Source organism: Botryllus schlosseri, chromosome 13 (assembly GCF_051294905.1).
Source record: "Botryllus schlosseri isolate E-star chromosome 13, Bs_hap1, whole genome shotgun sequence".
Classification (NCBI taxonomy): Eukaryota; Metazoa; Chordata; class Ascidiacea; order Stolidobranchia; family Styelidae; genus Botryllus; species Botryllus schlosseri.
Genome location: NC_137248.1, coordinates 8,214,238 through 8,285,393, shown reverse-complemented (window position 1 = coordinate 8,285,393; position 71,156 = coordinate 8,214,238). Strand labels below are relative to the sequence as shown.

At 40.5% G+C, this 71,156-nt stretch overlaps 3 protein-coding genes, 1 long non-coding RNA gene and 1 pseudogene across 6 annotated transcripts in view; 1 reads left to right on the top strand and 4 right to left on the bottom strand.

The window, feature by feature from the left end:
• Window positions 1-464, bottom strand: part of LOC145454377 (baculoviral IAP repeat-containing protein 8-like) — a 1,775-nt gene extending 1,311 nt beyond the window's left edge. The window contains exons 1-2 of the mRNA XM_080332377.1: window positions 309-464; window positions 1-5 (exon numbers count right to left, since the gene is read on the bottom strand). The exon at window positions 1-5 is cut by the window's left edge and continues 188 nt beyond it. Of these exons, the coding sequence (XP_080188503.1) occupies window positions 1-5; window positions 309-395 (92 nt within the window). The 5' untranslated portion in view covers window positions 396-464. The remainder of the gene's footprint in view (window positions 6-308) is intronic.
• A 19,477-nt stretch (window positions 465-19,941) lies between these two features.
• On the bottom strand, window positions 19,942-31,021 carry LOC145454378 (stomatin-like). 3 transcript variants are annotated; one of them, XM_080332380.1, is made up of 8 exons: window positions 30,870-31,021; window positions 23,805-23,911; window positions 23,663-23,735; window positions 23,519-23,601; window positions 23,254-23,457; window positions 23,065-23,120; window positions 22,925-23,003; window positions 19,942-20,359 (listed from the first exon to the last, which is right to left on the bottom strand). In XM_080332380.1, the coding sequence occupies exons 1-8, from the start codon at window positions 30,946-30,948 to the stop codon at window positions 20,171-20,173; spliced, it is 870 nt and encodes a 289-aa protein (XP_080188506.1). In that variant the 5' UTR covers window positions 30,949-31,021; the 3' UTR covers window positions 19,942-20,170. The 3 variants fall into 3 exon arrangements, with proteins under 3 accessions (XP_080188506.1, XP_080188505.1, XP_080188504.1); XM_080332379.1 differs by lacking the exon at window positions 30,870-31,021 and adding an exon at window positions 24,862-25,078; XM_080332378.1 differs by lacking the exon at window positions 30,870-31,021 and adding an exon at window positions 24,713-24,814.
• Window positions 26,402-29,670, top strand: LOC145454381 (uncharacterized). The gene is made up of 2 exons (XR_013920109.1): window positions 26,402-27,625; window positions 27,906-29,670. It is a non-coding gene; the product is annotated as an uncharacterized LOC145454381 (long non-coding RNA).
• Window positions 31,022-36,288: 5,267 nt separating the features above from the next.
• Window positions 36,289-39,911, bottom strand: LOC145454135 (centrosomal protein of 162 kDa-like). Its single transcript, XM_080332156.1, has one exon. It carries the CDS (start codon window positions 39,361-39,363, stop codon window positions 36,388-36,390), a length of 2,976 nt encoding a protein of 991 aa, XP_080188282.1. The 5' UTR covers window positions 39,364-39,911; the 3' UTR covers window positions 36,289-36,387.
• Window positions 39,912-67,875: 27,964 nt separating this feature from the next.
• LOC145454588 (kinesin-like protein KIF6 pseudogene) lies at window positions 67,876-70,677 on the bottom strand (annotated as a pseudogene).
• Window positions 70,678-71,156: the final 479 nt, after the last annotated feature.

Genomic DNA, 71,156 nt, shown 5'->3' with positions numbered 1-71,156 from the left:
GATTTCTGCGTACGTAAAAATATATGTTATAGAATGTTTCTCCCTCAACGCACAGCCGAATCTCAGAGGGGAGATTTCCCTGGAACCGCTACGCAAGCCTGTGTTTTCTGACGTCAAGGATGATGACGACAGGAGCGTTTTCGGCGGAATGTGAAACATTGACGGATCGATACCGGCTACTGTAAGTTACTGAGTATCAAAACTTCCAAGACAGGTAACTCACACTATGGCTAATGCGTGAATGACACGACGCGCGTTATTCAAATGACCATGACCATTGTCATCGCGAACATTAGCCTCCACGTTACCTTGATATCAAGTTTCCGCTGCGCAACTGAATCGGCTGGCTGTGACGTTTGTAGCTTGCGTTCTCGGTAACGACGTAGCAGTTGCATGGTTCTCTCGACGGGCAGTGTCGGTGAATGAAATGAAGCGAGAGAACCGGCTGCTTTATATGTAACAAGCTCAACGTTTGTCGGGAACCACCATGAAATCTCCAACACATCAGTAACTGTATGTAAAAAGCACGCATCAAAAGCTAATCGGCAACGGATTGTGCCGTTTCAAATCACCGCTTCTGTATGATAAATCTCACACAATCAACTGCGGAATTTTTATCTACAGAAAAGCGATGATATAATACGAAAACCCTGAAATCACGTCTAATCTGGCCCGTTCTTTGTCGATGGATCAATTTTCGGATGACTTGTAGCCACGGATTGAAATTTTGACATCAGGTAGAGTAGCGATCGTATTGAACTGTGTCATTATAGCCTGACAAACGCAATCATGTTGATAGTGTAATTGTACAATGTACACTATGCATTATATGCGAGTTTGCACGCAACATTAAACATAAAGAATATCGATTCGTTAATGAGCTGGCTGATTAGGGCAATTTTGCTGATGTCATGATATATAAATAAATAAATAAATCGCGAGACATGAATATTCCAACAAAAATATCACGGATTCGGGTATTTCGTTGACGCTTTTTCAACGGCACTGATTCAATGAAAACTAACTTTGACTTTGACAGTTCTGTAGTATATTATTCAGAATTGTAACAAACGAAACAGCACCGGACCCGCTACCAGAAGACGGCCGACTCATGTGGGAAATTCCACACACCTCTTTCTCGCATTCATGAAAAATCAACCAATCAATATTTGCCTTTAAATGAAAATGGTACTTCGGACATTAGAAGTTTAACGCGTTCTAGACTGAGAATATTTAATCGTCTGAATGAGACGTCCATAAGGAATTAGCGTTATGTTGGTTAGCTGTTATGACTATTGCTGAATTGTCTGTCGATGTTAATGTACATTGTGGCTACAAAAATCTTCATTCATACACCCCTGTACACACAGAACTGTTCACACTCGATCACAAAAAATCTATCTGGAATGAGATAAAACTCTCAATATTATATCAAGAATTAGATTTCGAAAGAATCCGTGAATCACGAATACTTTTTATATTTCGTTTGTTTCATGTTTTACGCTCGCAATGTGATGGACGTATCGCACATTTGTTGTTGTTGCTGTTGTTCGTGGTATTCATAATGTGTTCCGACTACAATAGTTATTTCCACCAGGCCGATATTCTTTACTATACGATTCCGTAATTTCCGATTTGTAGCACGGCCCCTACATCTACGCGGATCAGATGGCGAGTATGAGCCTAGCCTTTAGATAGATAAACGCATATCTGGTATAATAAGATGGAATTATATCGATGACATTGAATTTTATTTACCTTCATATTACAAAATCTGGTTTTGCCAAAAGCGAAATCTTTTTTATGTACAAATAAAATTTGTGCAGTTTATAAACCCATGTGCGGGCGTTGTTACAGATAGCTACATATAGCTGATACGTTTCAGTACTACATTTTTCCGCCGCATAACCGGTTATGTGTAATAGTGTTATATGCAGATCTGTCAATTTAATTAGGTAGCATGATGAACTTTCGGACCATGAAAAATTTTCGTTCAGAATATAAATTTGATTTAAGTTCCTGCACTTTCGGTGGGCAAATTTATTTCAATTATTTTCGTCCGTCCGCGTCTGCCATTTTGAATCCAATCCTTATAATCTTGTCGTTAGACATGTGCGCATTACAGAGGTTAAGTAGGAGGTTATCACCTGCATATTAGGTACAATGTCATTTTTTCTTCGCAATATCCGCTCGTTACGATTGACAAATTCCAAAATCCGAAACCCGCTTCAATCAGCCACTTTCAATGATGGTCGCAACATACCGCCGCATCGAATTAGCGTTCCTATCAGTATATTTCTGGAAATTTAACCTATCTTCTGAACTTTACGGATGATTGGACTCCGCGATAATGTAGCTTGCTAGATTTATTATCAGCAATATTGAGAGAGATTTAAACGCTAAAGTTTGTTGCCCTCAAGCTATGGAAGTATTTTCATTCAACAGTAGGCCTGTGACCGCTTATTACCGGGAATGTAGTGCATACTCTGGCGTCATATTACAATAATATGGCAACTTATTCATTATTAGGTCGGCGATAAATCCTTGAAGTTTTTTCGCGTGTAAATATCATTAACAGAAAGTAGACGATTTCGTATTTCGAAATACCGCGCGCCCACACGTAGGGACTACCCTTTTTATAACTTGTGGTTATTATTCATAAAAGACGACAGTGTCGCTACTCGTATCGATAGATTTCGTTTTACATTGCTCAATAATCGCATCGTCACTGACCTGGGTTTATTTCGGTGCTTTGCTTTCCAATCCTGCAACCACTCATGCGCTTGCATGATCTCTTTCAGTGAGTGCCTTATATAGCTGCCTATCTTATCGTAGCCGTCGATCATAGTAACTCGGCTGAAGAGGCTATTTACAAGTATGTATATGGTATAATGAAGGATGCTTTCATATAATCAGAATCCTTTATATTATAGACTTTATGGACTCAGAACACTGCAATTCTCGCGTTACAATCAAATTTTAGGAAGGACTCGAAACGAGGCGAAGTCCATCAACTAAATACCCAACTAGGTCTAGTGATAAACATTGAAGATCGTGTTAAGAAGTATGCTCGTTGCTCACTGAAAGCGAAATATGGTGTGGGAGTAGCAACAAAAACGGACAAGCAATAAAGATGAAGAGAAGTGTTCCCGCACGGGTTACAGGCGAAGTCATTCAGACTGATGTGTGATAGAGCAGACTGGACTTTGGATATAGCCAAGCTATGATTTCTCGTCAGTCCGTAACCGAGAAAGGCGTGTAAGATATATTCTGACAGAGACCAATGCCGTTCATTTGATTAAAATATAATTATACCATCCTTATACTTATACTATTCTTATCCCTTATAATGAAAATCCTCTCAAGCCCAACTCCGAATGGGAATTATACTGAACATTTATAGTTTCACGGATGCAGCTGGCGTATCAATGTTTTACACTATATTTACCGAATTCTAAATACAACACCTGCTTTGATTGCGGCGTACAATTTTCTAATACTACATCCAAGTCAAGGAGTGACGTCATGAGAATTACATGACAATGTGATGTTCTCTGATTTTGGGTTTGTAAGAAGCATCCCTGAAATTAGCGGAAGATGATTTTCGTTCGTGTTGCGCATATACTGACTTCTACATCATTCGCTTTACGACTAGCCCAGGTTTCCCATATCAAACGGATTTATGAGAATCATGTCTTGAGAATCATGTCATTGTGATGTAATTTTTTAGGATTGTATGAAGCATCACCCAAATCAATGGACGATTATATTTTCGCACATTTTGAAAAAGGTTCAAAAGTATAATTACGGATCGTATGAGTAGCTGCTGGGTGTAGACTTGCAATACGTCCGGATTTTCCCGGAGATGTCTCAGATTTTAGTATTAACTCGGAATTTGTGATTTTTACCAAAACGTCCGTGTTTCTTACGCCGTATTTACTCCAGGTTTTTCTGTCGGTCGCAAGCACTTGCCCTGGCATTTTGCAGGTCGCGAACATCCTCAACATGTAGAACGTGTCTGCTATCTGTCGGCAACTCGCCTATGCCATCCTACTTGTGAACACTGAACAATTTGTAACAATCCGAAGGCGGTTCTTTTCCTTGTAAGCCTCGTTATAGCTGCTACGAAATGGTAGTAGGTATGACTGAAGTGACTTCATTGTGTTTGTAACTAAAGCTCGACCGATATCGGATTTTAGAGCAGATACCAATAAAACCGATAACTGGCGACTTCACCGATAACCCCGATATATTCAACCGATATTCAAAAGATGTGGTATCGAGCGTCACCTGTACATTTCCAAAATTTCTGAGCAATTATTTGAATAGCTTTACTGTCATCGGTATGCTTCTACATGGAATAAACTAGGAATTTTTCATTTGTAGATCTGTAAGCTATGAAATATATTAATATCCTAAATCTAGCAGCCGCTGATTATATTTCTGTGACTCCGTACTAGCGTGTTGTGACGTCACAAAAATTACGTCGATATTTTACATCAAATGAAAGATACCGGTGTTTCTTTGAAAATGTGATATCGACTCGACACAATTCACTATTATGAAATCACATCACTCCATCAAACAATTTGGTCTAAACTCACATGTGGGGTCAGTTATGATGATGCTATGAGACAGTCGATATCAGCTGAATAAGATTGAAGATGTTAGTTCAGCCTCTCCTATACGTATAATTGGGTGGATTTCGTATTTTCGATTCCAAAGCCTGACCTTCAAATCCATGTCCTAAATCCGAGAGTAACTCATATTCCCACGAACATGAGTATAATGTTTTAAAATAGCTCCAAATGTGGGATTCCGGTAATAATCTAGGTTCCAATTCAAATCAGGTAAAACGTTTCAAATCCAAATTCATGCTAACCCAAGTAATAATTACTCAAGTGACTTTCCAAGTAAACAGCTTTTGAGGCCTACGACCTAATGAAATAAGTTCTATGATTACTTAACTGCTATATTGTACTTCTAGCACAATTGGTATAACTTAAAATCGATCATATTATTGGTGTAACTACAGCATCAAAATATTTTCCGGGAGTTTACATCCGTCTCTGTCGCATCACACTTGCGTAGTACGGTCGTGCTGGTTGATATATTTAGATACAGCGTTATTCAAAATCCGTTAACCGGTTGCGGCAATTGAGACGCTACAGATATCAAGAATGCAACACCGACAAAGAACGCTGTTTACATAGCCTTTTCTCCAAACGCTACCCATTGTCCGTATGGCATGTAAAATGACGGGTGTCGACTGGGTATGCACCATTCTTTCGTGTAGACCGGGTATTTTACGTAGGCTATGTGACGCGCTACATGCGTCTAAAGCGACGCTAGAATATCCCGTAACAGTAGTTGGAATAACAGGAATTACCGGCGACAGTGAGTAACGCGGATTTCTTGAAAAAATTCCTAGAATAAGACCGATATAATTTACAGCATGGCGATTGTTTTTTGTTGATTTTATCATTTTAAACTAATATCCCACCGATTATGACTGGCGAAAAACTCATTCATGCACAACATTGACTTATAAAAGACTTTCACACTACTATATGGACGATTGCACGTGCACGGTTTTCAATTTGAACTCAAGACACACAATATTCGTATGAGTATCAGTTTTATTAATAATTTCATCGATACAATTTACCATAAGATTGCGTTTAAGTGAAAGAGGAGAATGAGACGAAGCGACTTATCGGGCATAGTCTTTAATCAAACGCCCACTTTGGCCTAGAACAGCGTTACCCAAACTTTTTTTAGCTAGCGCCACCCCTCCAATGAACGAATGAAGAAGCCGCAGATCATCATCATATATGCGAGAGGTACACGTATATCAAGCTCATGCAAAATTGAGAACTGGAAAAATTCATGTCTGGCTAAATTTCGTAGATACATCTCAAGCTTACTTGTATTAATACTGCATTCGGACAGTGCCATTTTGACCTTAATATTTACGTTATTAACAAGGAATAAATTAGATTTATTATATTTGGAAAATATGTTAGGCAAGCAAGCGATATCGTTTCTCGCAACTAGAACGTCATGCCCAAGACCAAAGTGTCACAGCTCTGAAAATATTTCACGGTTGTTTGAAACAGGGAGTAAAAGCGTGCAAAGCAGTTTCCCTCAAAAAGCCATCGTGTACAGCAAATAGCGTTCAAATACTTCGTAATTCTCTGTGCGTAGAATGAACCGCATTTTCTGATGATATTCTGATGACTGCTGAATCTTTCCATTAATGGACAGGATCAACGTTGTCAAGTAACGATGCTTTTCCGGTATGATTGAATAGGCCGTCTGAAAACTCACTCGACTGGATCGATTTTTCATCATTTTGCTGCCGATTTCGCACATTTCCTTATCAATACTTGCAACAGTACATCGTATACGTAGCAAGTTGCCTCCTAAACCTACACAACCCCGATTATTTCTCAGTACCCTTTACCGCCCAATTTATAGTCAGCGCTCCACACATCGCCCATTTCATGTCCATCGCCCCCTTCTATCACGCTAATGCCCCGCTCAAAACTTGTGTAACTTACCACCTAGCACTAATCGCAGCTCTCACAAGCCGTATTGAATTAATATTTTCGCACTCTAATTATTACGTAACGAAATGTCTGGTTTGGAAGCTTATGTAGTGTAAGACATACAGTATATCAGCCCGTCTGCGACAGGCTGGAAAATGACGTCAAATTGACTTTATGCTTTCTTTCGCTAAACAATCATCATACTTCCGTGATAATTGTCCGATAAGTGCGGGGCACGAGAATAGTAGTAAATACCATCATTGCAAACTCACATTTGCAAGTTACTGCAACGCAAATTTTTACCCCTTCAAGTATAGGCCGCAAAGGGTATAATTTGGTCGGCACGGTGCCAGAGCTATCTGTTAATATGTATGCAATATTTGTTGAACTTATTGCAAAAGATCCCGCGATAGTTTTTACCAATCCAAGGTCACTGTGTTGGGTACTGTAGCTAATAAGCGAGACACGCAGAAACTATGGCTTTATCTGAGAATTCATGATAAGATTTGTTCGACTGTACCGATGCCGGATGACCAAACCATTCGATATGGATATGCTCCGTTTTCGGCACGGAATAGTCCCGTTTTTGCAATCTGAGTAGTCACGCTGACACGCTGAGGAATTTGATTCACCCTAATTCGAAATCGCGTGTGACAGACATATTTTGTAGAGCTGTGTTGTGGTGTGAGTTTGTTTCAAGGTATTCGTGGTGTTTGTCGACTACTGCGGTCATTTACACCAGGCCTATATTCTTCATTTTTATTCCGTAACTGCCTACTTATAGCACGACCCACTTCTAGGCTTTTTGTAAGACACCGCTTACGCGGATGAGGTGGCGAGGAGGAGCCCAGATAAACCTTCAATACTTAGGTATGGGAATTCTGAAGTCGACCTAGGTCGGACTTGAGCCCGCAACCCATTGGTGGTGCAGCCGCGGATTATACCACTGCGCTATCTCGCCACTATAGAACTGCGGTGTGTGCGCTCTGTGTGTCATACATGTCCGTAAAATCGTAGCATACAACTGTAATATTAAAAATGAATTCCTTCTCTTGGGTAAGGCACGGGTCGCGAGATGCCACAAAAACTCATATTTTGGTGGTAGTCTAAACAGCTTCTTTAATGTTATTAAACTGTTATGATTCTCAAGTTAGATTGAACTAAAAAGCAGAACACACATTATCGTGAGTTTATGTCAGTGGTTCTCAACCGTCGGTCCGCGGACCGGTGCCGGTCCGCGACGACATTCCTGCCGGTCCGCCAGGTAAATTACAATTTTATACTTTAATTTCAAGATGGAATGTTGAAGGCTGGTCCATTGATAAAATGAATAAAACATCAAATTCTAAACTGATTCATAACATTGTGAGGTAACATTAGGGCTGGAAACATGTTCGATTTGACTTAAAGTTCAAGACGTTTCATTTTACGACATGCGAGCGACAAATACAGAACAGATACGAGCTCCCTCATCGCTAAATAGCACAATTTGGTCATTGGTTTTCGATTCATTCATTTTGTGCAGAACCGTAACTGGGACACCCCAAACCGCTTAATTGGAGAGTGGCCGAGCTTGAAAAGGGTCCAAAATCATTTCGCCGATGAGCACTAATCAGCGTATTTATTTAAAACTTTTTCCAGCATTTTTCAATTTGTTTTCGCGCTTTGCACGAATTAGTGTGCATAAATGTCTTGCTTATTAGGTGCCCTTCTTCGAGAAATTCGCATTATATATAGGGATTTCGGCGTCAGCCAATACCGCGTTACGACGTACCAACACACAATGAAGTTTAGGTTAACATGGGACTCCGAAAGGTGGACCAAAAATTCAGCCGCGAGAAAACCGCTTCGGTTGTGAATGATCGAAAATTTTCGCCTTTGGCGCGATCATTTACATAAACTCTCAGATTACGCTGAGTAGAATAGATGTGATCACAAGTACAGGTGAAATATCCACCCAACTGTAGAGTCTGGGGACGAATTCCCCGGAAGTTTGGCTTATCGCCCTGTGGGGGTCCCAAGACCAACGTTTTTGTGGGTGGGCTGAAGAAGTGCTTTTTCGTTCCGGATTTGTGGATGGCCGGTATAGCTGCTGTAATGGGTTTTCTTGCGGCACGCAATTTATTCGTAGTTGGCAGAGTAGCCTTCGTCTGGTGGCAGTGGGCATGAGCAAGGTAGCACGACAAGATGCTTGGTTCGACTCAGAAACGCTTCTACTCTCGATATTATCAAAGAGGAAAATATTATTGGAGTTGACGTGGTCACCTAATCCCACGGCCTTCGGCGCGAGAGACTGTAAACGACTCTCGGCGGTAGCACGTTTATCTGACAAGGCAATTTAACCTCGACTCGGCAGACTCACTACCATAAAATCACATGGATGCCATCATGAATATAATTAACTACGATCAAACCCCCCTAAATGTCACTCTCTAGCACCATATGATTGCAAAAAACGGTTACATACTTTACATTTTGGCCTCATTTCAATTTTGAAAGTTCACCGGTCCGCCAGACATTTTTTGAAATTTTACCGGTCCGCGAGGCGAAAAAGGTTGAGAACCACTGGTTAATGTGCTCTTCCCACATATTCGCAAGACAGAAAATGGGAAATCGAAAAAAAAAGTTGAAGCAACGTATCATGAGGTAGCGAGCTCTAATGTGCCTATTCTCGGTGATCGTTTGGACCTTATTTTCCAAGACATAAAGCAGTGGTTCCCAACCGGGGAGTAATTCCCCCCTTGGGGGGAATTTTGGAATTTTTAGGGAGGAATTCCACTTTAGAATTGTAACGGATTTCCCAAATTGTTTATGTTCGAACTGTCATGTAGTCAGCCAGCAATATCCGAACGTATGCTCCTTATGGCTGTTTTTTTGTTTGCCGAAAGTATGTTCAAATGTTATCTAAAATCTCTTTTTCATATACAAATCCCCCCAACCCTTTTTTCTTTCTAACTAGTTCAGATGTGCTGCAGTTCGCAAGACAATTTTGTAGGCCAGCGACGGCTTCTCAATCAAATATATCCTAAGCGAGTAAATGTCGTGCCGAATCTATCACAACAAGGCTCCTCGCCACCTCATCCGCGTCAGCGGTGTCTTACAAAAGCCTAGAGGTGGGCCGTGCTATAAGTCGGCAGATACGGAAAATAAGAAGAATATCGGCCTGGTGTAAATGACCATAGTAGTCGACAAACACCATGAATGCCCCAAAACAAACAAACAAGGCCTCTAGTGAAAGTATTTATCTTATATTTTCAAGTCAACATTGTCAGACAGTGACTAAATATTTTAACGTCATCGATTCAAATCAAAGAGATCGCGAGCCTTGCTTTATTTTTAGTGAACAGCTACCCGATCGAAAAAATACATGATAAACTTGGTGCAATGTTGCCGAAACGTAATGGGTGTCCTAAATTTCAATGCTATCCAGCAGGGAATCTTATCACGTGTATGTTATATATCAGGGCTGTAACCCAGTCATGAGGCTCCGAGTCACAAGTCAATCTCACTTTCATAGTTTTGACTCGAGTCAAGTCGAGTCATTTTCAATTCACCATTAAGTCAAGTCCGAGTCCAAGTCACCGAGCAGACGGTCGAGTCCGAGTCATGGTATTATGACTCGAGTACGAGTCCAAGTCTCACTCAAGTCAACACTGTTTGGTGTTATTGAATGATTTGGATTTATGACATACTAATTCTCCTCACTTTCTTGTCACATTGTCAAGTACCAGGATCATTAGACGAAATTCCAACAGGGTGGTCACTTTACTCTTCTTCGAAATTACAATGAAATGTCAGTCTTGACCGGTTTATAGTCTTGAGTCATATGGCTTGGTTCGAGTCATGCACAATGACTCGAGTCCAAGTCGAGTCAATACCCAGATTGTCTCGAGTCGAGTCGTTTCCGTATTTTGAGAAAATGACTTGAGTCAAGTCTAGGTATCAGAAAAGGGTGACTCGAGTCAAACTCGAATCTGGTCAACCCTTCTATATATGAAAGTACCACTATTCTTGGCCAAATGCATACGCAAACTTGAGAAAAAAATCGCGAGACCAGTAAATTTATGGATACTGATTTTTCACAGTGGTTATATTAGCGATTGGTGTACGGTAAGCCGAAAACACAACTGGAAGTGTGGGGGTCTGTTGAGTCAAGCCTTCCAGAATTTGTGTGATTGGGACCAAGACCATGGTTTTTGGAATTCTAAAAAGTGTTATTACAGCACTGCTAGAAACAAACACTCGATACCGCCCGTCTTATTCTCTCAGTCAACAGGTGTTTGCGCGGTAAAAATGACCATTTTTATTCATCGGGCAGATTTATCCTAAGGGGGGAATTTTGGCCAAAATTTCGGCCAAGGGAGGCACGAGATGAAAAAGGTTGGGAACCACTGACATAAAGCAAAAGCCTCAACACAAACAAGTTGGTTTTTCACCCTTTCGACAAACTGGAGCCTCCTAGACCTTTTTGTCAGCTCTCAAAATCGTTTCCGTCGAGCAAGCACTGTTCACTCATGAAAAATACGTTGTATTTTGGATGGGAGTGCAGACAGACAGAACAGATTTTAAGACCTGGCCATCCCAAGCACTAGTACACGTTCTTGTACAAAACGTAACAAACTTGTTTAGCCGAGAAGGATTTTAGTGAAATAGTTGAAATCAAAACGAGCGAAAATAGTAGCCTTTTTAATGAGACACTTGATAGCTTAAGATACATAGTAGCCAATTTGTTTCACATCTGAACAAATAAATGTTGTATTTTCATCTTCTTTTTGTATAACAATTTTCGGTTAGTTTATGCGAATGAAATTTATTTTACAAAAAAGTGCGAATGAAGCTCAAAAAGGTTGAAAAGCACTGCTGAAAATGGAAAGTTGTACGTACACCATCAAAGAGGCCCATGCTGATCTAAATGCCCTTGATTTCGGAAAAGATCCGCTTGAGATCAGAAATTACATCAAAAAGCGATTGGACAAAAACGATGTGAAACAAATTATGGAGCTACAAGGACAATACTTTCACCAGCGCTTTATGCAAAACTGCAGAAGTGAGAACCCACATCAGTGTCTGTGGAACGCTCATTTTCCGTACTAAAGTCGTTTTGCGTCCAAATCGTAACTTCAAAGACTCTTACATTCCACACTACAAGAAACTGTACTACAGCAGTGGTTTAAAATAGAAATGGATGTTTATTACTATTACTGTTATGTTGCGTATGTTTTATTCTTTAATTCCGTGAGTGACGTCGTTCGCATGTAAAAATACACAATTTTCACATAAAGTCATATATAAAGTCATATTTTCCAAAAAATAAAGTCATATTATTGATTTTTCAAGGTCATACAAAAATGGCCCTAGTAAGTATTGGCCTACAAGATGTAAAAACTAGGCATTCGCGATACATTGCATAGTTGGAGACCTAATGAAAGCAGTAGAAGATAAAAGGTAAGGGCAAGTGGTGAAAATGAAGTATAGTATGTGTCGGCGGGACAGGTTAGTATGTCAGATCATGGTGAGGTAATTTCATGCACTGACTATAACATTTATTCAGGGGAATAAGATCTGTTGTTGGCGGGTCATAATATCTACTTACTGGGACGTGCTGCCAGGGGATGTTACCGAGGCATCAGTGCCTCATCTGTCGCAAGGACAAGTATAAATAATCTTCAATGACTATTGGTAAATTTTCGCTGATGTTTATCAATGACTAAGGCTGGGCACAATCATTCGAGTAGTCGAATCTGAATCGAGCAATAATTTTAATGATTCGAGTCGAGTAGTAAAAGACGATATTTTCGAGTACTGAAATTATTCGCTCTTTACCACTGCAAGTTAATTTATCAACGCGGGTTGTGATTTCGATACCTATTTTCCACTGCGGAAGCCTTGAAACCTTGATTGGCTTATCGCAGCATACGAAACAAATTACTAAGTTGCGGACGTTACTGGAAATAACATATTTCTAAAGTCATGATCACCCAACAGAGCTACACATTGTCACGAAGTGCAATGAAATCGGCACGGTCGAAAATATACCATCGCGGATTTAATGTGATGTATAACAGGTATTATATTCTTTGTGGTGCATTAAAAGGTACATATTACATCCCGTTATGACGTCATAATGAGTGATACTCGAAGCATAATACGAGATTCAGAATCGAATCACTCAGGACTCAGGTATTTGATTTTGCCCAGCCTTATCAATGAATAATTTTGAAAGTTTTTACACCTATAATTACGTGATTTGCATATTTCCTACTTATTGCATATAGGGCGGGATGAGAGAGAGGCGAGGCACAGACGAGCCAAGCCTCATGCGTGATAGCGCAATTCAACATCAACAGCTCAAATTTTTTTAACTGGTATGAATCAAATTCTATTGTCGCACTGATTCCGAAAATCCAGATAATATAGGCTGATAATTTCAGGGCACCAGAGTCACCTCGTAATCGGCAAGGATTGTGAAATTTGGGAAAACGTAATCCTTGCTTTCCCGATTTTGTTATTGTCCAGGCATAATTACTGATTCTGCGCAAATATTTTGGTATTTTTCGTGTTGAAAGAGAATACACTGTGAAAGAGAGATATGATATTCTTTTTCGCCTGCACCATCGAGATGCTTTGACGACGTTGTTGCGATACGACCGTGAGGTCATCTAGGCTGCGCCCCATTTTTTTCTCCTCCATGCTATCCATGATTGCTGAGCGCCTAGCAGGATAGCTGCGGATATCAATTTTCGAATCTTTGGTATGACCCGGTCGGGGATCGAACCTACCGATCGAGAAGCCGGACGCATAACCATTACACTATCTCGCAAGAATTGAACACTCAAACCTCCTTTTATAATACCATGTCAGATATAGAACTTTTTATTGGCAAATATGGTGCAGAGCTTCTTGGAGGTACAGAACTTCAATATACAATTGAATATGGTGCAAAAATGCAGCTATGAGTTTTCGCAGATACGTGATGACAAAACCAACAAAAGTGATCTCTTGATTTTCAAAAGAGCAAATTGTGACCTTCTTGATTACACTACACATTTTGTGAGTCTATGGACTGATGCACTGATGCACTGATGTGTTGCTCTATAGATAACTATAACCTTTTTATAGATATATGCATATTCTAACTATATTTTCGAACCCATTCACCAGTCACGGCACACAGGCTCAGATCGCAATCGCATGTGCGAAAAACATATTCGATACCGCCATCTAGTGCCGATGAAATATGTACATGTAATTCCATCGAACTCATCGCTCAACATAATAAATCCACATAGTTCATATATATCTATTGGATAGATAAAGCGCAAACCGCACCAAGTGTTATATTGATTCTTTGAGAACCATTTTAGTTTTCTCATCGAGAACGTATTTGAATACGACAAATATCGAATACGCACTTTTGATTAAATGTCGGCGTTTGATATGTGTCTTTATTTAAATTCAATTCATTGAATTATAATTGTCCTCTCATGTATAATGTATATACGATGCTACGTTAGCTATGGCGCTAAGTGTTCGTTCGATAATTACTTGTGATAATACAACGGTCTTGTATGCTTACTAGTAGATGATAACCAACATAGTAGATGCAGCGGTCGAATGCGAAATGAATCTTGCTAACTTATGCGTAATTTAGAGAGAGAGAGAGAGTCTTTATTTTCATCGAACCAAAATACATAACAAACGGCAGTGATGGTGGTACAGAAAATATGCGTGCACAGTATTCGGTATTAGATAGGAATGATCGATAAGACCGTGAGATTATACGTCCTTATAGGTAAGATGTATCGAACCGCGTCGTTATATAGGGTTATTATAGTTTGGCGTGCTCTGTTCGTTGGCACGTTTTTCTCGGTACGCGGACTCCGTATAAATAAAGTTGACACGTTAGGTCAGGTTCTCAGCCGGTGTGCCGATTAGAAAATTAGAGGGAACATTGGTCATCACCTTCCCAAATCTTGCATTCAGGGTAACCGTAGTACCGGGACTTTAAATACTGTATACCCGAACCCCACAATTGGGGGTGGGGCGAATCATTGAACATTGATTGAGATGTACAATTACCGGGCCTACGGTCTTAGCGAAAAGAATGTGTATTTCCACCCTTGTACCACCCCTGAACAGTTTTTTCACTTCAAAAGGTGCCGCTAGGTGAAAAATAATAAGAGCCACTGCATCAGGGTAACTCTTTATTGAAATAACTAAAACCACGACGATGATTGTCGGACGTTGACTAAAATCGACTGCTGTAAAACGACTCGCAACTAAAAGAGGTAACATCATTATCAATGATCAGTTACACTTTACAATTACACAGTTATTCCTTTTACGATTGAGCAAAAGGCGTCTTTGAGAATGACATTGATGACTCTTCGGTGTCCCCATATATCGCCGTTTTTGAAATCCAAATCGCTCACAGGGGGCGCTGGTGACACGGTTAGAACCACTGCAGTAGCCCAGTGGTTCTCAACCTTTTTGACATCGCGGCACACTTTAAAAATGAAAAATAGTGCGCGGCACACCTGCAGTCCAGCACAGTGGTTGTGAACTTTTTTGCTTTGCGGCACCTGCAAACTACCAGAATACTTAGCAGCGTCCACTTCAATAGTAACGCTGACTAATGTGATCACCTCTGCAGTCAATCCAAATGAAAACTGTGACCTAACCCGAATGCATTGAGCCGTTCAATTTCGCTGTGTTCACACTATTTAAGACACTATATATGATGCTACTCTCATCTCTTCTGCAACAGCGAATAACCTCTCTTTTTTTGGTTTTTGTATTGACCAGAACGAAAATCAGGTCTCGCAAAGATACGACGGGGAGAATTGAAGTAAAGTTTTTTCTCTAATGCAAGGATTCCTTCTGTATTTTAATTCAAAATTCGTCGAGAGCTATCTCATTGTACCATAATTTCAAGTTTCGGTCATTATAGATGTCAATCAACCCTTACATCTCTTTGAGATTTTAAGTAAAATGGATTTTCTGCAGCAAAAATGGGTTTCTTAACAAAGTTTAGTTTTTTTGATACTAGTGTTGGAATATAAGTGTTTCCATGCAAAGATTTGAGGTGCTGAACAACTAATGGCACGATTGCCCTGTTAAGTGTCATTCGATTGGGAGAAATTAGAGAACATGCTACAAGTTCCTGCTTTTGCTCGTACTGACCACACTTATCTTGCAATGCTCAAATTTTGTTTGTTGAAGATAAGAAATTTCATTCTTGCCTTGCATACCGGAATTCGTCTTATGTAGATGGTCAAATATATAGCTACCAAATATGCTAGTATTTCTCAAATAGGTCTACTGATGGTGTTATTTGACATGGGCGTCGTTTCCAATTCATCTGCAGCTTTGGTCTCAAACGTGAATTTTTAGGCAATAGCCTACCTCCGCTACGACATGACTGGAATGTTGCGATCTCGTGGAAACTTCAAACGTTTTGGTTAACGACTTAGATAATAACCTCAGCGGCGGAAAAGTTTGTTAATTGAATATATAATTTGATCAGCCTTACTCTTCAATTCTCATATTCGTCGCTGGTAACACAACGTTGTGCAAGAAGCCTACATTTAAAAGGAAGTGCCGGCACGCTACCTAACAATCGCAATGTGGATTGCTATATATTAGTAATTCGAATTTGTAAACGCGAACGTCACTTCCAGTAAAGGAGTTCATTTGTCGATGGTGATTGGGGAGACAATGAGGATCAGAAAATTGAATTGCCACAAGGGCGCCGTCATATCTGCTCTTCTCTGCGATCAAACATCATATTGTGCAAAACTGAATTCAGCCTTCAAGGCACGCGATATGTCGGGTAAAGTAAATTCGCGGGGGATATTGATTGCGGGCATTTCTCAAATATACAAACTTCACATCAAGGTCGATTTAGATTATTGATCGTTTTCTATAGACTAGAACAGGCCTGGGCAAAGTGCGGCCCTGGGGCCAAATGCGGCCCGCGAAGCCATTCTGTGCGGCCCGCGTAAGGTTGCTTAGAATTCATAACATTAAACCTGCTTTTTGAATGTTGATGAGTGGGCTAAAACCATAGGCTGCATCAATTAAACAAGAAATTCGTTTACTTTGAATCCTGTTCATTAGTATGCCACTATTACGCTGCCTATACATACCTCGCATGCGTAATCCAGATTCAAAATAAAGGCAATGTGGCAAAGTATGAGTAACAATTAAATTCATAAGAAATCACTATTTCGATATAGTTTTTAGGTCAAACCTTCTTTGTTGCCATTTTCCCATTACGCATTGTACGGGTACGTGTTTCAAATTGTTATGTAAGGCGTTTCCAAATCCCTAATTCGAAAATCAAGTCAATCAGTGCTCTCGATTACTATATTACTCATCATATCCATCACCCATAAAAGATGAACACTGAACAGGCATGTCAAAAAGAGAAAGCCGAAATAAGCTGAAATTCAAAGAAGGTTTAGGGCACTAAATATTTGTATACTGGTGTTTAGGGGTAAACCCGTCCTTTTAGTTTTTGCCGAGCATGGCGCCGAGATTGGTTATTATTCTTATTTATTTGTTTATTTGTTAAGAATTTTAATTATGGCAAAAACACGAAACACTCGGTCAAGGGAGGGTGAATTTCAGAAAATCTGCAAACTTCGCTCAACATCAAGGCTATTTGAGCTACACACTGCTCGGAATACAGCAACCAAGACAATTGCTTTGTACTATCCCATATACATTTCCGTGCAGTGGTTCGCGAAAGGGGGACGTGAATGCATCTGAAGTTAGGCGCGAAGCTGAAATTGAATGAAAAAGTTTTGCGCTCTCCGCGAGATTTAACCCCAACTTATAGTTTATTGCTCTGTGTATTGACCGACTTTGATATTACAGAATTCTCTCATAAACAACCATAACCTTCCATGCCATCAAACTATCCGTCTTGATTGCTAGCATACTGGTTGCTCTTTTTAATATGTTTTGATATCATGATAGTGGGGGCGGGGGGGTCGGGGTGTTGGACGCGAAAAGTTTCAATATCATAAAGAGAACGTGTCTAAAAAAAGTTTGAGAACCACTGTTTTAGTGTCTTAATAGAATAAGGTGGATAGTTGTTTAAAGAGAGTTAAATATGTATCATGTTCAACATTGTTTCGAATCATGATGGCAAATAGATATTTTTTAAAGTTTACCGCCGCTTTCTCATTACCTAACATCAACACATTCACTTACCAGCATTTATTAACAATGTTATTTAGAAATATATTAAAATACGCTGGAGAATATAGCTAAAAATTTTCACTCGGCCCGCCAACGTATTTTCTATCTTCTCATTTAGCCCGCGGAGGAAAATAATTGCCCACCCCTGGACTAGAAATATTGTGCGCATAATTTCGAAGAAATCGCTCGCGGCACACTGTTTGAGAATCACTGCAGTAGCCTAACACTGCTGATGACAAGCGCAATCTATATTAAAATTAATAAATAACGTCGGCGAGAACTTTTACTTTTAGGGAGAACTCACGTGGCATTTGCTCCCTTGCACTAATTTACTGAAGTAGGCTATTCATCGACTAGGGATGGTGTGAACCTCTGAAAGGTTCTGGTTCGTGTGAACGCGAACCTTTTCGAAAGGTTCAGTGTGAACGCGAACGTGAACCTCATGACGTCACGTGACGTCATATTGCTAATTTCAACCCTTCATTTCAATTATGTAATTGCCTACATTATGTATATGTATTGTACAATATATGTACTGTATAGTGTACACGATACCTAGCGACGACTCGGGCCACATAATGGCACAGTGCTGAAGTAGGCTACATATTGACGTTTTAAACGTCGCCAAATGTATCAAATGAGGCAATCAAATGATATATTAATTCCATAAAATCAAGATCTTCCGTCGCTTTGCCAACAATTTCGACGAGGACTTGCCAGGGAATATAAGCTTACGCCTCAACGGTCTCGGCCAGACCGAGTATTGCTACATGGATATTGAGCAGAGTGTAAAACGGGTTTCTATACTTGCTACCGATATTACCACACTATCAATAGTGGCGAGATAGCGCAGTGGTATAATCCGCGGATGCAACACCAATGGGCGCGGGTTCGAGTCCGACCGAGGTCGACTTCCGAATTCCGATACCTATCAGTGTTGGAGGTTTACCTAGGCTCCTCCTCGCCACCTCATCCGCGTCAGCGGTATCTTACAAAAGCCTAAAGGTGGGCCGTGCTATAAATCGACAGATACGGAAAATAAGAAGGTGTAAATGACCATAGTAGTCGACAAACACCATGAATACCCCGAAGCAAACAAACAAAACCACGCTATCAAGTTATACAACATTAGGCAACACCCCAATCGCACGGATTTGGGATTTGGTGTTTAAGATACAGTTTACACATGAAATCACGATTGACCCCGTACGCCTGCTAGATTTTTACATCAGAAAACGATATCAATCTCATTGTGAATTTCGATCTTGATGTTATGTGATTGCGGGTTAAGCTCACAGCAAAGAGTCACTAAATATTCACAGACGGAAAGCTGAATATTTCGAGCAAACTTTGCAACAACGGAAGTAAAATTTCTCAGATTGTCAAGGTACATATGCTCGTTTAGTCGATAGTCGATTGCTTATGCTGCCAGCGCCATGCATAGAGTGGCCCGCAGTTGAAATGCAATAAATTTAAACCAAAGATGCTATGATGAAGGGAAAATTGCAATATATGAAAAAGGTTCACAGTGCAGAACCTACCAAGGTTCTGTTGTGCACGCGAACCTCAAAATTTCCGAGGTTCACACACAGAACGCGAACGTGAACCTCGCGTTCACACCATCCCTATCATCGACCACTTCTAGTCTTGTGTTGCTTCAACATTTTGGATTGGATATTTCGTTTCTTGTGGAAATTAAGTAGTGATATTGTCACAACTCACAACAACCGGGCATTGTGAGTTGTGACCCCACCGTTAATTAGGTTAGTCGCTAATATTCACCTCTTCTATCTCCATGCTTTTTGGTTGCAAATGTGTAAGTTTATCAATTGTATTGAAAGCAGCAGACGCTTCATATTCAGGTAGTTGGAACCGGAAGGATTTCAACAAATTATGACCTACCTCAGCTAGTTGTGTTCCGCATCTCCGACTCCAACGAGCACTACAGAACTTTGTAGCTCTCGTGACACCGCCTCATTTCGTCCCAACGAAAAAGAACATTTCCTGGACGTAGGCCTACTATTTTCGTGTTGCTTTCTGGGTACACGATGATGTTATGAACTGGCGCCATGAGCAATTCTTCGTTCAGTCATTAGCGCACGAAATAATTCCTCCCCACTAATATACAGGAGACCTGCTGTTCCGCTAATGTACAAGTCTTTGCCATACTCAACCCCAACCATTGTAATCGGATCAGTATATATTTCATGAATCTCCAACGTCCAATTAGAATTATTAGTGCAATCTCGAATTAAAATACAACGAAGGTAACAAAATACACGCTTTCATGCCGTCACGAGCGAACGCAATATCAGGTAGAATGAAAAAATAACAAATGATCAACAGAATATTACGAAATGAAGACGCCGCCTAGTTGGTTGAGTGCTACGAGAAAGTCTCTTCGCGACGCCCTACTTCTTCATCAGGTTGCTCAACATGTCGATGGGAAGAGGGAAGATTATGGTCGAGTTCTTCTCCGCGCTGATGGAGGTCAGGGTCTGGAGGTAGCGGAGCTGCATGGAGTTGGGCGACTCGCTCATCACATCGGCGGCTTCTTTGAGCTTCCTGGAGGCGTTCATCTCACCCTCGGCGGCGATGACCTGAGAGGAAGATAACGTCAAAACACTGTTCATGATTGAATATTCAAATCCCAAATCCATATCGTATCATAGAAATTGTAAAATGTAAAGCAACGGTTCTCTGTCGTTTTGGCTCATAGATCCCTTATCAAGCTCAGTAATCTCTATCGGCCCCTAGAATTAGAGCTCATAAATAACGAGATACTTCTACTTTTGCGCAGCAGTCGAGTCGTGTGATCTACTAGCTTCGCTCAAGTAGTTTTGTTTGTATAATACTACTGCAACAGTTTTTTCATGCTTGAACACGATTTTTACATACTTAATATTGTCAAGGGAAGTAGCTTTTTGATGCACTTCAACAACGCATTACGTCGAACTTCAGAGAAAACATAAATGAGTTACAGTCGGTTTAATGTAAAGATAATGTCCCCAATATGATCTCTTTGACCTCTCGTGGGCTGGATCAAGCCGCTTCTCTATAGCTTCTCTCCGCTTGAACTCGGCAAGAAACCAAACAGTAAATCGAATATAATTGACTGAAAGATTTAACGTAATCGCTGTCTCTCAAAATCGCCCACTTCGGGAACATCATATACCCAAATCCGATCCCAATCCAGCCAAAACCGTTATAGAAAAATCCAAATCCAAGCCAATCTCTGCCTCTAGCGCCCAATCCGTCGCTAGGATATTTGACCGCAGCCGACGTGCTTTTATCTTCGCGCCTTCCGAGTCAAGCCTACCACACAGTGGAATACGCCCACCGTGGCATCGGTGTTTTAACATAGTACTTTCGTCTTCCACTTATCATACCAAATTGCTTGTTCAAAAAGCTCGATTTAGTACTTAGCAAACCATTCATTTACCCTTATTTTGGTTACCCTTATTTTTAAAGTAATTTAGGCTCGCCACGGAAAGTGCTTGTCTGTACGAGTAGCATTTGTGATTAACAAAACCACAGTTGTTTTAGGTCTTTAGGGGATTGCATTTCGAACGCTTTCAAGTTGATAGCTCAAAAGCATTGGTTCGAACGTTTCGCAACATCGTAGAGAGCTCTCCTGCAATCATTTTATCACACATTGCGAGCACAGTGACGCTGCATCTGCAGCGCTATTAAGCATATATATTTGTTTATCCGCCAACGTGTTTCCGTCGCCCATCAAACAGCCAGTGAAATCATGTCAACTAAACGACGTCTTCTACGCGGAAGAAGGATTTCCGATTACGGCGCAAGACGTGTTATCATCACAATCACAATGATTTTCCGTGGCAGGACGCCGCTATGTTTTGGTTGCACGAGCACACCGCTGTTGCGCGTAGTTGCAGTATTAATCGCAGACGAAAATACTAGCCAGCAGTTAAGCCATTAGTTTGCAGCACGGGTCGACCAGTTCGACCATCAACCCCGCGATAGCTATGTCCAATGGGGATAATTTCGTGAAGCTTCCTCCCAGTAATACTTTTCTCAACATTCAGCATTGAGTTATCGCGGTCTACTTAGTATCAGCGAGTCAAATCATAGGTAACCTCACGAAAAATTGAATAGTTACTGTTGCATAATTCAAAAATGGCCAGACTCCGCCAACAGTCATTAATATCCGAGCGTCGCATGAGTAAACCATGTACAACAATGTAGGAATTGAGTCTTAACAGTGTCGCCACAGTAAAGAAATGTGGGGATTTCGTTGTTCACCTTTGTTTTGAGCAGTTCAGATATTTCATGATGACTCACTGACAGAATAAACTACCATCGCATCAGCTAACATCATGTAAAGCTTTTAAGATAAAGCCAGAAAGCATACATCGCCAGTGCACTTTGTTGTCAGTCACACACTACACACACATTGAATGGAGCATGACTAAGCATGGCTGTAAAAGTCCTATCTCCTCACATGAGGCGTCACTATACCAGGCTATTTTCAACGGATCACACATTGCGTAGGTACTTGATAACAAGAAATATCATGTGATCAACCTTACAATAGGAGTTGTTTTCTGAAGTCTTGGCAACCAGGTGAGCAATGAAAGGATATACTCGGTTATCTACATTGAATGCAAACATGTCGGTGAACAATACAAGTAAGGAATTTGATGGCGCATGATCGATTCACTATCCGGGTTGAATCATGAAGCTTGAAGTGGCCTCGCTCGCAACGGAAAAACACATGTTTCAATACTGCGTATCATCTGCCCAGTACTCGCAATACGAGTATCAAATTCGCACGCATCACGTTCACGGTTTCTTCATTTTTAAATTGGACACCATCAGACACATCGTCTCCCTGAGGGCTGCGGCTCAATATTTTACAAGTAGAATTGAATTAACAATGATGGCGCGAATACGCCGCATGCTAAACAGTCAGATAGATGATACAAAATCTGATTACTTCCGTATGTCATCTCTAGTCCTTATTTATTGATTGATTGATTCCTGATAGATTGTCATGAGCGTGAAATTATTTTCGTAATTCAACTTACTTGGTGGTAATTACAAAAATTGGAAAGGCCAAGGCTTAGTTTATTGTAAACATTGAACATATGATATAAATGTCATGGAAGGGTCATAAATTGATAGCGAATGATACGCACCTTGGCTCGAGCATCCCTGGCAGCTTCTGCTTCCGCCGCCATGGCCCTTTGCAATTGTACTGGAAGTCTTACGTCCTTACTGAAGCCCAAAACATAGACGTCAGAGAAAATCCGTGCCACTCACATCATCATTAACTTACATTTCGACTCTCTCCACTTTGATCCCCCAGGGGTCTGTGGCTTCATCCAAAGTCACCTGGTGAATTAATACTATGAGCCATATTCATCTTACATCAAACTATGTGTAATCGGTTCATACTTGATATTACAAAAATTTCAGCATTTTACAGAGAAATTATGTGACAATATTTTGAATTCATACTACTAACCTGCATTCCAGCGCTAATTTCTTCACGGTCGGTGAGAACTTCCGACAAGTTCTTTGTGCCGAGCATGTTTCTGAGCGTCGTCTGCGCAAGAAGCCTGGTAGCTCCATCTGCGTTCTCAACATTAGCAATGCTTGCGGTAGCGTCCTGCACCCGGTAATACACTACTGCATCTACAGCGATGGTGACACTGTCCTTACTGAGAATCTGCAAGCGTCCAACATTAACGCGAATCGCTCACTCAAATTGAGAAGCAGCTCAAACTCACCTCTTGGGGAGGCACGTCAAATGAGAGTGTACGCAGATCCACTTTTCTGTACTCGTCAGTGCAGGGAATCACGAAGAAGATACCTTTACAGAAGGAATACAGTGATTGCACAAACACTATTTGATACGCGGGTGAAATGCATACCCGGTCCCTTGGCGCCTCCTTTCGATAACCGACCCAATCTGAAGATAACCGCTCTTTCATATTCTTGCACCACCTTGAGATGCAGAGAAATACGCAGCCATTAGTCTCAAATACAGCAATACTGGCTTGTGAAATATGTCACCTTAACGCAAAGGCAAATAGCAACTGGAAATGTGATTAAAATAATGAACATCGATAGGACCAGAAGAGCGATTCCGCAGCAGCCATAGCCATCATCAACGTCGCCGGCTGTAAAGGAAAAGTACTGTTGTCAAGAATAACGTATGGTATGATAACACGGCGCAATTGAAATACGATACACACGACAGTGAAATTTGTAAAACAGCAAGCACTTCTGTTATGAGTAATTAAATAGACCGATAGGAATTACACTATTTTACAAGCCAGGAAGGTATAACAGGCAGGCCTTGGCCAATAGTCACTAGGCAACAGACCAGGGTCCAGTGGTGGTCACTGGTCAGGTCAGGAATGAAGTAATTATGCCTTTTGCAGTGCTCCAGTAGGTATTCTCTCTGTTTCTTTTCTTGCTTACTTGCACATCTACTTCACAAGTTTTTTAAGCTTAAATAATTACTTTCATACTTTCAATTTTCTCGGGTATTAAGATGTGTTCCCTTATGATTTTGAAATATGTCACCGGTGATGATGACTACTTCTCTACTACTGTTCCTAATCTACTTCATCGAGCTACTGGAGTATTTTCCAGATCTTCAGCTTCCACTTGACGTAGAAAACGCATCATGAAAATTCATATTTCTATTTGCAATCGTGTTGAAACTTGGATAATACTTGTACAGTACATTCGTATTATCAATGACTATTGACTAATTTGACCATCTCTGCCATAGTTTATCCTTGCGTAGTTTCACTTAATTTGTTTCAAATGATCTATCAGAAGAATCCTCCAATTGTTCAAGGTTCATAGAAATGGGCTATAAATTATAATTAATTACTAGTCCCCAAATTACAATTTTCAGAATACTGAACCTTGCATGCATTCCCGATCGGGGCACAGTTTTGCAAACTTACAATGATCTTGGTAATTGAAAGCGTTATTTTGGCGTCTGGTGGAAGAAGAAAATGTGGTTTTTTGTGACTCTTCCATTTCTAGCATAGCATAAATAGCTTTTCTGCAAAAACTCGCATAGTTATAGTGAGATAAACATGAAAACACTTACATTCATGCACGTTGAATGCATTATTTCGAGCGGATGAGGTAGCCCCACTTTCGGAGAACTTTTGGCTTTCCATTTCCATATAAATTATGTTATATATATGTGTGCACTAGGGTAGCTGTCAACAGCACCTTGACTTGTGTGATTTTAAAAACAGCAGGATGCTAGGATACCGGTAATGGCTACATTCAAGGTTTGGCTATTGTCATGCAACCGAACGATATTGGTAGACCAAATACTAGTTATTTTCCAACCAAGGCAAATCAGAAGTATTGATAAGAAATATCGTAGCTAGCAACTTATGGAAACTATACTGATGTATGTCATATGGCAACTCAAATAAATGAATAATAGATTCCAAATCAAGCGCCACAGCCCATAAATCAATCAGAACTTTGACAATATACATATGATATATAATATATCACTACTGCAATCCCTTTGAACTTCCTTATTTTGCAGCAATAGCTGCAAACATAACCAACGACTGCCGAACGAGCAGACGCGAACGAAACGATGAAGCTCTCGGCGACGGCCGACGCCGGTCGGGGCACGGCTTTCTGCCCTAGTGTTCGTCGTGACCCGGGCCGTGGCGCCGACCCCGGAAGTGGCCGACCGATCCGAATCGGTTCGCGGGGCGGAACGTGTTCGCGCCGCGCTGACCGGCGCGCAAGTTCCGGATCCGCGCGAGACGTCGCGGCTGCGTAAACGACCGGTTTTCGACGGCGGGGCGGCTCGATCGAGCTGTGCAAAATTAACACTTCTACTTCCTAAAGCCGCGTTTCGCGGAGCTGGCAAGACCCGCAGCCCCATCTGACCCGCGCTCGTCTGAGGGGCAGTTCAGACCTGTCAGGCGATGACCGCAGCCCGGTTCTGCCACGTCGCCAACCAGTACTACAACGCGGCAAAAGCCCCTTGATCGGCCCTCGCTCGCCACGGGGGAGAGCGATAGCCTGAGCGTCGAGCGCCGCGCTGGAAATTGGGACTCTAAATTGAAAGAGCGATAAGCTTCTAGAAACGACGGGTCATAAGTAAACGACAATGTGCATTGGGCTTCGAGTCGTGTCGAGTGTTCGATTATCAATGAGAACGGCGTGGAAAGTTGAAATGTATACAAATTATACATGTAGAGTGGCCACAGCGAATAAAATGTCAGTTTCGCATCGGATTAAATGTAATTGCGACAGGACAGGTATATTTTCGAGCGTACCCGTTTAATTGCGCATTTTTTATGATAATTCTGGGATGATCCACCGATCAAGGATAATCCCGGAATCATCAAAGATTTATCAAAGAAAAATTGAAATCGCTCCACTTCTACGGCTTTGAATTCAAAATGCTTGGAATTCAAAATTTTCATGCTGTACTAAATCCGCGAATATTGGTTAGAATGAATTCGAATCTGGTGTACGTCGTTTTATCGATTTAATCACGTAACCAGCAAGATTCAGAAATAAAGGTTATTTTTCAACAGTCCTATTGCGCATCCATTGTCACTGTTGCCGCGGCTCGACCACGACTTTCACAGATATCTCATATACAATGACGCACCCCGCTTCGTATGCCGCAACGCGACCAAACGAGGTTTTAAAACTAACAACACATTGGGAAATGACTTCGAAACTATAAATTAACTCTTAGCGACAGGATCGTCTAATTTCAGTACGCTAAGAAATCATGTATCACTACACGATTAGAATCTTGAAAATTGTTACTCTGTTCATTTTTGAGTGTCCGTGCCATTGTGTTCGCCCGGCCCCAAACTACGAGCCCGCTCGCGGACGGCGGGAACCAATGATGAGCATCGGAGCGGAGTCGGAGTGGATTCGGAGCGGATTCGGAGCGGAGTTTTGCCGATTTCGTGACAGTCGGAGCGGAGTCGGAGTTTACTACAGATATTTTTTCGGAGAATTTCGGAGTATTGTAACTTTTTTCTCCGATATATTTGGATAGCTCTGACCAAAATACCCTATTGATTATGGTTACAAACCAAAACACAGACAGTTGACACCTTGTAAAGCTGTAATATGACGGGTAACATGCAAAAATGATTACCAAGTGCATAAAAATCAGCCATCTGCACTGCAATTGGGGACTGGAGAGTAAACAATACTATGAGGCCAACCATATTATCAAATATACCATGTTGTACCATGTGTACCAAGTACCATGGTTGCCACTGTTTCGGATACTCGACGAGATTCATCGGAGTATCTCGGAGTCTGGGATTGAGCTCTTCGGAGTCGGAGGGAGTTTTCCTAATACACAAAAGTTGTCGGAGGGATTCGGAGTCTCGAAAAGCACTATCCGCTCATCACTGGCGGGAACCGCGGGATCACGCGAGAGACCTCCAGCGGATGACGCGAGCGTGCGAATTCGAATTGCCGCGTATCGTCTCCCGCTCTCGAGGGCGTCGTGGCCTAATGGGTTAGAGCACTGTGCTTGCCTCGCCGCGCTGCCGCCGGGGCCCGAATCCCACCAAAGGCGAAAATGAAGAGCGAAAAAGTATACGGTATGGTTACGCCCTGCCATCTAGGATGATGATGAAGAAGTGAAAAGGGGCTTGTGGTAACCAAAGAATGTAGAAGGACAAGATGTGCGAGGTCATTGTTGCGTCTCGCCACTGTTACGCAGCGGCATCCATTTTGGTCTCAAAAGACCACAAAATCAGCCTGAACCTATGCGTGCGGCTGTAGTTTTCGGTCATATTGGCAGTGATATTTATGGGATTACGCTCGCAACTGGGATATTGGACATAGAAACCAAGGTGAATTTATGTATTTTCGTTGTCTGCTAATCGTTTTTATTTCAGATCACCCTGGACTACCACAGCAAAATTCCTTTCTGGGCTGCACCGAATTGTAGGCCTACATATGGCGATATATTTAGAATCTCAACCTGAAGGCTTCTTCTGCGAATTGTATCGTGTTGATGCAGGAAATGGAGCTAGTAAGATTCAATATTGCCGATAGTAACTTTCCGCATAGATACTGTAACAGCATATACCACCCACTACGATATAAAGTCACCCATCTTACAATTTGCAGCTACAAGGCCGGTGTCAGGAGAAAGATGAAGAAATTGCGCGTTATTATTATGATTAAAAGTTTATAGAGTCGTCCTTATCACCTGTTTAGGTCTTGTGTGCCACGGAATACAGTGCAAAGAAATTCAGGGAGAAAGACGAAGAAATTGCGCGGTTGAAATCGCTGGTAATGCGAAATCATTGTGAAATTAATTGTAGCATTTTGACGATACAAATACACAATGAAAACCATACAAGATACCCAAATGTGATTAATAGCGGAATTGCACAATTTATGATCGTTTTGGAACTTGGATGTAAGCTCGGATAACAAGGAACAGATGGATGAGGATAGGAAGGTTTTTTCAACAAGGATCAGATTCAGGCTTTGAAAAGAGAAGGGCAGGCCTCTGGATGCAGATGGGCCGGTGATACATTTATGTCAGCACTGAAAATCAGGTTTTCATTTGGAAAGCATGGGTAGTTTTTGAGCTCCAACAGTGCTTCTATATCGAATGTAAACATTCGATGGTGTAGATATCTGAGTGAATCCTCTGATACCACGAACATTTTTATTAATTTTTTAATATGTTCTCGGCAAAAAATCACAAACAAAATATGCGACGGAATCCGACCCGAATACGCAGAAATACAACAAAAACAACCGCCGATACCCCTGTCCGCCCGCGACAAACGCGACTACACGCGCCCCAATACGGACCGGGACGGGGCTCGTTCACTTGAGGACCAAAACGTCATTTTCGCCATAAGGCTATAGTGAATTTGGTCCGAAAGTGAACGAGCCCCGTTAGTTCGCCAATTAAATCTGCGGACCTGGACGCATTGACATTACAAATTTGGTTGAATTTCGGTTCATTGTTCATAAAGAAAAGTTCGTATTGCTGGTAAAATTACGTAAATGTCGATTTGATGGGTTATTTATGGTATTGAGGTGCGTATTTTGAATAAATCTGTGTGAAAACGTTGATTTTATTTCAATAAGTAAAAACTAGGTGTCTTGACGGTCCGGGAGTTGAGACGGGTTTTAGGTTTTATGTGTTATTGTTTCTGTTCAGTTCTTATGTTCGGTTTTGCCTGCCACTCGGTTCGCAGTTTCGAGGTGTTTTGAATGTCATGTTCTTACACTACAAAAAAAAATCAGACAAATTTGGTCTCAATGTCTCAAATCGATTTTTTACAAAAAAAAAGTCTTAAAGACCAATTAGACTTAAAGACCAATTAGTCTTACCAAGAACTGTATGTCTCAAAAGTAAGCCAGAAATTGATCGAAAATAGTAGCAGTGCCTTGAGGGCATCCTTTTCAGTGTTAGGGGTCTGAGCGGAGGAGGGGAAGGATGAGAGAGACCAGAAATTGCAGTGTTGAGTTGATCCTGTACTAAGTTTACAAGGTATTCACTAGATATAGTTACCAAGGTACATGCCACTTACTACTCACATGTACTATTCAGATCAATATATATATGGTTGTCTGAGTCGAAAATAGCATTTATGGTGAGTGGGTAAAATGAGACCATCAGTGAGACTGAAATTGTTGAAAATGAGACCAAATCATCCTCATTTCTTAAATTTGAGACCAAATTTGTCTAATTTTTTTTTGTAGTGTAGGCTGTGTATATGGACCACTAATCATGTGTTCATGAATTTCAATCATTTCAAAACATCACAAGTACATGTTCACAATAGCTCCCTCAGAAACTCCTAAACTGGGAAAAATAACTTACAAATCCGTTGTAGATATAACTTATTCTGCACGCTACTCTCTACTCCACTCCACTCCAGACTATCTATAATTAGACGTAACAAACAATTGGCAACAAGCGTCAGCACGTGGTATATCGTTTGCAAATTTTCCGCTTTGCAATACGAATATGCAATTCGAACGCCCATCGGCGGCAATTCGTAACGAGAACAACAATATCCGATACATCGGTTACCTTTAATAACAGCTACCACGAAACAAGCTATTGCCGCAGGAACGCATTCATCTAATCTTGACGAACAAAGCTGTCGGGCACTTCAATCCGCTAAGACACACCCTAATTGAAATGCATGAAATAACCGAAGCGCTGTTTCTAGCCTGCGTGTTAGTCAAGAATGCAAAATATCTGCTGCTCTGACACACAACGACCTGGTCAATTGCTCACGCTCACGCTCATATAACACCAAATACAAAACAAACTTAGTTCACTCCTGAACTAAGCCGTTTAGTCCTCGCCACGAGTTTGTTTCTGCAATTATCCTACTCCTGGCTTAGACATGTGACTGCTCTGCTCATTCGAACGCGACATCGACTAGTCTCTTTATTTTCTTGCTCTGCCTCGGTGATCGCTTCATAAAATATTCACGTGATAGTAAGAAAATCCTTTGATAAATAGCAACTAATACCTCGAAGCCAGTAGCCGTGCATTATATTCTAACTCGATGACCTACATACAGTCTTACTAGGCAACAAGCCCATTTTGAACCCAACGAACGTAGAAAAGACTTTCGGATATGGTTAATCTCACTCGCGCCTGTCCCAGAAGTAACTAACATACAAAGGCCGTAGGTTGACAGCCTAGAATACTGCTTCAGATGGGGATATTTCTATCGAGGGCGGTAGGTTTGAGAATCCATAATGAATACTTGAATCGATGGTGATCGCGATTCGTCTTATAAAATCTATATTCAAGGTTTGTGTGATTTCCATAAACTCATTATATATCGCATATTGGCCTATGCATAACCTATTCAAATATTCATACTTCCAGTTTGGTGAAAATTCTATATTCTCCAGCATGTATTGATTGCGTATGAGCAACGATGCTGTTTGTATTGCGAATGTGAAATTTTAGCCTCCAAATTTTCTATGTAATCACTGTGACGCCATCTGCACCAGGTCGTTTAAAATATGTAGTTTGAGCTTGATGATCGTTGACGATTATGAATACAACAGTTTACAGAAGCCTAAATAAACACCACTTACATTGGTCAATCATAAAGGCATTTGGATTTCGACTCGGTCCAACTTTATTTCCAGAGGAAGGTCGATCTGCATCAGCCATTATATAGAGGCCGGTTAATAAACTACGATAAAATTATACCGATTAAAATAATCTAAAACAAAATTTGAAGAGGCATGACAAAGTTACGTAGTTACAAGAGGCAGTCATGTTTGTGCGTAACCGTAGTCGTATAGAAAAGGAGATTACTTTTGTACTTGTTGTTTTTGCGGCGAATGGCATATACAATAGGCTACATATACAAATACACCGACTCATGATATGCATACTCGCGATGTGCACATGCTGTTGGACAAGAAAGGTGCAGATATAGCCTTGATCGGCTCTCTAAGTCTTGCACCACCCCTCCCTCCATGCTATCCGAGTAATCCATAAGCGGGGTCTGACCCGGTCGGGGATCGAACCCACAAACAGACGCTTCACCATCACGCTATCTCGTCGGTACATTAGTACTGCGGTATTTTAGGGTATATCACGGTATTATTGCGGTATTATTACGATATCTAGTCGGTAGAGGCCTAATACATGACGGATTGTATGGTATCCTAAATTTATTCAATTATTAGACATTGTTAGAATGTTTGAGATCGGACGAGTACGTAACTAAATTGCCTATTCGAAATTGATCAGCTTTGCGGTTCAATTCTCAGAACGATCGTATGTAGGTAGGTCTATCTGGAAGTCCTCAATTCTAGACAACAGTCGACGGGCTAATCGATAGATGAGCAGGAGATCTGGTAATAGGCAGACTCTGCAAAACGGACAACACATATAATATGCTGACTCCTGACACTTAATAACACCGTTTGCTAAGGCGGAAGGAGAATGATTTCACGGTGGCTAGCGTGGTGTTCGCAGAGCTTTGTTGATTCCGATTTATCCCCTTGGCGACGACGCTATTTCACTCTGCCAAACCAACAAGCCTAAGCTAGAATTCTCTCGTTTGTATTGTACGATAATTAACAGTATCATTCTACTTCAGAGAAGATTACAACAATTATGTCGATTGATTCCGAATGCGGTACAGGAATAAATATAGGCATATACTGTTGTCATTGATATCGATCAGTCAAGTCTTCAGACGCATCGCTTTCAAAGCGTCATATTATGTCGCATAGCTAGAACTGCATCGGAGCGATTTGCTGTTTATTCCAGACCCCTTTGACGCTATCTTGCTTTGCGTGACGTGACAATAATTTGATGGTGAGTAGACCGCCGGCGTGCAATCTTTTCATAAACGGGCCAGATATTTATAACGCAGGGAAGTCGCGGCCGCACATAGGCTTAGTACTGTATGTCCATTTAGCGGCGGTGGCGATTCTTATCAATTATTCATGATTGCGGACTATAAACACAAAAATATTTAGTCACGCGAACAGTCGCGTAGGAGCAGGGCCGTAACTGCCGCACCCCGAACCCCCCAAGGGGGGGGACGAGCTCGAAAGGGGGCCCCAAATTTTTTGGTGAATTAGCATAAATTATAGAGTATTTTTTTGAAACTTTATGCAACTTTTTCAAAAATTTTTCGCGCTGTGCGCGATTTCAAGTTGCCAAATGTTATGATTATTGGGTACTCTTCCCCCAAGGAAAAATACGCAAGATTTATAGAAATGGGCATATCGGCGTTGGCAATTACCGCGCCACGACGCACCAAGACATATACAGCTTTAGGCCAAGTAACACGCGACTCCACGCGACGCATTGTGTCTTATCGCATTGTACATTGTGTGTAACTTGTTCAGATGAAAATTATAACCCAATGATTGATTGATATATACGAAATACATATAGGTTTATTTGTCCATATGCGCCTAAATGACTGGCGCCGAATGTTCTTTTGTAGCCGTTCGGTCGTAGTCCTCGCTATCTAACTGAATGCGGCTATATTACTTCAGGTTCGACTGGATCCAGAGACACATTGCAGATTCGACGGATATATTACAACGAAGGCAGGCACAATAAACACATCAATACTTCCAATCCAATCCAAGACTTAACACAGTAACAACTCCACACAAAGATACTCCAAGACCAACTCCATCCAACTACATACAAAAGACTAACTCCAATCACTTCCTCTTTCCCACCGCATGCTACCCTACGCATGACTGGTCTTGCAACCAGATAGTCCGGAGTCACTATGGCTCCGGAACCAAGCGGTTACACTTGTCTTGGTAATCTGAACCTCACAAGACAAATACCATCCCGCAGTGAAGAAATACCAATTTGAAATCGTGTGATCTATTAGTTTAGTACGTTTGGGCGATCCTATATTTACAAGTGTCAATGTCAATCCATCATGACGTCACAATTGAATATTCATGATGTCATAGTTTTAAAGTGTTTTATGCCAAAAATGCTAATTTAAACAAGGCCCTTTTTGTTTTAGACATGCTCGTTTTAGATTGATTTATTTTTGTTTCAAATGCAACCCTAACGATACACGCATTCACCAAGTTACACTTCAATCAGGGACATCATCTGATTAGTACCAGGTTCGGTATCAGACAAAATATACCATCATTGTGTGGAGTTTGGATGGCACGACGCAATTACGACATTTAAAATCGAAATATAATTAGGATTATTGCCATAGTCGAAACTTGGAAGTTTCAGCACAAATCAAACTCATTCCGAGTTCAAGAAATATCATTTCTCTCAGTTCTATAGAAAGAATCGATAGAGCTGATATAGTCGATCATCATTCATGGTAGAACGTAAATAAGACTTTATGATTTTGAGCTTTGAGAAACTCCTGTAACAGCTCGTAATTGAAACACCAATGGTAAAATGGAGTTTCAGACACAAGCATATATACGGTGTCGAATCAAGTAGGTGTGATTTAGCTAACCAATATAATAGGGTTACCATATTCTAGAAATCTGAAGAGGACACTTTTTCAAAATTTTCACACTGGCAATATACCGCAGGAAAATCCCGAAAAATGGTAAATTTTTCCCACCTCGTGGTCGGTTGACTAAAATACGAGTCAACTTTCCGGCTCAAACCCCGAATCACAGTGTTTCTTTCACATTATCCGTTGGTTGACTAAAACTCCCGGGTCATGCAGCTCCCGAAATAGTCGCCGGAGCGTTACTTCGGTGCTGATTTACTGTATCTCAGTCGAATTTTCCCCTTAAATATCCAAAATTTTCACAAAAGAGGACATTTGGGCGTCCTCCGAGGACACTTTCTAAAAAGTCAAAAGAGAGGACAAATCCTCTTAAAAGAGGACGTATAGTAACCCTAAATATAATCAATATCAAACGTTGTCGCATCACGATCAAACTTTGTTTCACTGATTCGCACAAATCTGGATCGTAACAAATTAGCTCGTGATTATAGCCATTTCTCAGTGCTGCGTGCACTGTGCACTGCACACTTGTACGGGTGAAAATATGGGTGCTCTTTTCGTTCGATTCACTGTATGTGTCCTTCCTCGGTTCTTTCTGTGAGCTTTTTAGCACCACAAGAACGAGCGCCACAGGGGGGAGCCCTGCCCCTGTCCGCGGCTCCACCACGTTCGTTGTTTGGCCTTGTCTAAACGGTTGCACTGCACAGTGCACAACTGCGCATCCTTGTTATAAATATATAAAAAAAAAAGTTGCTAACGGTGCGAATTACAGACCTTTTTCGCAACGCTAAAACTTCTGGATGTGGTAGGGGAGACCGGGGACAAATGTAACACGAGGCAAATGTAACAATCGACCTCACCGCTAGTAGGATGTAGAAATCGCCTTCATATTTTAAGTGCACATGCGGTAGCTATGTCTTCTAATATACCTGAAGTTACGTTGAGTAAATATTTTCTGATCTGGAATAATTTGTTCTGAAGAATAAAACCTCAAGTGGTTACAATGCAATATATGTAGCTGGAACAATGTTACCATAGTCTACCGTGATGATAGGAAACTAGGACTCGCGTCGCCGGGAAGACACCATCCTGAGACATTCATTAATCAGCATGGTCGAGCGTGTCAGGGCAATTGTAACACTCTGTTACTTTTGCCCCTTACAATATCTTTTCAATGCTGAATATATGTATGTTCTAGGGCTGTTCAAAAGTGACCTTTTTTCCTGAATCTTGCAGGTTACTTGATGAAATCGTTAGGTTGCCTTAAAAACGACGCACACCAAATTTGAATTCATTCCAACCAATATTCACGGATTTCGTAGAGTTTGAAAATTTTGAATTTGCCTAGAAATGCAAAAAAAAATTTTTTTCAAATTTTCCTTCCGACCTTATGAAATTGTTGCGCTGTCTTCAAAAACGATGCAAAACAAATTTGACTCAATTCGAAGCCGTAGAAGTGGAGTTATTTCAGTTTTCCTTTGATAATTCTGGGATTATCCTTGATTGGTGGATCATCCCAGGATTATCATCAAAAAACTTGTATAACTCCGCTTCTGCAGCTTGGAATGGAGTCAAATTTGTTTTCCATCGTTTTTGAAGACAGCGCAACAATTTCATAAGGTTGAAAGAAAAATTTGAAAAAAATTTTTTTTTGCATTTTCAGGCAAATTCAAAATTTTAAAACTCTACGAAATCCGCGAATATTGGTTGGAATGTATTCACATTTGGTCTGCGTCGTTTTTTAAGGCAACCTAACGATTTAATCAAGTAACCTGCCAGATTCAGGAAAAAAGGTTATTTTTGAACAGCCCTAAATTGTTCATACGTTGGTATAACCATTTATCTACTGCAGATGAATCTTGTAACAGTCAGAAGTTAAATACCAGAACAGACTCTATACCTGGTCTTACCAATTCTACCATGTCATTTCGCATGACTCGAACCAAGTCATATGACTCGAGACTCAGACGGCCAAGACCGACATTTTATTGTAATTTCGAAGAATGGTAAAGTACCCAGACCAATGGGAATTCGTCTATTGGTACCGTATTCGAAAATGCGACCAGAAACTGCTTAAAGTAAGGAAAATTAGTATATTATGAATGCGAACCATTCGATATTTCCAAACAGGGTTATAAAAATTGGATTTAACAATATTTTAACTGGAAACTGAGCAGTCAACACAATGACTTGGAGTCGGACTCGAGTCATAATACCATGACTCGGAGTCGACCCTCTGAATGAACTCGGTGGTGAATTGAAAATGACTCGAGTCAAAACTATAAAAGTGAGATTGACTTGTGACTCGGAGCATTGTGCTTGGTTACAACCCTGATTACCGATGACAGCGCAGAGGATACTCTGCAACACATTAATTTCAGTTGGAACTTGACTCGAAGGCGGATGTTTTCGATCATATATATATCAACTAAAGACGTCTACACAAAAGTCCTTTCCACCCCTCCCAGCCGCTCATTTCGACTACAGTCCACGGGATCACGCCCGCACAAACACCTTCAAGGCAAGAATACTAAAAACACCTTATGAATATAATTCTCTCGTACAAAAATAGCGACTGTATGAATGATGTGTAAAGATTGTAAAAACGAGCAATAGCATAACAACATCTAAAATATCGAATGCAGATAATTAGGTAACGGTATTTTGACACCCTGCAAGTGAAGTTCTCGAAGAACTAACAATATCGAGTCCAACTCCAAACGGAACTTCGTCATCTCGCTATTTTTCAACGCCAATTCCCGCCGTAACGATTGCAACTCGGACAGCGCTCCGGGATCGGCGTTTCTAAACCGCGATTCTCTCAATTCGAAGTCCCGTATTTTCAACTTCTCTTCCAACACACGCAGTTTATCTTCCAACGCCGCGACTCTCCGAGCCGCCGACGAGGGCGACACGACGCGTGCCTCGCGGACTTGCGCGAGAAGCCGTTGTATTTGCGACTGCAGCGCGCGCTCACGTACTTTCGCGTCCGACATCTCACTCAAGTCGCCTCTCAGCACCGAGATTTCGTCGCACCGTTTGCGCAGCTCACTTTCAAGCCGCGCGATTTTGGCTTGCGCCTGACTTTCCATTTCGGATTCTTGCCGAGCCTTCGCACTTTCCGAAGTGCTTTTCTGCGACCTCACTTCTTGCTGTAACTTTGCGATCGCCGCGTCCTTCGTCACTTCGGCGTGTTTCAATTCCAATTCTTTGTCTCGCAGTTGGTTTTCGAGCCGCAAATTCAACTCCATCAATTTTGCGTAGCCTTCGCCTTCAAAAGATTCGGGATTGTAGCTATTGCGACGCCTTTTCTCGTTCTTAGGCCTGGCGGGCGGGCTCTTTTTCGGCGTGTTCACTTTCAATTTCTCAACCGTAGCTTTCAATCTTGTAATTTCCTTGTCTTTGCGTTCGCATTCCTGAATCAGAGCAGACATTTTACTGTTTTCCTCAGAAGTATTCCTAGCGATGGCATCTTTTCGTTGCCGCAAAGAGTTGATCTGTTCAAAAAGAGCATCCCTCTCCATCCTACGTTGGTCCGACTCCGCCTGCAACTTACTCAGCGCTTCGGACAATTGCTTTTTCAAGGAATCGACAGTGTTAGCGTCAAGACTATCAGATTTTGTATTCTTTCGAAAAAGTTGAATCTGCTTTTCGAGATCATTTATTCTCTCTTCGTATTTCAACTTGATGTCGGCGTATTGCTTCTGTACCGAAAGCACTGCTGCGTTAGCACGTGTATCCTGACTCCCCAGTTCCTCTTCCAGTTTTTTTACTCGTTTCTGAAAATGATTCAAGAGCGACTTGGAAGGCGGAGTACTCATTATGTCTCTTATGGTGATAGCGGCGTCGGATTTTCCGTTTAACGATCTCTTCACGTCTTCGAGTTCGGCTTCTAGTTTCACGACGTCGGCTTTATGTTTTGATGCCAGCTTGCCGTACGCTTCCTCGTATTTACAGTTGTTGTCGACAATCTTTTTTTCCGCGTTATCTCTCTCGGTAGTCAGTTTCCGTACCAACGATTCTGACTTTGCTTTATACCCTTCTTCTTCCTTCAGTTGGATTTCCAACGATTCGATCCGCTTCTTCAAAGTCGAAATCTCTTCCTTACTAGCATCAACATTTACTGCGTGCACATTAGACTCGGCAGAAACACCCTGGTGCGCTTTGTTCATCCTGCTTTGTGATTCAAGTTCCTCTTTTAGCTGTGCGATTTCGGACCGCAACTTCAAATTTTCTTCATACATCGCCTGTTCCGTTTCCTTGTTGGACTGCTGCAATTTTTTCAAATTGTCGTAGATTTTTTCGTTTTCCTTCTGATATCCGACTAGCAGACGTTCCATTTCCTCGCGGTCAGAATACCCTACTTTTTCTGCATCTTCGTTAGATTTTGTGTCACCTGATTTCGGATGAGTATACGCCGTCGTCTTATCGAGGCGAGACTTCAGCACAAAGTTTTCTTTCTTCATTTCGGTCATTTCTATTTCAAGTCGTTTCTTCTCTTCCGCCAGACGATCCTTGTCTTGGGAGAGAACGGCTAATTTTTCGCTAGATTCGGCGACTTGGTTTCTCATTTGATTCAAATCTTCCAGGATATGAATCAACGATACCGTTTCATCGTGGTTTCCCGCTCTCACAGCGGGAACAGTAGAGTCATCCTTCGAACGGATGACTGACTTTCTCTCGATGGATGAATCTTGGCCTGTTGACAATCTGTCAGTAGCGTCCACACTTGGCTTGGCAGATGCGCTCTTCTTAGATTGCTTTCTAGGAGTCGTCTTAATTCTAGGAGTGACCTTCACCACAGCCCGTCGGGAAGGTGGGGACTTTGGAATCACAAATTCAGATGTTAGATTTGATTTTTTCGGTGCAGGTGACTTCTTTCCTTTCGTGAATGTCTTGTTAGGTGTGTCACGATACGTTTTTTGACTAGACGGGGACTTGGCGGGTTTTTGCGCCAACTTTGAAGTGCCTTTCTGTGTTTTTTTCTTCTCAACGGACCCCGGTCTGGTATATGTTCTCTTGGCATCGTCTGTCCTTTCGTGCTTTGAGTAATTGAAGTTATTGGTGGAAGAGCCGACATCTTGTGACGAAAATACCTGGCTCATCATCGTTTCCGTGTCGTTATTACCACTCTTCTCCGATTTAGATTGACGAGAGGCTCGCATGAAATTTGGAGAAATGTCAAAATCGCCGCGTCGTTTCAATTTTTCGGTGGTGGGCGGTTCTTCTTGTGTGGAGGCATAAGTCGAAGGTTTATCGACAGAATGTATCGGGGACAAGTCAAATCCGTACATGAGCTTACCGGTGCCCGTCCCGGCTTCCGTTCCACCAGTGGAGTCGCGGTCGAGTTGCGCAAGCAGCTTTTTCTGCATGTCATCGAAAGTTGACACTTGATTGGTTTCCATGGTCGATAATTCCGCCTTGGCATCCCCAAATACTCCGTTCAGCAACTCCTGGGTGCTGGTTCCGTGTGGTTGCAATGATGTGTTATTTGACGGCATAGGCGACAGAGTCGTCATCAAGGAGACATTGTCAAGCAAATTTCTGTCTCGGGCATTGATAGCTGGATTGTCAGCATCATTTGTTCCGGGGCTGATAGACATTGTAAGAATTGGTGATTGTATAAATATATTTCGCTAGGTTATTATTGATTGATCTGAATAAGTAGGCTACATTCAAACCATGTTTTAGGTTACCTTAAAATTTCATCAACGATGTGTTACATGCTTGTATTTCTACGAGCAAGAGCAAATGAGCATACTCAGGCTATGTCCGGACCAATGACTGTAAATGTTTAGCTGAAATGCAGTCAGTGCTCACCCAAAACTAGATAACAAGAAGTCAATTACCACCATTGTTTAGATTTACAGAAATCATTTGAAGATGGAAAGAACTATTCTCATGACCAACTTGAACACTACTGCATTTGTGGACCAATACACAACCTGTTATCTATGTGACAGGTCGCAAAATATCAAGAACAAAATTTCACATCATACAAAAATTGACCCCGCTCCCATGCAAGTGCTGTCACCTGAGCTTTTCTTAATGTAATGCTATCGACCGTGCATCCAACTTTCCTATCCAACTTTTCTACTATTGACACGAGTCTTATTTATCTCGCACTGTGCCATAACATTTATCAGAATTGAGAATTTGATAGGAATTTCACCCATATCAGTTAATGGATGATTATAAACCGTTGAACAGGTAATGCCAAAAAACTCGGACTATTATAAGTACGACGGAATATATCCTGATGATGTTGCACACCGTCAGTCATTTATTTATTGAAATTTTATCAATTCAAAAACACGAAGTGATGATGGGCATTCCCAGGCAAACATTACAAGAACCAGTGATTGTATAGATATCTTGCGGTGTTATTGATCAATCTGAATGAAAAATTCAAAACATATGGCTGCTTTAAATTGATGACCATAACGTACAAGTCGGATAACAACGATAAAGCGACAGGGTAAGGGGTGGATCAGAGCAGAGACCCCGACCCATTGCGGGCATACATACACGAGTTAGGTGAAGAACCAGTCTTCGTCCACGTCTGGTCAGACTGGGAACGATCCGATTCAAGAACATGCTTGCTGCTGGGTTCATGCTTATGGTTTCTTTTTGAAACCTATAGAACGCGACGTGTTGCAAATAGGCAAGTGGTGTCAATTACATGCAAGATACCACTTTATATATATGCATGAATATTGCATGGAGAAACCATAGCTGAAATCTGGCGAAGACCGGGCGAGCGGGCCAACAGCAAGCATGAACTCTCTCCATCGGACAATCGCCATCGGACTGTCGGTCAGTCAGTCAGTTTTATCGAAACACCACAAAACAGCGATAAAATGAAAATATAGGAATGTGTTGAAACGACTTGGAGTATAGTCTTTGAGATCAGAAACCCACCTTGGCCTAGGCGAAGTAAAAAAAGGCATCCACACTGAATGAAAAGTAAAGCAGAGAATATAAAAAGCAAACGACAAAATGGGAGGGCATGTGGCGGAAGGCGAGGTCGGTATTAGGTCGTGGTCCAGGGCCGGTAATCCTGAAGAGTGACTATCTGAACTATCTGCCTATTTGCAATTGCAGCATGCTGCATGCATGTTTTGTTCTTACCTATGCGCCACGCCTTTGCTTAGCTTATATATAGCGGAATATCTTGCTTACATGCAATATGCGACAACGACATTATTATTATTGTTGCTAAAATCGTTACAGCAGCGCCTATCCCAGTTCCAATAGAGATAACTAAGGTAAACCGGTTTACCTTAGTTGTCTATAGTTCCAACGTACTAGGCAAATTTTCCTTGATTTCTGCGTAGTAACTAAATAAAGCGGTTAGTATTTGTTAGCCGAGTGACCACTGAGCTTCATAGTTCAGCCTATTTGGAATTCTAACCTTTCTCCGTTCGAGAATTTTATAGTCAGATTACCACACAAATCGGTTGGTACCGAAAATACCACAATTTTCATATATCGCGATGGAGAACTCTTCACAAAATCCGACTTTTGAAACGACTTAAAAATTTGGATCCGGTTACGCAAAGTTCGAGTATAGATTGCAGCAGTAGTGAGGGCCTTGGTTGTCCTGTACTGTTGCAAGCTCTTCAAATCACAGCGAGTTCTCTGACACGAATGTAGTTGCGCGAAAATACGTGGAAACGACAAGAAAAGACGTTCGTCCTAGTAGCGGTTATATGAGTCGAACATTATTCGAGATAACGATCGAGTTTATACTACAGCAGTAGGAAACAATGGTCGTAAAGTTTAGCCAATGGGGGACGAAAAAATGGATTTGTATTCAAGGAACGCGAAATAGTCGCGGTACGAAAAAGGCAGTGGTATCTATGTAGAACTTTACTTTAACGTAACAGAAGTTGTGAAGTTTAGCAGATATGAATACGGATCACGAAATACTCGCGACGCGAAAAAGGCAGCGATATCTATGTAGAACTTTAGTTTTACGTAGCTGTAGCAGAGATGGTGAAGTTTAGCCAATAGGAGTACTGATCGCGAAATAGTCGCGGTACGAAAAGGGCAGAGATATCCACTCCTAAATAGCCTTCGAAGTCTGAAAACCGGAATTGTTCAATCTAAACAATCACAACGACCCAGCACAATGACCATAACAACGGTCCTTGCGTGGTTGCGATCGTTCAGAACAATGCCGATTTTCAGACTTTTAGGGGTCTTTCAAGGGGGCTCCATTCCCCTGATGAGATTTTAATGTATATTATCAGAATCAGCGCGACAGTAGCGTTCAAATAAGATCAACTTTATTTAATTTGAGCGCACGGGTCGTCATCTATGGGATTAGCAATTACGTTGCCGTTTCATGCTATGAAGCGACAACAAATCATTCTGCAGACTGTCGCATCACTCGACCGTAAATCGCGTGTTGCGCATCTACCCGTAGGTTAGTTATCTATAGTTCGAGATAAGCGTCGATACTGGTCAGTGGTCAGCAGAGATGAGCACTGAGCATGGATTAGGATTAGGATTTTTAAAAAAACGAATTTGTGAAATTTTGTCAGATTTGGATTGGATTGGATTGGGATTAGAAATTTTATTCTGAACGGATTACGATTTGGATTGGATTTACCGATTTTCTGGGAGAAAGATATGTCGAGTGGCGAATGGCGACAAACTTTCGTATTCCTGCCTTGCATAAATTAGCATTTTTTTCTGAATTTCAAGTTAGAATCGGATTAGGATTGGACAAGAATTTGAATATGCAAAAGTTCTGGATTAGGATTTGGATTATGATTTGAAGCTTCAGATTTGGATTGGATTGGGACATAGAAATTCAAAATCCGCTCATCTCTGGTGGTCAGGCCTCAAGATTACCGGACCCCATCTGACATATCGACCTCGCCTACCACTGACACATGCAGCATTAATTTTTGTCGCTTTCTCCTATGTTATTTTTATCTAAATCCAGTGTGCATGCCTCTTATTTACATGCTGTAGGCCAGAGGTCTCAAACACGCGGCCCGCGAGATCATTTTATGCTGCCCACGACGGTATTTTGGATTTCGAAGTATTCGACAATATTTAATTGCCAAATATCCGTTTTTACTTTTGGAACTGGAAATTCGCCCTAAAACTACTCCAGAAGCCAGAAACTACTCATCAAACTTCACTATTACATCACTTTGAAAAGTTACCACGCAAGGAAGATCAATGAATATATATACTTCGGCGATTGGACATTATTTCTATTGCTGTGGCACAGTAATCATTATATTCAAGTCGTTATAGATCTGTTCCAATATTCGAAGGTAAATCTAACGCTAATTCAATTTGACTTAGGTAATGACATGATCAATAGCATCGTTATCCCGAGTATGCCCAAAACCCCGATTAGGCTGTACTGCCCCAATGCTCTGATATCAGATCAATCTTTGTAAAATTCTAAAATATTCTACCTATAATTGTGACAATTCAAATGTCCGCTAGCCGCAAAATTATAACGCGACAGATTACACGATGTCCTGATGCATTTGTACTCTCGCATGGTGACTGCAACTAAATATACAGCAACTATGCCCAGTGCAGCAACAATTTTATTCAAATATTTTAAAATGTGATTTTTTTCGTGGCAGGCGTGAATTCACATTAGCAAATCACATTTTCATGATACGTGTGGAATGTCAGTCTGCAAGGCCCCGTCAAATAAGGTCTACTCGAAACTACATTGAATTCCCCTATTATTGGTGCTACAGCCCGCGGTGCCATCAAAAAGTAGGAAATTGGCCCGCGAGCACATCTGAGTTTGAGACCTCTGCTGTAGGCCAAGGTGGTTATCTGACTTTAATACTACTCCAAGTCGTTACGGCACCCTCAATCTATCAATCAATCAATAGCCAGATTTATTTTCATCTTCCCAAGACACACACACACTCAATGTACAATGCGATATACCAGACACACAATGCGATGTAATGAACATATTGGATTATACGGGGATGCCGAACGACCAACCAGTTGGGGTCTCTGAAACTGGCATCCACGTCGACCTAGTGCCCGATGTCACAGTCTTTGATGATATTCCTTATTCGTCGGTCCTTTTTCTACAAGCTATTCTTGCTCTTTTTCTTTCTTTATCGGGTCCTTTTTTTTCTGGGCTTTTTTGTTGCGGTATTAAGAACAAGGACCCTCCTATCCTTTCATTAGCCTATGTCGCAATCTTGTGGTGTATTGATTTGATAGGAACATTAATAAAATGATGATGACGCACCAGTATTCTATTAATGCAGTGGTTCCCAACCAGGGAGGAATTCCCCCCTTGGGGGGAATTTTGCAATTTTTAGGGGGGAATTCGACTTTAGAATTGTAACGGAATACCCAAATTGTTCATATTCGAACAGTCATTTAGTCAACCAGTTATATCCGAACGTATACTCCTCATGGCTGTTTTTTGTTTGCTGAAAGTATGTTCAAATGACGGCCTCTCAATAAAATATATTTTACGCGTGCCGAATCTATCACAACAAGGCTTCTAGTGAAAGTATTTATCTTATATTTTCAAGTCAACATTTTCAGACTGTGACTAAATATTCCAACGTCATCGATTCAAGTCAGAGAGATCGCTAGCCTTGCTTTATTTTTAATGAACAGCTACCCGATCGAAAAAAGACATGGTAAACTTGGTGCAATGTTGCCGAAACGTAATGGGTGTCCTAAATTTCAATGAGCTCCAGCAGGGAATCTGATCACGTGTATGTTATATATCAGGGCTGTAACCCAGTCAAGAGGCTCCGAGTCACAAGTCAATCTCACTTTCATAGTTTTGACTCGAGTCAAGCCGAGTCATTATCAATTCACCAATGATTCAAGTCCAAGTCCAAGTCACTGAGCAGCCGGTCGAATCCGAGTCATGGCATTATGACTCGAGTACGAGTCCAAGTCACACTCAAGTCAACACTGTTTGGTGATATTTAATGATTTGGATTTATGATATACTAATTTTCCTCACTTTGAGCAGTTTCTTGTCCCATTGTCAAGTACCATGATTAATATACGAACTTCCAACAGGGTGGTCACTTTACTGTTCTTCGAAACTACAATGACCAGTCGGTCTTGGCCGTTTTATAGTTTTATAGTCATATGACTTGGTTCGAGCCATGCACAATGACTAGAGTCCAAGTAGAGTCAATACCCAGATTGTCTCGAGTCGAGTCGAGTCGTTTCGTTTCCGTATTTTGAGAAAATTACTCGATTCAAGTCGAGTTATCAGAAAATGGTGACCCGAGTCAAATTCGAGTCTGGTCAACCCTGCTATATATCAACGTACCACTATTGTTGGCTAAATGCATGCGCAAACTTAAGGAAAAAAAACCGAGTCCAGTCAATTTATGGATACTGATTTTTCACAGCATGTTATATTAGCGATTGGTGCATGGTAAGCCGAAAACACAAATGTAAGTGTGGCGGTCTGTTGAGTCAAGCCTTCCAGAATTTGTGTGATTGGGACCAAGACCATGGTTTTTGGAGGTCTACAAAGTGTTATTACAGCACTGCTAGAAACAAACACTCGGTACCGCCCGTCTTATTCTCTTAGTCAACAGGTGTTTGCACGGTAAAAATGACCATTTTTAATCATTGGGCAGAGTTATCCTAAGGGGGGAATTTTGGCTAAAATTTCGGCCAAGGGAGGCACGAGATAAAAAAGGTTGGGAACCACTGTATTAATGCATTAAATGTGTAGTTTGATGGGTAATGTCTGTCATATTCATTTACAATGTCCATCCTCGCGAATTTTTGCGGTTCGGTTTCGTGTGGGCTATTTCTGAGTCAGCTCTATACAGAAAATAATCAATCCACTTCAAGCAAGGAAATTCATATTAATGAATGAATGTAGTAAAATTAAATCTCAAGAAACGTCAAATTCCTCCCCTGGGGTAATTACCCACAGGTTAAAAATCATTGCTTTGAACAAATGCCACGCTCTAATCAGGTTTGTATGTTCTGAATAATATATTTCATTTATGATCTTTGCGTACATCTGGTCGTCATCGTGATCTAGTCGTCCTCCTGCCCACTTTCCCCTTCTCCTTGACCACTGAGCAACGTGCCCACTACAACGGCCACAAACGCGCCCATTGCTGCAATGGCAGCGGCGGCACCAGCGAACTTCCACAAGGTGTCTTCATTTGTAACGTCAATCATATCCCTTTCGAATACCTCATCCGACAAAGTTTCACCAAGAACTTTACCGACAACGCCCTTGACATGGTCCCGGCAATTATTCGTGAATAAACTGTAAGAACCGGGGTCGTAGTGTATAATCGACCGAATTCGTTCTCGTGCCCGTTCACGTCCTTCCGCGGATACCACCTCAAACTCCTCGAGAGGTGGGAAGTATTTAAAATTGCTTTTCGGTGCTTCTTCAATAGTAATAAGCGGCTCGACTTCTCCAAAAGCGGCAGAGGCTTTGCTAGCACCGTCTTCCGTTCTGAAGTTTACTGTGTAAGCTGCTTCGGTGTTGAAGAACAAAACAATCGCAACGTGTCGTAAAGGCTGGCGTGTATCTTTGCACCAAGACCAACCAAATTTTCCGCTAATCTCCAGCCTTTGCAGCACTATTCCTTCGTTATATATTTTGTCGTTATAGAATTTCAATGTATTCATTTCGAACGGAGAGATTAAGGTTCACTCTCCCCAGCCGCAACGTCACAGTACAATGAGAAGGCCTGCATATACTTATGTGCCCACTGCGCAACTTTGTGGAAAAGTTTATGAAATCCAAATAATTCTGCTAAACACATGATTCCAATTATAGCTCTCTCTTCGACACAGTAATTCTTCTAATCTTACGTTTTAACAGGCAGGTTTCTATTTCCACGGAGCAGGGGTCAGGAAACTTTTTCGTCAGAGGAGCCATTGACCCTATATTTTCAATGTAGTTCCCAAGTGGCCACATATTTAACAATGTAAGTAAAATGTGACGTAACGACTTAATAGTCTTGACGTAATGGTGGCACGATCGAAATCCAAGTTCAGTACATAATAGGAATCGTCGTCTGCGACATATTTTCCCTGGTAAAAACTGACGTGATGTTATAATTAACACACTCATTAATCAAGCCATGTATATAGTTGTACTTTGTGGCGTGACGGTGCTATCAGTAGAATATAGTAGCCTATACACACCGCGACCTGACTATCACAGACCCACTTTCCACTAAATAGACTACCCAACAGTTCTTAAGTCGATTTTTTTTTTGTGCTCTCGTAAATGCGATCTCGTTAGTAATTCGTATTTTGACTAACAAGTTAAATCGGGATATCGTAATTACTGATAATTAGTAAATAAATTCGGATTATGTGTCTATATGAGAAGCTAGTTCGCTCAATCCTACAATATCTCCAATATCGAAATGAGGAATGTAAGCCTCCGCGACATCTGTCGGTTAGCCGAAGACTACTTTGTTGCGATAACGATTGCTGACCTCAGTTCTAATGAAATATAGTTAATATATTTGATTTCCCGAAAACGCCTCATAATTAAATCCCACAGAAAATTCTCAATTTTTTAGACTTATGTCGATCGACAGGTATGAGCTCACCTATTCCCCTAACCAACGTCATGCAAACTTTCTGATCAACTCTTATTAATGCCGTGGGTCTAAGGCATAATGTTCGAAAGGAATGCTATTGTTCAGTAATCAAACGCTATAGCCAGCTACCCCACTACGTTTGCGTTTCCCGACTCCTGAGCTTATTGCACCGATCGTTAAAGATATTGTCGCTACACAATGAGAACCGTTGTATACCGTGCAAACACCAACACGAATGTATGTTTCCCTTGAAAAATCACAAGAGAAGATTACAATTGATTTCGTGATAATAGCGCTGCTTAATAATTGCCAACTTTGATAGACGTACGCATGTCGTACGCCATATATAAGTCACCATCAAAAGAGTCATTATGTGACGCGCGTGTAATATATGTTCGAGACCTCTTCTTCAGAGTAACACCTATATCAGTGGTTCTCAACCGGGGGTCCGCGGACCCCTGAGGGTCCGCGAAGCATTTTCCGGGGGTCCGCGATGCCTCAAAATAGTTAATAACCTTATTTTTCTTTTTTTAATTCGGAAAATCGAGAGGCAGTTTCGTTATAGTAAAACTCCAGAGCTCACTTCAACAAAACGGCCGTCGGAGATTAAATATATACTACTGTACAGACTCGTTTTATTCGCTATAATTGTCAATAGCCAACTGATACAAACATTTTGCTATTTAGAGATGTTTTGTTAGGGATTGTGGAAAAAAAGTTGCATGAGTAAGGTCAATCTTCGAAATGTTTACAAAAATCCATTTACATAACCATTTGCTTCATAATAACTTCATGATATGTTGCTAGATCAGTGGTTCCTAAACTTTTTTGATCTCGTTACCACCAAGAAGAAAATGACGGGATGCCATTACCTCTTTTCAAAAAATAAAATATTGCAGCTTGCACTTAACTAATTTTAAAACAGCACAAAGATAGCGTCATAATGTACACTGAAATGACTGATAAAATATCAAGTCAATGGGAGGGCTGATGCTTTTTTCGTTCTATCCAGTGGTCAAATCTAGACAAAGGGGGGGGGGGGGTAATAGACAGTATCTCTCATGCAATTGTCAATCGCAAACTTGTTTCGTTTTGATAGATACTATTACAGAAAATCCTACTTCACAGCAATTAGTTGAAGGAAATTCAATCAGAAAGTTCAATGCCATTATGACGAAGATTGGTCATTCATTTTGAAGGCGAACCCAAAAGATTCCATACTCTTCCCTGGATTCTTTGAAGGCATTTTGATGATTTCAGACTTAATTTTACTGACTAGACTAGAGCACCACAACAATTTTTAATACTTATAACTAGATTTCTACGATATTGTTACTGTAATATAGGTATAAAGCTAAGCCTCGACGCCTCTTGTTGTCTTTCAATATGTCAACATGCGCAACAACACATGATACTCACTACTTCAAAATAAATATGACTTCTAGCACCATACTTAACTACATTTGGCCTTGTTATTCATAATCACCAATGGTTACTATGATATCAAAGCATGCACGGTGTGGTAATTGAAACGAAATGTATACAAACTCGCAAAAATATGTTAGCGTACATTCATATTCACATTTGAAAATACTTCAGTGCAGCATAATAAGTATATGAAAAACGTAAATTTGAATAACCCCCCGAAAATTGGTAAATTACCCCTTTGGGGGTAATTATACCTTCAGGTTAAGAACCACTGTGTTAGATAGAAATGACCAGGCTTGACGTTATAAGTTCATTAAAAATAGTTTGGTGTCACATTTGTTGCGATCATACCCAAATGTGTCGTCGGAAGCGTTACGCGTTATTATTACATTCGCAACCACCTAATATATTAGTGGAAATGGATTTTCGGCACTCGTTCATATCAAAGCGAAGGCGCGCATTTTCAAGACACGACCAGTCGACCACGTATTTTAAGAAATGCAGTTAAAGAATTCGCTTTGAAATAATAGAAGGCAACCCAACTGCTACATGAATATTATATGATCTTATTTTCAAGAAAAGTCATTTTGTTCCTGTTTATCACTAAGCCTACAGTTATCATTTGCACAAGACAGATGACGATCGCACGATAATTGAGCTAAATTTGAACTAAAACTTCGTGGGGGTCCGCGGGGTCCGTGAAGGCCCGAAAGGGGTCCGCGAAGACAAAAAGGTCGAGAACCACTGACCTATTTGCTGCGTCCAACGATCATAATCGATGCACTTCAATGGTTCTTGTACGCAAATTACCTTGGAATGCATTGTGAACACTTTGTAAAATTTTACACAATTTTACAGTAATCTTAACATCTGTGATCCAAATTCTTTGAATTGCAGCTTCCTATCACTATCTGCGTGACGGTGTCTGCGAGAAGGTAACATGAGCAAAAAACTATAAGGTAAATGTACCATAATTGAAAATTTCTGTCCGTCTGTCTGAAATATCGCGCTAATACGTCCGTGAATGAGTTAATGACTCGCCCTCCGCCACATGCCACCTCATTTTGTCGCTTGCGTCTTATATTCTCTGCATTACTTTTCATTCAGTGTGCATATCTCTTATTTACTTCGCCTAGGCTAAGATGGGTGTCTGATCCTAAAGGCTACTCCCATTTGTTTCGACACCTTCCTGTCTTTTCATTGTATTGCAGTCTTGTGATGTTTTGAAACGATGAAAATATTAATAAACCTGATTGATTGATCCTGCGCAGTGGCAGAGAGAGAGAGAGAGAGAGAGAGTTATTCCTCATGAAACTACAAGTGATATTTGGGTCCCGCGTTCGCGGTGACAAATATTTCATGAGCGTCGACGATTCTCCGTATGTAGCCCAACAATAGCGGTACGAATTAAGGATCTCTGCGCGTCGATAATAATTAACCACGGATCTATATTTAAATCTATCAAGTTAACAAACAGGAAGGCAAAAAGTCATTGGTGTATTGATCAGCATTGTAACGCCACATGACGTCAAATATTCGTGCTCACAGGAACCAGAGCCTTTTAGGGGTTAGCAAAATCCGGAGATTGCAGGTCGGTAGCCATTATATGTCAACCAGCAGATCAAATCTTTTAATCATATCGCGGGAGATGTTCAACACATGCAGGATGTAGAATGAATTTGGATTACCATACGTCCTCTTTTAGGGGATATGTCCTCCTTTTTCAATAAATTGAAAGTATCCTCGGAGAACGCCTAAATGTCATCTTTTTTGGAGAAATTGTCCTCTTTTTCTCGAATAAGTATTGAATTGCGATCAAAAATTCGACCCTGACCGGAGTTTCGTAAAAATCGGGTCAAACGGGAGTCGAGTCAAAGTGGTGATCTTTTTTTTCTACACAGGAGAATTTTTCAAAATCCCCAGTTTTCTTCTCCGGCACTGGAGCTTTCAGGATTTTTAATCTCAAAATATGGTAACCCTAATATATACATTCTCAACATCAATTACGCGCTCTGTCAATAGCAGACAGAAAGTTCAGGATTTATGTACAGAAATATTCATCTTCGATATTTTCTTCGTGCGATTTAATATCACTAGATATTTTGATAGTAATATGGGGGCATCCGGCACCCTAAAAATACGCATAATGTAGTGAAATTTTATATTCATGGTTCTTAACCGGTGTTCCATGGAACATTACGGGTTCCGTGAGCCAGACTCAACTCGTATTTGTGGTGATACGCCCGTCCTAGCCATCATGGGTTGCAGGTAATTAATTAGGCCTGGTCAGTAGTCGAATTGGGACTTTGTTGTGTTGTTGTGTTGTTATGTCGTGTGCAGTGGCGTAGGCAGGGATTGGCGGGGTTCGAAATCGAAACCCCGTACTTTTGAAATGACAGTTCTATATGTATAAGCTCATTTGTAATTAAGCAATTGGTACCAGGCTGTTGCGTTCGACCGAATAATACTATGACGCTTTCCAAGCTGAAGTTTAGATCAGTTTCAATCAATAATCGTTGGGTTATAATTTTCTTCTGAACAAGCTATACACACAATGTACAATGCGATAAAATACAATGCGATGTAATGAACAGATTGGAGGATATCGAACGACACGCAGTTGCGATCCCTTTTAGACTGACATCCACCTCGGCCTAGAGTGCCCGATGTAACAGTTCTTTTCGGTGTTGATCTTTTAAAGCCGCGGCCCTTTCTAGTTCTTTCCATTTCTTGTGAGTGCTTTCTTTCGTCAGGTCTTTTTCTGGACTTTTTTATCGCCGTCAGAACGCCGTAAGTGTTCCGCGGGTGAAAGAACCACTGTCTAACTATTATATATTCGCAATTTCGAGAAAACGGTACATTCCAAGAATAGCTTGAGACCGGTAGGAGTCGTTCGGATATTTTAGTCTATAGGGGTGGGCAATCTGCTGGTGCGGGACTGTTATGCTGAAATTTCGGGGTCGGTAATTTCCACCCAGGACACACCTGTATATTCAAAAAGTTTCGGCCTAACTGGGACTGTGGAAAGTGCTACGCGAAGTCCCCGCCCCCACGAAGTTTGGTTAATCCCCCTTTGGGGGCGTTGGGGTATGGCAAGACAAATTGTGGGGACGAAGTGCTTATTCGGTTTTTGGGGCAAGACCAGCCTTTGGGGAGCTGATAAAAGTGCAGTTGAGGTCCTGCGTATATACATAGAAGTAATAATCAATTTGTAGCAGTGATTTTCAAACTGGCGTCGCGAAGGTTACCTTATGTTAAGTAACCATCATCCCTATTAGGTCGCAAATAGGTCTGGGTGGAGGTGCTGAGCTTTTTGGAATCAGTTTCCCATGCCGTGAACATGAGCAGTTATGGACTAAGGTCAACTTCACAAATAGGTCGTGAGGGGGTCGGGGCGAGAGTGCTGACATTTTTCAGAAATGAACTTCCCAAATAGACCGTATAAGTAGGCAGGGGCGAAGGTGCTGACTTTTTTAGTAATCAACTTGTCAAATTTAGAAGAAGGTCGCGGAACATTTTTAAATCAGCAATTGGGTCGCGGCCATAAACAATTGTTGATAACCAATAATCTCTCACAATGTATTTCTGTTCTACAGACATGCTCGGCGCTCACGCTCATCTTCCCAAACCTTCTTTGTCGAGACGACATAGTTTATTCGTAGACTATATATTACTCGTTGAGAATTGGTTTGCTCAAAACTAAATTGATCTTTTTATTAAAACACACTCAAAAAATAGTCAGAATCACTTTGCCTACATCCACAAGCTCTTGGATATGGTGAACAGTGCCGGAAATTAATTCCGCATGATGTCTTTGATCCGTAATCTTCAAGTACTTCTATAGCTATCATTTCTTTTGTCTCCTTTCCTTTTCTTCCTGGCCACCGAATACTGCCATCACTCCGACAGCAATCGTGCCTATTGCTGCTATGGCAGCAGCGGCAGCACCGAACTCCCACCTCTTGTCTTCGTTTGTAACGTCAATCATATCACGTTCGAATTCGTGATCCGCCAAAGTTTTACCAAGAACCGTATGGACGACGCCCCTGACATGATCCCGACAATTATTCTTGAATAAACTGTAAGAGCCGGGGTCGTATAATATAATCGACCTAATCCGCTCCCGTGCCAGTTCGCGTCCTTCCGGGGACACAACCTCGAACTCCTCGAGAGGTCGGAAGAATATAAATCCGCTTTTCGGTGCTTCTTCGATAGTAATAAGCGGTTCGACTTCTCCAAAAGCGGCAGAGGCTTTGCTAGCGCCGTCTTTCGTTCTGAAATTCACAGTGTAAACTGGGTCAGTATCGAAGAACAAAACAATCGCAACATGTCGTAATGGTTGATGTGTATCTTTACACCAAGACCAACCAAATTTCCCGCTTCTCTCCAGCCTTTGCCACACGATTCGCTGTTGATATGTCTTTTCGTTATAGAATTTCAATGATGCCATTTCGGACGTGAAGATTTATGTTGGCTCTTCGTCGTCGTATCGGTTGCAAATGCACATGCGTAATTTAGTGGCTAAGAAAGAGGTAACCAAATTAAAGTAGTTCCAAAAAATATGTGATTTCAATTATTGCTCTCTTGTGCATGGCAATTTTTCCAATCGTATATTTATAACAGGTTACTTTTCTATTCGTGTCCAGAGTATAATATCGATACTGCGTCCATCGATCAGAATCGATACACCACACCCAGCGATGTCTTAAGTTAAACAGATTAAGATCTAAGTCTAGATAACCCTTATCACATCAACCAAATCAGTTAATTATAAGTCACATCGCGTACAGATGCACACATGCTGAATGTAGGTATAGGTATATACATACCCTGATCTCGATATAAATGATCCCCCTGTCAGGAGTATATATACACTGGCTAGAAATATTACAGATAAGAAAAAATAGTTGACTGAAAGATCGGTTATTGACTGCCATCGAATAGCAATCCAACTCTTCTCTACTTCAAACGACGGGTATATTGTGTCATGGGTATCCTTAGGTCCCAGACGTATTGTATCGAGGTATCGTAGGCCCCGTCCCAGCCTTCTACTATTGGCGGACTTCTATAGTAGGAAATCTATCACCCGAAACCCCGAAACCTTCAAACTGACGCTTCCCAATGATTTTGCAAGTCCGTGCAAACCTTGAGAAATACAGCATTACATCAATTGGACGGTGTGCAGAACTGACAGGATGAAAGATCAATACTTAAATTCTCATATAGCGACCGAATTATGATGTGTAAATTACCCCATACTCGATCGGCAACGCCATAATTGGTTTTATCGTCACATGTACTCATTTATCAGCTCTTACGCAGTTAAAGTGCTTTCAATTCGCATATGGTTGTTGTTGTTTGTGGTATTCTCGGTGTTCTTCGACTACAATGGTCATTTACACCAGTCCATATTCCTTAGTTTTGATTCCGTAGCTGCCGACTTCTAGGACGGCCCGATTCTAGGCTATTTGAAGATACCGCTTACGTGGATGATATGACGAGGAGGGGGCCTAGATAAACCTCCCATATGCTTTTATTACACGCCTTGTTTTTATAACTTTATACCGTTCTTTCCCAAAATTTACAAAAGGATTTGCGCACACGTGAGAATGTTAGGCGGCACATCAGGGCACACAGATTGGGAATCACCGGTCTAAAGCGATACCGGCCAATGACGATATCCAAACTTTAAAGTTGAGACTTTATCAGTAGGGCGATATTTTTGATACGTTAAAATAAGTCAAAATTTTGTCAAAATTGTAGCGTTAGACCAAAAAAATTGTCAAAATTGTTTACAAAGTCAAAAAATTTTGACCCCTGCATTTCATTTGCATCGTAGACTTTGCAGTGTTGGTGAACTTATCATTTCATATTTTACAGCTTGTAGCCTACTTTATAGGCCTACCGTTGTGGACGGCCCATTTCCTGCTCATTGTGAATCATAAACGGTCTAATGAAACAAATAGGTTGACATTGTGGTCCACGTACAGCAATATCCTTACTGAAGCAAGACTGCTTGGGCATTGCACGGATATTATATCAATAAGCGCATGGTGAAAAATTGTCATGTAGAAAACATTGTCAGAATGAAGCAACACGGTGTGTCACCAGCAGTGTATGCACAATTGCACATTGCACAACTTCAGTATTGTCAGCCAACAACTGCTGCTGTTGAACGTTCTTTCACCATTTTTGGCAAGCTATACATAGTAAGGACAGAAACTTTCTACCCGAGAATGCAGGAAAGTATCTTTCGTTGTACTACAACAAATTTTAATTATTTCTACCATAATACGTGATGTAACTACTGAAATTCTTCATAGGGCCAGATTCCGTTAAAATAAAAGTTTTTTTCACGTAAAAATTTGTCATTTTTAAGTCAAAAAAGTTTTTCAGGCCAAAATACTTCGTAAGGACAGACAGTTCCAACCAGAAATGAAGATAAGTCGATTTTGCCATATATTTAACCAAAATTCTCAAAAAGAGGACAAAATCTCCTAAAAGAGGACATTTGGGCGTCCTCCGAGTACACGTTTCAAAAAGAGGACGTATGGTAACCCTACCTTATTAAAGACTGCATATGAGCGTCAGTTAGATCGGGACGCGGTTTTGTCTGTTTATTTTCATGGTCGAAAATGTTTGCTCGCAAATGTATGTAGACCAGAACAGAAAAACTATCATCGCCATCTTTCTCCAGCCGCGGGCCACATTATCAGGTGTGAGCGGAAACTCTTGGCGGGCCGCTCAAAATCCCTTCGCGGGCCGTGTGTTGCCCGCCCCTGCTCTAAACTATAATCCCAAATCCAACCAAAACCCCGAAATTAACCCGCATATATATACTAACCCTAACACTAGCCCTTCGGTTATATTAGGTATCTGATCTTCTCCGAGTGAGCCTCTCAATCAGCCGTGTTATTTACCACATAATATAACTCACGTCTAGCATAGAGCGATGTATGTGATCATACAAACGGCAATTATTAGAGCAAGTTTTGGCAACTTTTTTACAGCTTCCGGCAGCATCATAAATATTCAGAAATTATATAGTATGGTGTTTTGGTGCTTGTGGGAAGTTATATTGCAACTTTTTTATATTTGTCTAGCAACTTTTTACTGCAACTTTTATCAAGTATTGCGCAAAATGTTAGGGAGTGATTTAAAGAACACGCTATTATTGGTATAAAACTATTTAGTGTGGTTCTGTTCTCTTTGATTGCATAACAAAGAGGTATGTGATTGATTAGCTGTATCTAAGTGCCATGCATGACGCAACAGTTGGCTTGCAAACTTGTAGTTCAACAACCCGAGCCAAGCACGGCAGTACCCGACATAATTAAAAGTGGAAATGTGACTTGGCTTTTGGCCAAGCCCGCACAAACGGTACATGTTGTGTCCCATAATGGCACGGGTTTGTTATTATAACCCTCAGAACGTAACATCGTATTAAATCAGTGCTTCCCAACCTTTTTCAGTTCGCGACACACTTTTCATCCAAGTTTCGTTGCGCGACCCACCAGAGTGCCAGACGCCTCTTTCACGATTAACGTTTTATCCACTGCTCGCCGGGTCCAGTTTTCATGTTGTCAGTGTGTTATAATCATCTGGTCGCGGCTAGCGCGATCATTTTTTGGAATTCATGATTGATTTCGGCCGATGATATTGGTAATTGCATATATATTACTATGTTTTGTCCTCTCTTGGCCCACGTGATCACATTTACTGGTAGAGCTGAGGGAGGAGAAGGTGTCTTCGAAAAGTTCGGGCACATAATTAGTTTATTTATAATTATATCTTCGGCCGGGCCGGTTGTTAGTAATTACTTTTCGCTAATTTCATATGTCTGGGTGTGTCGTGGTGTGGCAATGGCTGACACCGAAATGTATATTTCTATAAATGATGCGTATTTTTCATTAGGGGGAGGTGTAGGCTACTCATATTAAAATCAAGACATCTAACGACGTTAAATCGCGTTATAGTCTAGTAGAATTTTCGGTCAACCTAGAAAAAATTCTTATAAAGACGTATTATATACCGTTGGAAAGATAATTTTATCAGCTTTTCAATGATGGGTTTTGTCACTTTTTTACCTTGGGGAAAAAGTTATGGCCAAAAACGTGCCAGGGGATAAAGCACTATTTTGCCTACCATTAAAATACAATTATAAGCTAAAATACGATACCTTAGTATCAGAATTCAACACCATAAATAGGAATATCATTCCCAGTAAAGCAAACTAACAATCGAACAGCAAAACAATGAAACATAACTTTATTTATGAGGTATTTATCATACGTTAAGGCGGCAAAAGTTGACCGAGACGGAGATAACACTGGTTTACAAATTTCGAAAAAAAAATTAGCGTCAAAAATTTAAATGATTGATTTAGGCTAATTTATGGTTGCTGAATCTGATTCTGTGCTAATAATTTCTCCATCACGTCAGATTTTTTCCGTATCAATTTTTCGTATTTTCATAAATTAATCTAATTTCAGCTTTCGTTAGTGACATCACGGTTAGCATACAATAGCAAAAATTCAAAGATTGTTATTGAAATCATCTATCATGAAACATGGGTTGTTGTAATACAGAATGAGTTTTCGGTGAACTTGAATACTGTGATTCTCTATCATCGTTCAATCAGAAGCTCTTTTCGACCCATAGAATTACACTGGTAAACAAATTCAAAAACCCACACCAAATACCATATTGGAACAAAGGCAGAGATGTTATTAAATGGTATCGAGGCTCTTTGTTTGTGTTTTGCAATATTAAACGCCAATTCTATACACAAAAAGCTTTTCATTTTTGACGGTTTCTGACTTTCCGTAATATTTTACTATGAACTTGAGCAATGATTCTCAACCTTTTTGAATTCGCGGACCCCTTTTGGACCCCCCCCCCCGAAGTTTTAGTTCAAATTTAGCTCAACTATCGTACAATCGTCATCTGTCTTGTACAATTGATTACTGTAGGCTAGTGTTAAACAGCAACAAAATTACTTTTCTTGAATATAACAGCTCTTTATATTTATGTAGAAATCGGGTTGACTTTTAGTATTTCAAAGCTAATTATTCAACTGCTTTTTTTTCAAATACGTGGTCGTGTCTTTAAAATCTGCGGCTTCGATTTCATATCAACGAGTGCTGAAAATCCATTTAGACAAATAAAGGTGGTGGCGAATGTAATGATAAGGCAAAACGCTTCTGACGACACATTTGGGTATGATCGGAACAATGATGACACCAAAATTAACAAACTATTTAATATTGAACATATAAAGTCAAGCCTGATAATTTAGCAGCTCATCTTGAAGTTATTATGGAAATGGTTATGTAGACCTATATCGCAGGATAAAACGGATTTTTGCGAACATTTCAAAGTCTCCGTGATTGACTTTAATTATCCAACCATTAATTTTTACACAATGCCCAGCAAAACACCTCTACACAGCCAAATATTTGTATTAGTAGGCTATTGTCAATTTAGCAACTAAAATGAGTCCACACAGCAGGATATTCCATCTAAGACGGCCATCCTGTTGATGTGAGTTCTATACTGTAATGAAGCAAAACTGCCTCAGGATTTTCCTACTTTGAAAAATATGAATTAGGTTATCAACTATTTTGTAAATCCACTTCGCTTCGTGGACCCCCTGAAAATGCTTCACGGACCCCCGGTTGAGAATCACTGAACTAGAGTTTGTACAAGTGATTGGCGTTGCTACTCAAGTAACACAAGTAACTCCCTATATTTTCTACTCACTTAGCAGTGTAAGTAGTAATTTTTAAGACAGGTGAAAACTACTTCAAGTGGCAGAAATATATGTTTGGTCGGGGGGAGGGTGGTCGCATACTTTCGACAGTCAGTCGGAGGTGGCTACATACGAAATCGCAACATGTATCTTCTCGGCTAATGCAAAATGTTTATAATGACACAATACCCATTGGTAGAATATTCGAAATTATATTCAGTTACCGCGCTTTAGGGGCTGTTAAGGCTACTACATTTATGAAATCATAGGCACTCAACATCGTCGCGGAGCGGAGATTTGTTTGGAATGCATTCGTGCTAAAATTAGTAACTTGGTGCAGTACCAAATTCAATGTGGGCAGATATATCCATGACATTCCCAGTTGATTTACGAGTCACGCAAAGCACTAAAACAAAACCCAATACAATTATTTTCCCGTATTGCTAATCACAGATGGGAATTCGGATTCCGTACATCTGGTTCGAAGCACGTGTATATATGAACCCTTTCCCGATGACTGTTATAACAGCCTTGATTTGACTACGAATATACCACGTACTATTAATATATACATATGCGATTGAAGCAAAATATTTCCAATAGTAAAATCTCAACCAGAAAACAGCGACCGGACTTTGACCTCTTATCAGGACCGTGACTGCCGCACCCCAAATCGTCCAATTGGGGGTCGCGATCTCGAAGGTGACCCGAAAGAATGTCGGTGAATGTACATAAATTATTTATACATCACTTATCGCAAATTTATGCAACTCTTTTCAATTTTTTTCGCGCTGGTCGCGATTTCATGTTGCCGAATTTTTGATTATTGAGTACCCTTCCCCCAGAAAAAGCATGATTTATAGAAAATAAAAATAGGCATTTCGGCGTCGACCATTACCACGCCGCGATGCACGAAGACATACGAAGTATATTTTCCAATATGGTAGGCTACTCTGAAAAGTGTGCCAATATATCTCCTGCGAGAAAACCTTAGGCTTAGCCGAAAAGGATTACCCTTATGTTGACCGTGAACATCGAAATAAATATAAGCCTATCTAATTATCCATAGCTGCACAAGTGGCTCGTGTCTAATTATTCTATCATGGCAATCTGAACCCCACAGGTCAAACACCATTTCTCAGAGAAAAATTATTTGCCAGTGTTGCATTTAAAACAAACTGTGTTTCGAAATACAAAATTGTATTTTTTCGAGTTTTCAAGTTAGAAAATTATGCCATAATTGTGTAAATACTTTCCAAAAACATGTTGTACGAGCACACGGACAATTACTACCAAATTTAGCTGACGTATATCGTTATGGGATGGTGGGAAGTGGAACCCTCAAAATAGTCGGTTCAAAAGTTGTACTACATATATTTTGTCAAAGGGGCTCCATTTACCCTATATATTCGATGGTCAATTTCAATCCATTATGACATCACAATTGAATATTCATGATGTCATGGCTTAAAAACAAAAAATAATAAAAAACTTGTTTTAAATTAGGGCCTTGTTTTAAACAAGTTTGTTTTTAATTGATTTTTGTTTTAAATGCAACCCTAGTTTAAAGGGTGTGTGATACTATCACTCAGAAATAAGTTCCCGAATGACATAGTGAATCACCAGTCCGATAGCCGTTTCTAGACTTAACACAAATAGCTGTTTCTTTTTGACTAAGAACTATCTAAAAAAAATCAAGCAAGGTAAATGAAACAGACCATAGTAAGTAAACAATAACATAATCAAGTTATAACGAACAACGATAGATCTACTTGCGTCACAAATCCCCCTGTCTTGCTCACTCTTACCCCCTGAAACAGATACATAATTCTATTTTTATCATAATATATTCCTTTTGCATCTATATCCTGCTTTTCTGTTGATTATTCATTAGTTTATAGCCTTTTGTTCATATTTTTATGTTAATATTTTCCCTAATTTGAATTTTTACCCTTTGGAACGTTTTTGGTCGTAACTTTTTTTTCCCCAAGGTAAAAAAAGTGAGAAAACTTAACATTGAAAAGCTGGTAAAATTATCTTTCCAACGGTATACAATACGTCTTTATAAGAATTTTTTCTAGGTTGACCCATTTTTAGACCAAATTCTGTACAGGACTATTATGCGTTTCCCTATCAACGTTCGCAAAGCGTTTGGAGGAAATAATAAATTCCAAGTCTCAGGAATACACAATATCGCACTGTCCAATTTCACTCTCCAATCAAAATGATGCCGCGAAAACCTGACTCACCACTAATTGTGAGCACAGGGACGCGGCTTGAGGCCTTTATGGCGCATAAATATTTTAGAGGCCAACGTGCATTTGCTCGTTTAATCTCGAGATGATACGTGTTTGGAACATTTGGCAAATGTAATAAGAAACTTTAATATTTAGAAATTCTTAGCGACCCACCGGTTGGGAATCAGTGTAATAAATGATACTAGAATATCCACTTGACTCTGCTCGAATCAACCAGTTACTCGATTTCATTGAACACCATGCGAGACGCACGGCATAAGAATAAGTCAAAGCTTGTCCCCAGCCAGCAACTTCTGTCAAGTGCTCGAGTCAATGAGTTACTGAAGTTTGACGGCTAACGCGCCTGCCCTGCAGCCCTGCGTTGTATACGATTGAAGATAACAATCAGCCAATCCTACACGCCAATGCTTGACTATATTCATACACTGATTACCAAAGAAGCTGTTCAAACATACTGATTACTCAGTCGCTATGTAGCCTAACTTTGTAAACAAATAGGCCCACGTACATCACACCTTTACACTACAGTTATTACACGTAACGTCGAGAAGTGAGCGGAAACGGACATTAGTTTTTTGAAAAGATTTAGGCATGCTAACCTTCAATTATTTCTTATTAACCGGAATGACGAAAGCAGGTCGCAGGCATATCCATAAGCTATATACAAAATATACTACTAGTGTGTATATCAGTGTTGGGATGACTCGAGTCATGACTTGACTCGAGTCAGACTCGAGTCACCTTTTTCGCATGACTTGACTTGACTCGAGTCACTTTGCTAAAATGACTTGACTTGACTTGACTCGTCGTATCAGAAATGTGGATTGACTCGTGACTCGGAGCAAAATTCTCGAGTCAATTTCAAGTCATCAAGTAATCGGTGTTGATAAATATCACTGTATCTTGCATATCTTCGGATTGTTTGCGAAACGCTGGTGTAACCCGTGAGAGCGACCAATCATTCAATGATCGTGCGTTTTACTAAGCCTCCATTGTTAACTCACAAAAAATTGACCGCTAACGAAGTGATCGAAGCTTACAGCTTACGTTGTCGTAAACTAGAATAGTAAAAGTAATTAAATAGCAAAATGTATATTTCTGTTCTCTGTTTCTACCTTAACCAAACCTCTTATTTCATTGAAATTGAATTCGAATAAAGTTTATATAGTACTCAACCATTGGCGCAGGCTCGAAATGTATCAAATCAATTTGTAAATGTATTGCATCTTATCAATTCGTTTCTCTATCTATTCTCTGTTTCGGCTGGTAATTATAAACTGAGGCTATGCAATTCGCAGTATTACGTATATGTGAGCGATACAATGCCTTCTTGCGTGGATAATTAACTCTATATTGGTTCATCTGTTCAAAATCAATGACCACGCAATCGGCAGCTCAGACAGCTAGCAAAATGCAACGACGTAACCACGCCTCATACTTCGAAAAGGCAACTTGACTTGAATTGTGACTTGACTCGTGACTTGACTTGACTTGACTCGACTTGACTCGACTTGACTCGAGTCACCTCCAAAAATCGAGTGACTTGACTTGACTCGAGTCACCTTCGAAAATCAATTGACTTGTCTTGACTCGAGTCAAAATGTGCAATGACTCGAAATGACTCGTGACTCGAAGGTAGTGACTTGATCCCAACACTGGTGTATATACGTGCTCACACGATAGTTCCAGCAAAATAAAGGTTTCTAAAATAGAATGCAATGGAATAAACGATTTGCCACTAACCCTTTCATTGACATAATATTGAGCTAACCAATGCAACCAAGTTACCGGCGACGTAACCTGTTAGCAGAGATTGTGGGATTTAGACTTTGTAAACCTTAACCAAATCATATTGCTGGTTTGATTTTCAAGTCCAAGTATAAATATTTAATTTTAATTCGACTCACTTCCCGGAGGCTAGATATCCGATTCCACACTCACGACCGACACAAATTCATAACACAACTAAGCCATAACTTTTAGCTATTGTAAATTTGTAGATCCATATTCTATCCGAATCTGGTCAAAATCTTTACATCCACGTTTCTCAAATCCAATTAGCACTCATCTACGCTTCCTGTATCACAATTCTTCTGTAATAATAAAGTATATAGCGTTGAAGAACGAACGTAGCCAACTGAGTTAGCTAACAGACACTCTTAGGCCTACGCATCGTCTCATAAGTCTAGTCTGGTCGGTTAAGTATGCGCACGGAAAGCGGAACTAAAACTGACAGTCACAGAATATCAAGTTTCCGACATACTGAGCTATATAAACACCCGCATTTCCAGCATTGTATCGGTGGCCGTATTACGATGAGACTGGAGGCCATGCCGTCGAAATACTGGCAAGAACCGGCTACGATTAGCAGTCGGCCTTTCAGAACTCATTCATCTTTGGCACAAATATCAGCGTTCTGTTTCTCTATTGAATTATATTAATAGCCAAGAATTAATATAATTTGATATGCATATTTACAGCAAATGGTGGCCAAATCCACCAGTTATTATTGCGTTTATCGACTTCTCTTCACTGTGTCACTCCCAATTCACTGGATTAATGACGACCCATTTTTCTATACTGACAATACAAGTCAGTCCCGATGAAAGGCTAAGGTGGGTGTCTGATCTTAATGGCTACTCCAAGTTGTTTCGACACCTTCCTATCTTTTCATTGTATCGCAGTCTTGTGATGTTTTTGAAACGATGAAAATATTAATAAACCTGATTGATTGATTGATGCTGATGCAGTGATACAAAGAGGGGGTCAGTAACGAAGTACTTCTACTTTTTCGAAGTACTCAAGTAGTTTTCCTCTACTTCTGGTACTTACTCGAGTGGATCTGATTTTCACTACTTCTACTTCGTAATATTTTGTGATCTACTTACTTACTTTTCGCTATTTTCAGTTTGTCAAGTAGAAGTAGTTTAGACCCCCAATCAGGAAGATAGCCTGAGGAATTTCGGGGCTGTTTTCATGGAGTATCAACATCTAATTTTCATAAAAGTTGACTAAAGCCCAGAACTTTCGTCGTGCTTCGCGCGCAGTGGATACCGAGTAACCACTAACCAGTATGATTTCACGAAAGTATATATATCGGTGAATATAATTTAGGTAGCGGGTTGGCATGGTTCCGTTCACACCGCATTGTCGCCCTTCGGCCATATGAAATATTTCATCGCGGTATATATATTATATAAGGCTCATCATAACGTTTGAAACTGATGTTTCGCAATCTAGCATTTACCTATATCGTAATTAGGGCTGGGCAAAATCGAGTAACTGGGTGAATCGATTCTGAATCACGTAATATGCTTCGATTCGAGTCGATTAATCGAGCATCCCCCATTATGACGTCATAACATAATGTAATACGTCCATACGTCAAATATGTACCGTTTATGCAGCTACAAAGAATAGTCACATGCCTGCTATTCATCTCATAAATGATACTTTGGCATTTTTGGACCATACCGATTTCATTCCACTTGGTGACAATGTTGTGGGATAATCATGACTTCGGAAATGTCGTACGTCCAGTAACCTTCGTAGCTTTGTACTATATGTTTCATATGCTACGATACCGCCAACCAAGGTTTCAAGGCTTCAATAGTGAAAATGAGTACCGAAACTATAATTCTCGTTGATAAATTAACTTTTAGTAGCGAGAAGCGTATAATTTCAGTACTCGAACAAATCGTATTTTACTACTCCACTCGAATCATTAATATTAATACTCGATTCAGATTCGAGAGAGAGTTCTTTTATTGATTAACCATGAAATATAGTAAAGGCAATGTCCACAAACATTCACGTCCAGTAGTATACATTTTTTAAATTTTCCTATCTATAATTTACACGGTATATAGACTGGGAGACCCGATATGACCGAAGTCTTCTAGGCCGGAGTCACCCAAGCATATTGGCAGTATTACTTATAACATGGATCAATTTCTTCTCTCAGTCAAGTAGCACCGCAAAGAGTAACGAAATAAAAGACCACAACACTAGTGAAGGACGGTTACCATAGTTAACAGTGTGATCAGAAAATAACAATTTGACCCATGTACAGTGTATACACAGTGGTAATATTATTGTAGCATATTAAATGAATCAAAACAACAAACAACATCACTGTGGTCATGAGATATGTTCTTCTTAGTACTTGGATAATATAAATTTGCAATAGCGAGCTTTAAATGTATGATAAGGAAGAGTACGGTAGAAAGTTGGTACATTGTTCCAAAATTTCACACCTATATAAGATAGGGAATTTCATGACAGTCTTGATGAATTCAATTTAACAAATAGGGACTGATTCTGTGAGAATCTTGTGTTATAATGGTGAATTGAATTGGGGCATTGAAAAAAGTTGTCGAAATATTCAGGTTATGTTCTTTCATTATATTGTTTCATGATTTTTACAATTTCAAATTCATACAAATCCGAGACCTTGAGAATGCCCAATTTTCTAAATTCAGGACTGACACTGCTACGTGCAGGTATATTAGATATAATCCTAGTGGCTTTGTTTTGTAATACCTGGAGCTTGTTGATATGCTTCTTGTAAGAGCAGCCCCACACTGTTATTCCATATGTAAGATGGCAGTGGACGAGCGCATGATAAACAGGTAGGAGAAGTGGTATTGGAACCAGCTTCTTCAGGCGATAGAGTGCACCAATGCCACGAGATATTTTGCTTGCTATCTAGTTGATGTGATGGTCCCATACTAGATTATCATCAATAATAATACCTAGATACTTGACAGATTGACTGGTTTTAATCAAAGAGTCCTTTAGTTTGAATTCTGCGATCGCATTGTTGAGAGATCCTTTAGAGTCAAATACTAGAATTTTGGATTTGAGGGGATTGATATGTAATTTATTCGAAGACACCCAATCGCTAACGGAGGTTAGTTCAGAGTTAGTATTGTCAATGGCAGATGCATTATCAAATCCAGATGTGACAATACTAGTATCATCTGCAAAGAGTGTAATATTTCCTGGGGAGGAGTAGACAATATCATTTATAAATATGATGAATAATAGTGGCCCCAACACAGAGCCTTGTGGAACACCTGTAGTTACTGGTAGTTCCAATGACTTGATTGAATTGATTTCAACAAACTGGGATCGATTTCTCAGGTAGGAACTGAAAAGTTTTTTTGCAATTCCACGAACACCGTAATACTCAAGTTTTTTTTATCAAGATAGTATGATCAACTGTGTCAAAAGCCTTTTTCAGGTCGAGAAATACTCCACATCCAGTTTGCTTCGCACACAGAATATCATACAGTTTCGAGGTCATATGAATAACAGCTTGAGAGGTAGTATGATTCTGTCGAAATCCGAATTGGCATTGATTTAACAATTTTTTGTGGCATAAGAAATCATTTAGTCTTTGAAATAATAGTTTTTCAAAGATAATTGCAAAGGGCGACAGGATAGATAATGGCCGGTAGTTTGAGATAATGTCTCAGTCACCATTTTTGAATATGGGAATGACTCTAGCTATTTTGAGATAGTTTGGGAAGATTCCTAGATTTGATGAGTGGTTATAGAGAGTAACCAAACTATCGCTAAGTTGAGTGCCAATTAATTTAACAATATAATTTGGTAGTACTCGAATCATTGTGCCCAGCCCTAATCGTAATCTAGCAGTCCATGGCGTGTCCTAATCTGGAAAAGTGGACTCAGACTTTTTTTTAGTTTTAGAGCTGTTTTAGCATACCACCTTTGAAACTTTCTGGACTGAAGAAATGAAATACATTTTCCGCTTTTAGAAGTAGCATTTATATTTCACTTTCAATTCCAGTATCATATACTTTTAGTTCTAATTAATATCATATCAGTTCTTTTGTCTGGATAACATACTTGTTGAAGTATAAAAGTAACACAGTAGGCCTATATATGGCTCATCATAACGTTTGAAACTGATGTTTCGCAATCTAGCATTTACTTATCATACCGTAATCTAGCAGTCCATGGCGTGTCCTAATCTGGAAAAGTGGACTCCGACTTATTTTTTTAGTTTCAGAGCTGTTTTAGCATACCAACCTTCGAAACTAATGTTCCACTTTTAGTAGTAATTGGATCTCACTTTCAATTCTCACTATCATATACTTTGAGTTCTAATTAACATCAGTTCTTTTGCATGGATAACATACATGTTGAAGCCTGAAAGCAAATGAAGTAATGCCTTTAATTTCTGGAAATAAAGCTATAACACAATATGCCATGTTTACGATCCACCATATTTTTTATTAACGTTTACTAATCGCGCAAGGCGTTTACTTCGTATCCTATACAACTTCTCCGTACTTCTCTTTGACTGAACTACGGGCCTTATAATGTGGGAAGGGGGGCGATACCATGATATTTTCTAAAACGTGCTGTTCGAGTATACAGAGGATTAGTATCGCATTTCCATATCAATACTAGCATTTTCATCCCATGATGCGGACGAATGCTTATGCTGTCGAAAATTGGATACCTCCTGGTATGCATAAATAAAAATCCAGCTTTGCACCTTTCGCATAGCTCAATTTGCACATTTGACAATCCATGCGAACGAATTACGATTGTTTTCACAACTACTTACTTACTTGAGTAGATTTAAAGTCCCTCAATTCCACTTCTACTTCAAGTAGTTTTAGATTGCTCATGGAAAACTTACTTCTATTAGTAGCTGAGTAGATTTTTTTCGTCGCTACTTCTACTTCTACTTGAGTAGTTTTTTGACTACTTTGACCACCTCTGGTGATACGCCAGGGTTGTAACCAAGTCACAAGGTCCCGAGTGCCGACTCACAACTAAATTCTACTTTTATAGTTTTGACTCGATTCAAGCGGAGTCCTTTTCAATCACCAAGGATTCAAGTCCGAGTACGATGGAATGCCGGTCTTAGCCGTTCGAATCTGGAGTCATATGACTTGTCCGAGTCAAACGCAATGACTGGAGTACAAGTCACCAAAACAATCGCGACGCGAGTCGAGTCATTACAACCATGTGATCAGATACACCCTGATAAAATATTGCGTTTCGATATACACTCAGACCACAATCGCTATCAACATCGATTACGATCAGAATCCTGAAACGTTTACCAAGTTAATATAATATATTTGCACAAAAAACAATACTGATAGTACTGAAACGTTGCCTACTATACTCAAGCTCTACGAATACGAACGGGTGGAAACAAACAAATAGTCTAGCTATTGCACAGTTAACCTACAAATTGTTGTGTCACGAGCCACCAGTGAAAGCGAAGCTTGGATAGCTGAGGGACAATATTTAGTGCCACTCTAAATGATTGGCAATATTTATCTCCTCCCCAAATGCCCTCATAACTGGTTACAGAGGTCCAAGCCAAATGTAAGAATGATTGCAATGCCTGTGGAAAATAATGACTTCAAGACCCTAACATTGATTTCTTTTTCTTCTTTTTCTTCGTTTTCTCCGCTTTGTCTGTTTTATCAGTTTTATCCACAGCAACGGCAAATTGTTTTAGCTTCTGGTAACAATATTGTATGCGCAACGTGCCATCGACCACCTCGAGCTCTTTTTCGCTCTCTTCAGACGCCAAATACTCGGCAACTAACTGGGATAATGTTTGCATCTCGCTCTCAGTGAGTGGTTCCTCCACTTTGGTAGCGGTTGCATCTCTGAGTTGGTCCCTCAACTTACGGTTTTCCTCCTCGAGTCGCGAAACGACAGTGGCAAGGTCTGCCGCTTGGTTGATAACTGCCCGATTCTGAATTCTCGCCACCCGTTGCCCGAACTGGCAAGTGGACAATGTCTCTTGGATGTTGTCTTTTTCAACGCTTAGCGTTGCTATCATACTTGTTAAACAATTGCCTCCTAAGCTGCCTTTCAGAACAGTCGTAATCATAGTGTTTCTGTATGGCACGTGGATATGTTTCTCGTGCGGGTCCCTGTATCCTCGTTTCTTCTTGGTTTTTTGTTTTTTCGTCGTTGCGTCCGTTTTTCCTAAGGCTACTATAACCTGTTGCAAATGATGTAAAGAGAGATTGATGTTTCGCGCTTCTGCTAATAAGGACCGGTCTCCATGATGTGATTTCCCGACTCTTTCGGATCCCGCTAAATCAACGAAATTCAGCTTCGAAATCCTAAACTTTGTCGAACCTTTCTCGTCTTTGCATCGTAACGCCATTGTAAACACGCAGTGAGACCTTGATGATGCATCGTTCACGTAAGTTTCAGCTAAGACTCTGTTTTGACTTCCTTTGATAAAAAGCTCCATCGCGTCTTCTTTGCCCTTAACTGAATGTACAGAAAGGTTAACAAGATGGAGCTTGTTTTTCCCGTCAGTTCGACCAATAACTTGCACCAAGTCATCAAACTTTGTAACTCTCCTACCCTCTCGTGTTCCGCTCAATAAATCGTAACCTACATCCTTATAAATTTCCAAATAAGATACTTCAATTTCAAAATGCCCCCCTTCATTATCCTTTTTTTCATTGAGTTGGTCAAAAATGTAGCATATTGATCGTGGCATTATTCCTCGATTTTCGGAAATCTCGGAGTCGAAATCTTCGCCGAGGATGGTGTATGTTTTTCCTGTGGCGGTTTGTCCGTATGTGAATATTGTACCATTGTATCCAGAAAGGACGTTTTCTAATACCGGTTTCGCTGTTATTTCGAACACCTCCTCTTGCGTCGCGTCCTGGTCAAAAACTTTCCTGAATAGGAAGCTGTGTTTCTTTTCTTTCGGAGGGTTGTACGGATTCACTTGATACAAAGGCAATAAGAAGTCAACAGATTCCCATGTAGGGTTTCCGCTTTTCGAGTCTTCTTCGGTAGGTTCTTCGGGGCCAGATTGATGTACCACATATTTGACATCATCTACACCTGTAGGACGCATCCTACAATAAGTCTGAATAGCCTGCATTCTTAAACTGAAATAAAAATATACTTGTCAAAATTCAAAGCTGCGATAGCGATGAAAATGATTTCTAGTATGGGCCTGAATTAGTAAACATAATCTAAAAGCGTAGATACATGACTGCCATATTCCCAACGTACTGGATTTTGGCCCTGCTTTTCCTAAACAACTCGTAATATAGACATTAGACAGGCATGGCGCCTTGCTTACAATCCAGCAACGTAGGCTATATAGCAGCGGGAATAATAGTGGTAGTTGCGGAAGTCCTTAGAGTCCTAAGACAACCAAATCTCTTGAGATCGTGAACCCGAATCATTGTAACCAGAACTCGCCGTCACTTTAGATATATGACTTGATTGGATTGATTTTCAATTGCTTAGTTGACGTCGTGATACCAAAACAACGAATGCTCATTACAACACTGGCGTTCTTCCATAGCTTCTGTCGGTGCAGTACGAAAAATTCTATAGATAATTCTCAATCTATTACATGTATATAGCCTATATTACAACTACGGAAGCAATTGGTCACGTAACCAAAACATTGACTGTGACTCATGCCCTCCCACTCCATTCCTCTCGATCTGTAAACTGTTGTCACCATTAACGACGGTGTGATCCAAGAACACTTTACTACTCTCATGTCGCTTTATTTTAATATACCAACAATCAATTTCATCACGAGAAGCTATCGGACAAATTGAAACGGGGCATATCGTGCGATCTAGAGCCCTTGACCTATCGGTGGAGAGTTGATCATAAACTGCCGTAAGCGATAGCCTATCGCAAGTTTTCCGATGAAACATGTTAACTTTATATATTCTCCATCCATAACGACTACCTTCAAGTTGGCATATTCTCAAGCAAAATCCAAGTATAGCGTTCGAATCACAGAATGCGTAATAACTATAGCCGCAAATTCTCAAGATCTTTCGGGTGGATCTCGGGATTACACTCAATTCTATATTCTGTTTTTAATTAACCATGCAGAATGGAAATTCGCAATCAATCGCAGACAGGAAGCGAAATTATATCTGATGGGTATGTACTACCAAAGACCTTCCCGATCTGTAAAGAAGTATCATCTAGAGAAGGCTATCGCGCCACACATGCTCAGTGCTCACACAAAAGATATCGGTGAAATATGATCCTGTAGCCATTCAATTGCAAGATAGTAGGTTATGTTGTAATCTCAACAAGTAATCCCATGTACCGAGGCAAAAGACTTCCTGATTTCTAAGGGAATGACATGTCCACAAAGTTCGCAAACTGCGAAGAATAAAAAAATGACGCGTATTGATAGGAGGAGACTGGGTAATCGAATGTTCACTTTTCACCGCGCAAAATTGGTATTATGTATAACCATAGCCTAACCATGTTTTTAGTAGCCCATGGTATAAGTGTATAACACATATTCTGCACAAGTCCTATACGTCCTTTCCTATATGTGAGTATTTCTCGTGTCTGCTCTACAG

Coding starts and splice junctions, on each gene's coding strand:
- LOC145454378 (XM_080332378.1), bottom strand. CDS start 24,797: ATGCTAGAAATGGAAGAGTCACAAAAAACCACATTTTCTTCTTCCACC. Junction 23,736..23,804: donor CTATTTGCCTTTGCGTTAAG/GTGACATATTTC, acceptor CTGCATCTCAAG/GTGGTGCAAGAATATGAAAG. Junction 23,602..23,662: donor AGGAGGCGCCAAGGGACCGG/GTATGCATTTCA, acceptor CCTTCTGTAAAG/GTATCTTCTTCGTGATTCCC.
- LOC145454135 (XM_080332156.1), bottom strand. CDS start 39,363: ATGTCTATCAGCCCCGGAACAAATGATGCTGACAATCCAGCTATCAAT.